Below are 55785 nucleotides of genomic sequence, written 5' to 3' on the forward strand. Positions count from 1 at the left end.
ATATTTTCTTTTCTATTTAAGTTTATATGTGGGACAAGAATTTCAGCAATAAAATTATGATTGATTTCTTACTCTAAAAGAAATGTCTCAAAATTTATTCTTGTTCTGATTGGGACTCTGTTAAGAATATAAGTAATTCTTGTTGAAGAATAAGTTCTCTAGAATAATGGTAGAGGCTAGAATTCCAAAATAAACAGAAACAAGAAAAGAAAAAACAACAGAGAGATTATGTCATCTGACTTAATGAAGTTCTTTTCTACAAAACATCTAGATGTACACATCAATACAACAAATAATTTCATCATATGCAATTAAATTTTCAGCTTTAGAAAAAATGAAATGTTATTCATAATGCCAGACATTTACAGCTAATTACATTATCATCTGAACCCAGTTTAGGTATAGAAGAAGCCATCATCACCCCTTCCATACCACACGCTTTGCCAACATCAATAACCACTGTGCTACATCCCTTTCCTATTACAAAAATGCTCTTTCCTATGGCAACAAGCTGGCAAGGCGGTCTTGTAAGTAGCAGTGACAGCCTCCCAACTGGCAACCACACCTTCATGTCCTTTTCCCACACCATTAGTCTGGTCCCTGAACTCTCATCCAATACGTAGAGAGTGCCATCTAAAACAACGGCAGGACCTCGCCAGCCTGATGCTAGGGTCTCATCTACATGCTCCCAAATGCCATTCAATGGTTCGTAAACAACTGCATACACATTTGAAGTTACTGAAGACTGCCCACATCGAATGTATATCTTTCCATCCATCACAAATGAGTCTTCGATTTCGGGGATAATATTTGGGTCTGCGTGAGATTCCCAGCTGTTTGTGCAAGTGTCATAAACATCCCAAGAATTTGGAACACTTGCTTTTAGTCCTGACCCACCAATTGCATAAATTTTTTCATTCAAAACTTCACAAGCAAAGTAGCACCTGCATTGAATAAAGATAGTTTCCAAAAGAAAATTTCTTAAACAGTATGATCAGAATTAAAAAGATAAATAAAGCTGAAACTGAAGGTGTGTGCATAGATGCAAATGTAACTGTGCCAGTCCAGCAATTCATCTAGATCTAACTATTTAAAGCTGCAGCTTGACCAAACACTTTATCAATGGTTTGACCAAAAATCTTCCACCATATGAATTCGCAAAAAAATTTATCATACCAAATAACCCCATTTGAATGATTGAAATAATCTTGCAGTTCCACAGGCGAAAAATATAACAACCTAAAATACCTTGCAGAACAGGTTAGAAGATCCTCATAAATTTTTGAATTGCTTATGGGAAAAAAAAATGATCAGTACCTTTCAGTTGACATGTTAGGCCCTACAGTCCAAGAGTTTGTGGAAACATCATAGCAGTGTGCCTCATCAGTAGCATCTTCCAACCAAGCAAAGCCACCCAATAAGTATAACTTTTTACCCAATACTTCAAAACCGATACCTTTCCTCCTGAGGATTTGAGGAGGAAGGTCGTGAATGCGCTTCCAAGACCTTCTTGGTGAAAGGGGGTCGAGAACATAATAGCATAGCTGATCAAATTTATCTCGACATAATGCATAAATCCAAGTTTCACGTAAGCTGTGCTTTCTGCGATAAGCATACCACTCTTCGCTGCATAGTAGAGCCCTCCATCTCTTGGAAACACATTTCAGAACAGCATGATATCTTCGAGGCACTCTGGCCAAGCAAAAATGTGCAACGTCATCTGGAAGCCCAGGTATCAATGGCACTGGATTTTCTTGTACGTGACTGACATAATGTGATCCACTTTCTACATGCGCCATTTAAATTGAGCATTCAAACAAATCCCTATACAGTCTTAGCTTAGGTGGGGGAACAGAATTAGTTTATAATATTTACAATTGTCCACTTCCATTCAAAATTCAGCATACTGAAAGAAGAGCACATTTGGAAATTTGAGCTTAAGATTGTAGATATATGACTATGAGTCGACCTAATTAAAAACTTCTCAAGTCCCAACTTCAACAGTTTCTTTACAACCAAAGACATGACTACATACAGAAATAAAACTAATTTGTTTTCTTCTGTACACAAGCAGGTTCACTTAAGACATCTAATACAACTGAAGATAAGTTACGGAAAATAACTTTTTCTTCTTTTTCATATTTTTTTAGAAGAAAACCAAGAGTGTAAAATCAAGGAAATGGAGTCGCCACTAAGGTCACCTGTATGGCGAAAATGACTTATAAGATTCTTAATGATATTGAAACCACATAGAAGGAGAACTAAAAATGCTAGTGAAGAAATGGTAACATTATATTCTACAACAAACCCAAACCATGCACCAATTCTTATACATCAAGAGATATCAAGGATCCTGCTAGTTTATCTTCAAGAATATAATAAGCATTCAATATAACATCAGAAGAACCAAATATCAAATTGATGCTCAAATCGAAACAAACTCATCCATTTAAAATATTCATAATCTTCCAATAAGCAAGGAATAAAAGTAATTATAAATCAAGTATTTAATCACCAATTACTCTCCAACAATATAGTCCACACAATTAACTGAATTGTCATGCCAATGTAAACAAATAAAGCAGCATATGTTCGAAACAAACAAGAATGAATGACAACAGAAGCCTAACATTACAGTAGAACAAAACGCATACCATTAACTCAAAAACTACCATAACTAACATATTTGATCAAAAGCTGTCAATTATCTTGTAAAAAGCAACTCAATCACCACCTTAAACTTAATCCAAATAGAAAGTAAAACGAATCACAAAACCCACTGTGCACAGCGATAATAGACAGCAAAAAATTCATCGGACAAATCAGCTCCATATGTTCATTCGAGAAAATCGACAAAAAGGAACTTAAAAAAATCCAAATTGAACAGAAATCTGAGTAGAAGAAGGAGGTACCTGCGAGGACTTCCAGAGCAGGCACTGGGTGAGTAGAGTGGGTTTCGGTGTGCAGCGACAGGGAACAGGGGTGCCGAAACGCGGTGGCAGTGACGAAGGGATGCGTGGCGAGCAGGAGAGAACAGCGGTGTCGCTTGCGGCTTCTCCTTCGGCTAGCAAATCGCAGGTTCCAATGAAGCTTTCGATTAAACTGGCTGTGAGCGGTGACGTGGCGCGGTAGGTCTGCGAAGGCGGGAGGTACGACAGGTCACTTGTCCGCGTGTCTGGAGGGGACTGGTCGAGTCCGATTCGGCATAGGCTGGGCAGCGAGCAGAGGAGAATGGAGAAAGGAGAAAGGAAAGAGGTTGGCGGAGCTTTGGAGTTTCTGGGAATGGCATCGATAGTGAGGAAGATGGAGGAGCCGACCCGTTTGCTGCTCAAAGGAGAGGTGGGGTCTCGATTTTGGGTGTTGCTTCTCTGTTAGATCTGATGTGTGAGGAAGATGTAGCTGGAAGAAAATCGTTTTCGGGGGGTGTGTGCGGGTTTGCTGGGAAGTGAGGAAAGATATGGCGAGTTGCGGTGATTTGGGTGCAATCTGAAGAAGATTAAGGAGCCAGAAGAAATGGATTTTCTCCGCTCTCTCAATTCATTCGGCCCTTCAGATTTGTTTAGATCTACTCAGTATCGTTCCAATTTTTTTGGAAAATATAATTAATTTTATTAAAATAAAATCAGGTTCAGTCAGTATAACAAATATCATTAATTTATTTAAAATTCTTATTAAAATAAATTCATAGTTTTTGGCTGTAGAGATAATAGTTGGCTGGTGAATTAAAAGCAAATGGATCACCCCCCTTTTAACCTAATTTGTTTTTTTGGCATCTACCCATTAGATAATAAACACCCAGAACACTCAGAATCTTTAATCTTTAATGTACTCAGAATTAATATCTCCTTTTATTTCTTACTTCAGATTTTTATGCAATACATCAAACCGTAAACAAATATTATTTAAAAAATTACATAAAATAATTTAATATGTATATTGGGAATAATTAAATAGTCATAAGCGATTTTTATTTTTATTTTTGCAATGCACAATTCGCCGTAAGAGAGATTTAGAATACAATGCAAAAGGGAAAAACCCATGGCAGAATGTCATATATATATATATATATATAGTATATATTGAGAGCAGCAGATTATGCTCTCCTTTTGGTCCATAAGATCATGCAATAAGATTATTTTAGCCCATTATTTTGATCTTGTTTCTTGCGCCTAGATAATCTTGAACCTCCAAAATTATATTCAAGTAGAATTTCAAGCACTGATATCTGAGCAATTCCCAACAGTCCATTTCTGAATGCAGCAACACTCTCATTAAAGCTTTGATACGGCAGATGGATTTGGATGTCTGGCTTCCCTAAGCAGGGCCTCTTGGGTCACCGATACCACAAGCTGTCCATGATGAAAGTCAATTTCACTTATTAAAGATATAATGTTGCTTGAGTGGAAAAAGAAAAGCAACAAAATGCACAAGGAAGCAAGAGGACTACTCTACATATGAATGCTCCAAGTCATGACATGATATATAGAGATCTAAATGTGTGTGTTTTTGCACTTATTGGTGACACAATTCTGCTAGAGAGGAAAGAAAACCAACAGAAGGCAGAGGAAAGCAAGAAAAACTAATTGCCATATGAATGTTCTAAGTCATGAATGCATACGCGAGCGCATATGCATGTTATTCAGTTATGTTCACTTACTAACAACATAATTCTGCTTTGGTGGAAACAAAAGCAACAAAAGGTAGAGCGAAACAAGAACAGGACTATATGCCATAGGAATGTAAGTGGTGAACACAATATATACCTGTCCCTTTCTGTTAAATATTTCACCCTCAACAAAACCGCGTCCATTGAAGGCAGTAGGGCCACGAATCTTTGAGACATTGAACATGGAAACAATTTTAAACGAAGAGAAGACAAAGCTAATCACGAGAAAGAACAGCATATAACAATTACCACATATAATAACCAGTCATCAGCTCTAAGAGGCCTATGGAACCACATCCTGACCAAAAAAGAAAAGCAAGAACATAAGTTTTATCACTTTGCAGACAAAAAAATAAGATCCTTTTTGAGTATAGGACCACCAAGACTATTGTTGCTAAAAAAATGAAAACCATGAATCATACAGTAGATGCACCCAGATACGTACGAGTGGTCCAGACTGAGTGAAGCTGACCTAAAACCTTTTCTCCGGTGTGGATTTAAACTGACTGCACTAAATATTAGATCGGAAGTGTAGGCCACAACACATCTACAGCACAAAAAATGATATTCAAAGAATAAATAGATCCCTTGCAACCAAATCACAATGTAAACACAGTCACTATTGCATTGGGTTTGAGAATTCATACCAAATTCTTACAAGCATACATGTGTAAATTCTGAACAATCTTTAGGTAACAGAAATTTTGTTTAAGCAACATTGAGTAAGAAACAACATTATGAAAATCAAGAATAGCATGAAGATATGTATAGAATCCTTGTTGTTCACGTAACGCAGACGTACCAGAGCCTCTTAATATGTTTTTCATGGAAGAATGAGTTTTTCAGGAAAAGAAACAACAATTTTAAGTTGCTTACCTATGCAAAGCTTGGTCTTCTGAAAGTTTTCCCTTTGCTCTAAACCAATATCTTAAACTGTTCACAAATTGTGATCACAGTCAAGAAAACCCATAAAAGAATATGCATATAAACAAAGAAAGTCCACATATCCACAACGGTTAATGAATATATTCAGAATAGTGGCAAAGAAGAGATTGTTCAACCTGGTAAACTAGACTACCTGGGGGGTGCTTTAGTCTGATTGGTAGAATAGTTAGGCTCACAAAACCTTATCTCTATAGGCCAAGGAACAAATTCTTTTGTAGCAACCTTGTTCCGGTAGCCCCTGAAATAACAGAATGTTGACATAAAATGCAACTCAAGCCCGATTAATATGGTGACATTGCATCCTCAAGACAAAACAGGTTAGGAGTACTTATGTCTAGAAGTTTATTTAAATAACTGAAATGGATAGTAGGGCAGAACAAGAAGACATTACATTAAATTTCAGTTAGAGAAATTTTTGTAACAATAGTAACTATTTTTTCTTATTATTAAATTACTTAGGTTATTTAAGTTTATTTAGGTATAATAAAAATTTAGTTTCTTATTTAGGCAGATCTGGAGTATTATGAATTCGAACATCTTAGATTTCTTCTTTAATAATTTTTCTTATTAGCTGTAACAAATCCCTTTACAGAGACTAGTAGATGAATCAAGAATTCTTTTACTAAGGTTTTATTCTATGTTATTTGTCAGTGTTTATTTTTCTCGTTCACTCTACTTCTACTTATATTTCTTCATCTTCATCCCAATTTCCTCTTCCTTATCTGTATTCTTCTAATCTTTCACCTAAATTTTCTTTTTTTCTAAATTATCTGTGGGACCACTAGTCATCCTGCATCAATTGATATAAGAGCCTAACTGTTACCTCTACGTCTACTACTTAAAAAGGAAATCAGATTCCCATGTTCCATTCACAAAAATCAATCCTTGAAAAAAGAAAAAAAAAATCCATTCCAAAAAAATGAATTCTAGTCAGCTGGGAAAAAATTCTCTTGCGAAACAAAAAAAGAAAAAAGAAGAATAGTCTCCACAAAAGAATGTTGAAGAAGAAAGAAAAAAAGAATAGGAAATCACAGATTTAGGATATCTCACATAGCCGACTACCTTTAGTTCCCCACCATCCACTGCACGGGGATCGACACAAATACCATTCCTAATGGGCTCAAAAAGTGCAGACTGGCCCCTCCTGGAGTAGGGCCACCAAATCTCCTGGAAATGCATCTCACTCGCCGCCAAAAGCTAAACCTCTGTAGCATTCCTAGATCTCTGCCTTCCCAACTGTCAAGGAACAAACAAATGGCCGATCTGCAAGTAACACTGTTGGATGACTTTTTTATTGGAATCCTTACCCTCAACAACTGGAGATTGGTGTGTGAATCTCATTTGCTGAGTCATGCAAGTGGGATTTTTTTTTTGGATTGTTCACTCAGTTTGAGGTCAGTTTGGCTAAGCCAGTTTGACCAGTCATGTAGACTGGTTTTTCCTGGATAATAAGAGTTTTTAGTGTGTCCAACCCATTTCTAAAGTCAGTTTTGGTTGAATTCACACCTTAGAGTTACTTTCAGGGCGATCAGCTTAAATGTTACAACTTGACATGGAACCCAATAAATACTTTTATAGTTACAATAATCATTTAATCTACTTGATTACATATAATGCGTTGTACCAAGTTTTTTGTTCTCATGGATGCAAAGAAAATATTAAATATCATCATGATTAACTTGTGTCAAATATCAACATGTTGAAGATGATGGATATGCTAAAAATTCTCTCAGTAGTTGTTGGCAGTTAAATATTGAGTTAGAAATAGACTTATACTCATAAGTTAGGAAAATATAAGATGCTATGCAAGAATTAACTGTTCAAATAAAGACTATAACTTACACTTCTGTGTTAGAAGATGAAAAACTTGAAATTCCTCTCAAATCACCAGGTGTACGTTCAAGAAATGTTTGCTCATCTGTTCATGCTAATGATGTTGAGCAACCTCATTCTTTCAACAATCATGTTTTACCTCCTACTGCTATTGAAGTGGTTCTCGTACATGATGATGGCATTGAAAAATTTTTTAGAATAATTTTATTTTGCTTTGTTGGTTTTATGATCCTAAAGAATCTGTATGTTTGGTTAACTTCCAATTTTTTTTAATGAAATTATCAAAAGCCTTGAGTTTTTAAAGATTTTGAAGAGCATTTTCAAGCCTTTTCTACCTTCATGCTTCACCAATTAAAAATACGAGGTCAAGTTTTCATCAGGTGGGACAGAAAAATGCAAAACAAGGTCAAGTTTTCAAATAAAAGATTTTTGTAATAATAATTGTTATTTTGTATTTGAGTTCCTTAGGTTTATTTAAACATTATAATATTTCAGTTTCTTACCTACGTGGATTTAAGTATTATAAAAAATGGGATCTTTTAGATCTTCCTTCTTATAATTTTCATTATCAGTTACAACTAATGTTTATAAAAAGCTAGTAACACCAACAAATGAGATATGTAAACGTCATAAATTAAGAATTCTTTTGCTAAGTTTTAGTCCTATCTTCCCTCTTCGTATTTGTTCTTTTGATGATCGTTTTATCTAATTTATCCCAATCATTCTTATTCTCTCTATATTTTCACCATGATTTCCAATTCTCTCTAGCCTATCTCTTTTCTTCTATTTCTCTCCTAAATTTCTTCTTTTCCTGAACTATCCACGTGGCAAATTAGTTTGACCACTATTTTGTCCGACATAAAATAGTTCAAATACTTAGAAAATCACCAAACAATAGGAACTTAAAATAACAAATAAAACCAAGTTAATAGCACAAAAGAATGTTCATCAAGAGGCAAAAGTGTTGTGAAGTTATTTATATGTATTAACAGCAGGAGTTAACCACAAACTACAGCCTACCTAGGAAGACGAGGATCAGTAAGACGCTTCTCACGTAATTCTTCCATCGATAGAAGCTGCAATTGAATTAGAGTTCAATATCTGGCAGAGCAATTGGGTGGAAAATAAAATACTAAGGTAGATATTTATTACTTACAGTATCCGGATCTGGAACAGATGGTTTTCTCGGCTCCTGGTGGTCAAACCCTTCAATTTCTTTCTGCAAAATTGATTCAATCCAGTGTTACAGGTGACTTTTTATAAAACTAACAACCTGAATTTTAAATCTTAAAAGCATTTCCAAAAACATCAAATATGTACGACTGAAGAAGTGAATAATTACTTGAAAAGAAGCAAGTAATGTAAATATGACATTCCCTTTTTGTATTGCATCTACTCTCCGGGTAGCAAAGTTGTTGCCATCACGTAGACGGTGAACTTCATATATGATCGGCACTGCAATGATATGATTACAAATATTCCAAAACATTCTTAACTATCATAATCCATGAAATGATAATGAATGTAGTGAAACAATACAACAATTTTTTTAAATTATTGATACACTATAAAGATTCTCCACTTTCTTCGATAGCAGAAGAAATAATAACATGTTTAATCAGCAATTAACATGAAAACTTCAGGCACAAAAACTTGCAAAAGCTCTGATTTCTCTGACGGCTAAGTTTAGTTGCTTCACTTAGTCAGAAGACCTTTATTGGTCTGAATTTCACTATGGTCAGTCCAATCGGCTTGGATATATAACAACCTTTTTGAGGAACATAATATATAAAAATTGTTAAAGAAATCATGAAATCTGAAATCTTATGATAATCATTACAAAAACTTGTCAATCTTTTTCATATAGTTTTATAGCCTTTCAGAACTCCAGATCATGTATAAATTGGATGACAAGGGATGGACAATCGAAAAGGAAACTGAAAAATTTAAGGCGAAAGAATAATAACTATTTATCTGACAGGCCTATTAGAGTATAATGTACATGTGATTTGCAGGTAGAGAAGGAAGACACCATGAGCCAATAACCTCTACATAGATAATGCACTTACTGTTAAAGTCTCCAACAAGAAGAAAATATGAATGTAAACTGTGTACAATTTTAAGGCAATCAACCGTCTTTGATGCTGCAGCCACTGCCTGCACATATAATTACAGTAACATAGACAGAGAAAAGTCAACAATTCTCACATGGTAGGATAATCAATAGCAGTAATATAGCAATTTCTAAACAAAATATTAAATTTAACCCTTTTTAAAAATTTAAAGATCCCAATCAAACTTTATCTAAATAAAAAAACCAAACTTATAACAATTGTTAAAGAATGTGCTTTGCGTGTAAAAAATGATATTACAGGAAAATGCACTCTGTGTCGTGAAAAAACCATTGTTATCCTTTTGATACTGCAAAATTATGTAATCAGTTCAATTGATTTGAATATCATGTAAGCATGACATATCCAACTTGTATGATAAAGCCAACAAGATAGAGAGAGAAGTTTACTAATCATGCCTGTCCAACTAACTGTCCTCCAAAGACCTTCCCAAATTTTGGAGCATCAGGCAAAGTGATCCCCCGGAATACATTTAACTACAGAATAGTGAGAAAAAGAAACTAATAAATCTTCACTTATACTTATTTACATATATTTAATGCAAGAAAAGATCCAAAATATTTGATACTTTAAATAGGGTCAGAAAGGTAAAAAATAGTCAGCACATTTTTTAAAAGAAAATAATAACTATTTAAGGGAAAGCTCTATATGACAGTTCTGCTAATTTTCACAAAGATAGGAAGGAATGAGGATGAAGTTGTGAATGGTATAAACTTGAAGGCACTAAAAGCACAAGAACAGGTCAAAAGAGACATGACACGCCTCCAAGGATTGGTTGTAAGATTTATAGCCTCTGTGAAACTACCTCTGTTTTCTTTTTTCTTCCAGATGAGCAAATCTCTCAGATCTTCATAAATTGGGCTATGGTGTTCCACTTTTTCTTTTACATGGAAAGTTATCCAAACAAATAAATATGATCATTTTGGAATACCCAGCTTTAACCACATATATGTAGAATATGCATTCAACAGGTTAAAACCATAGCCTCAGACATTCAAAAATAAAATTATTAGCCTCTCTAGACTAAGAGACAACTAAAAATATAGGATTTACCAGATCAAATCAATGTAATCATTTTTGCGTATCTAGCTTTAACCACAATATACAGAAGGTGCATTCAACAACTTATTCTTACACCCCCAAGATAGTCCAAGAAAAAACGATTAGCTTCTGTAGACTAAGAGATAACTGAAAATATTTTATTATAGTACTATTCGCTCGAAAAATAATGAAATGGTGCCTATCTGGCAAAACATCCTAGATATACAAGACTTTAAGCAGCAAATGCATTCATGTAAAAGGAGGAAGTCACATAATAGAAAGGAACATACTTCAATTGGCTCCAAATGCAATATATTTTCCACAAGTGCACACATCTCTTGTGCCTTATCTGCATTCCAGATTGATTTTGGCGCAAGCAAAGCACAATGCTCATTAGGCAACACTAAGCAAGTCAGCTGTGAGAATAGATATCACATCAATCACTTGGGTTATATTAATATGTTTGAGAGAGTTAGAGTAATCTGTTTGTTATAGATTGCAAACCACCAAGAGGAGAAGAAACATAACAAAGCTACCTTAGTTGAAGCAACCACATCTGCAGGGTGAACAGATATAGACATACCTGAGAAAAATAACATCAACGTTAACATTAAATCTACAGAACCTTCCATTGGAAGTATTCGGTTCGATCACAGACTGAAAACAATGAGAAAAAATATACAACAGTACATATAAAACAGAAATAATCCCATAAAGCAAATAAAGTTACGTACGGCAATCACATTGTTGATACTTTTGTCAGCAAAACCAAGAAACTAAGAAAAAAATCGTTGAAGAGCCTGAATAGCTTTCTTATGTACACAAAAAGTACCTTAGAAATTTTTTTAAGAGAATGGTAGATAAACCTATAATGAAACAATATTAAAGCGAAAATGTTTCATTACTAATCTTCAGCTAAACATTAATAGCAAGGTAGCATGATGCCCCAAAACAACACAGAATTTCTTAGTGCTATGTTAACAGCAAGTGACCAACAGGGAAAACAAGCAGTAAACAAAACTAAGAAAGATTAATAATCTAACCATGACCAAAATAATCATATTGTTTCATTTGAAATTCAGGTCGATTTTCTTCCTCTGCAGATCCAGAGACTTCAGCCTGGAAAAACAAACACCATAAGAAACTAATCAAAAATCCAATTGGATCAGAACCTACAAAAAACTCACTCACAATGAATAAAAGGTTAGAAAGATGAACTAACCTCTCCTTCCCATATGAAATAAACTCCATCCCCAACTTCCCCCTCACGAACCACATACTCTCCTCTCTCTGTAAAATCACATATTCATACATGTTCCAAGAAAACCAACTAGCCAAAGTTTGAAAGCTTTTGTTACTTTTTGGATTTTGATTAAAATGGAGAACCTCAGTTATAAGCACAAGGAAAGACAGAGTACTAGTAATGAAAAGTACAAAATTCAAACAACTGTTAGTTTAATTATATAAAAATCAAAAAACACAAATAAAAAAGAAACATTTAAAAAATTTACCATAGCTTTTGAAAACGACCAATTCAGCAATTTTCTTCAGAGAAGAAATTGGTAATCTCTGCAGCAATGGGACGTTACTTAAGAACTCAATCACTGCGAATCAAACAAACACATAACATTTTTCATCACTTCCACAATTGCGGATTATTCACTTATTTCCAAAATCTGAAAATACAGAACAGGGACAATTTTTTTTTTAAAAAAATAGCAACAACTTATTCAGTTTCCTCAATTATTGGAACCTAGCAAACGAAGGTTGTCGACTTCCAATTTTTCATTTTCCTTTCCTCAGGTTTCTCAGCTTCCAAACACAAAGGAAATTTGGGAATATTAACTGCGATTCATTCCTTTACCTTGTTCGGTGTCCATGGCGGAGCAATGGAACGGAACCAGCAGCAACGGTAATACGAACAAGAAGCTGACTTGCTACGAAACCACGTAACCGGGGAAGGAAACTAGTCTTGAGGCATCTCAATAGGGAGAGTTAAAATCCAGTGGTATTCGCGCACATGTCGATCTCAGGATTTGGCCAATAATGGAGATTGAACAGTAGTAATTCTATGATTGGAGACGCAGGATAACAGATAAACAAAAAAAAATTATATTAAATAAAAATAAAACGAGAATTAAAACTATAGAATCTCTTTGGGAGAAAATAATAGATTAAACTACCTTGGATTTGTTACTCTGGTTTTCGTACGCCCCAAATGACGATCACTGAATCTTGACTTGACTTGAGAAAGAAGACTGAGTTTTTTTTTTTTTTAATGTGTAGAAAAGGAAAGTAAATAAATAGACAATTCATTAAGAACCCGCAGCAAAGAAACACATTCTTTAACAACTACATAGATTTTTTAAAAAATCTAATAATTATTATCAATAAAATAAAACAGTATTATAATAATTAAAATTTTTATATTTTATTTAAAAATTATAAATTTAAATTATATGAAAAAATTTAAACTCGTACTGTTAACTTATAATTTTTAATTTAATAAAATTAAAAATTTAATTTATTCGTATGTTAATAAAATTTTTATAAATCTACTATGTTCATGAATAAAATAAATATTATGTGAGTGTTAAATTTTTTTTGTTAAAATAATCATAATAAATTAAAAAAAAAAATTGATTTAACCTTTTTTAGTTCTAAAAATAAAATTATAACTATTAATTATTTCTAAAAATATAATATTTGCATATTCAATTCTAGCCCTAATACATAGTGAGAAGTTTGAGAAAAATAATATTAATTATAATTTATTTTATATAATTTATTTTCTCTTTAAAAACTATAGCGCATATTTTCATGGGATAAAATTGCCACGAAAAATAAAAACATGTAATTGAAATAATGTAAAATGTGTTATTGATTATAATTTTGTTTTTAATGAAAGAAGTCATTTGTATATATTTTACAACCTGTTACCATCTTAGGTTTAATTCTCTTTTCCTTGTTATGAGGTGTTGTTCTTTCCAACTTGGGAGTATAAATTACTATTATATGCTCCATCACTTTAAAAATAGAGCTTTGAGTATAGATGTTAGATATTATAATTAGTAAAATTAGAAAAATATCATGTAATAATTTGATACTCTTTAGTGAGGTATTCAACAAAATATTAAATGGGAGAAGATGCTAGCAGGTAATATCCTTTCAACTAAAACTGTAATACTTGACTCCGTAATTTGGTCTGAAATTTATTTTAAATTTTTTAAAAAATATATAAAAATATAATTTTAAAATGAATAAATTTTTATTTAATGTGAAATTAAGAAAAAAATGAATTGCGGATAAAATTGAAAATAATTTTGAAAAAAAAAATAGAATGCCCAGTCAGCAGCCCTAACGAACCGGAGCGCACCGCGTGACAAGACACGCTAACTTGGTACTATGCGGGAGGCCAAATTGGCAATCCGCGTGTCCGCGATCGGACAGCCTAGATGTGTTCCCGCGCGCGTGGACGGTCTAGATCTGTTCCCTCCTCATACGCGATCGGACGGTCGAGATTAAACACGATGAACGGTTCAGATTCGTTCCCTCTTTAAATATGATCTGATGAGTTGAGATCAAATCGTGATGAACGGTGCATATTCATTTTCTCTTTAAACGTGATCGGACGGTTGAGATCAAACGCGATGCACGGTCCAAATTTAAACTAGACATGTATAAATATCTCGCATCACACTGAACCCAAACCCTACCCGCCAGCTCCCTACTGGAGAAGAAGAACCAGTTGCCGGAGAAGAGAGCCGACCGTCGCCCGCCGCCTCACCGGAGCCACCTCCAACCGCCAAACAAAGTAAAAATTCACATATCCGCTCTGAATTTGATTCTGAACATCCCCATGGCTAAATCGGAGCAAAAAGAACGGCGGATGAGTCAAAAATCGCGGACAAAACCCAAAACCGCCTCCAATGAGCGACTTCCCGTTTTTCGTTTCGTGCAATTTTTCCACCGTTGTGTTCACCGTTCTGTTTTCTACAAGTTAATCGAAGAAAAACGCCCAGCCGCGAATGTGAGCCGGCAAAGCCGCCGTATTGAAAAATTTTACCACCGGTAAATTTTTATTTTTTGACTTTTTTCGGCCAACCGAAACCCTCTAACTTGTTTTCTCGTATGGATGGGTATAAATCGGCAGAAATTGGCTAAAACTAACTGAAAATGGCCAGGTCGAGGCAAACCACCATCGCGAGCAGTGGTGCCATCGTCGGAGAATTCTAAAATTGGCTGTAAAAGATTTTTAACACCAATTTTAGGTTTTTAGGATATTTTTATGTATGTAAAGCGTGTTTTAATCGCATGAAAATTCAGAAAATCTGGGGACCGCCAGTAGGCACAACTGAAAGTTCAATATTTCAAACATTAATTCGGGTAAGAATCCATCACTTTATTCCCTATTATGGAATTGAACCTTAATAATTGGTAATATGGTAATTTGTATAATTTAAAAAATTTCAAGAATAATTACAGGTTACCAATAGAGCCGAAAATTGATTAATCATTTATTTGTTGTCCTGTTTAACTGATGGTTGAATTTACAACTTTAAATAAATGATGATATTCTGGAATGATTAATTGATTCAATTGTACTTCATTGACATATATTGCTTGTCTTGCGTGATTTACGGTTGATTGTAAAATTAGTAATTAATATGCAAACGAAAAATTGATTGATCATGTGAATTAATGAATGATAGCCTTACTGGATATTCTGAGAGATAGTGGACAGACCGGGTACATAGGGAACCCTACCGTAAATATTGCCTCATACCGAACGGGGTATCGAGGATTGGTATTTTTGGCGCTCATATCGGACGAGGTATGAGAATGACCGGTTAGTAAATAATGTTGAATATTGGTTCACGCATAGTGAGACATCCCTATGGACCTCCAATGATATCAGTAGGCGAATAAAAAAAAAGTTATTATTTTTATTCACTTGAATATGAAATTGAAATGTTATTTGGGTTATTGTCTCTATAAGTCGATTTTGAAAATCTCGCAACGGTAAATACATGCAATAAATTATTTTTCTTATGATAAATGAATTTGCTTGAATCAAGAGCTTTTTGGTTGTTTTTATAATTTTTACCAACCTTCAGTTTCTGTATCGGTGAGTAGTGTAATATTCTTAATGGACTAGTGTAGCTCACCATTTCATTAATTATTTCAGATCAAGAGGACTAAGACTCAGATTCGGATCAATAAGAGGGTTGTGAATAAATTCACCACCCGGACTCCCTTCAAAAGTTAGTGAAGGTCGTCATAAAATGCTCAATTATTTGTCTTCTATTTATTTCTTTGATTTTTGTTTGTTCTTTTAGAAGAGACATTCTCGTAATTCTATTGGGTATTCTAAATTATTTTGTAAGGAATGTAAACCCTAAATTCAATTATTTTGCTTTCGTATTTAATTTATGATTTTATTTTCTTTTAAGTTCTAGACTTCTACAAAAACTATCACACTAAAGGTTCTATTTTAGATAATTAATGTTCAACAAAAATACTAAGATTGAAATTAAAAAAATAATCTAGAAATATTAGGTCTTAAAGAGTCAAATGGTAAGGACAAGTATTTGGGTTTGTCATTCCTAACTAAAGAGTTAGCTTGAGCAACTTTAATAATCTATTGGATAAAATGAAATTTGAACTATCTAGTTAGAAATAACATTCTATTTTGTATATTGAAAAAGTCACATTGATCAAATCGGTGTTAAATGTAAACCTAACCATGTAATATTAACATATCTTTCGTATAAAAATATAATTAATGAACTCGCAAGAATTACCAAAAGATTTTGGTGGGGCATAAAAGATAGTCAAATCCATGGCTTCTACCCAATTAGTTGAGATAAATTTTGCTTCCCTAAATCGTTTGGAGGATATAGTTTTAAAAAATTCAAAAAATTTAACGTTGCCTTAGTAAGTAAATTGTGCTGGCACATTTATTATGAATCATCAAAACCTTGAGTATAATTAGTGGAAGCAAAATATTTACAAAGCATTACAATGCATCTAACTTAAATGAAACTGAATAACTCCTTTATATGGAAAGGAATCCTCAAATAAAAAACAATCCTTGAGAAAGGTTGTTGTATGCTAATTGGAATGGTTGAAACCAACATTCATAATGACCCAAGGATATCCTCTATTGAAGATTTCAAACCTAACTGTGATATTTTTTTCTTGATTTTGTGAATGTAAAACCAGCTTATGGATGATGAAGAAAACAACGGGGCTCAAGTAAGTCTTCCTAAGAAACACTGTAGAAGTTGTAATGAATATTAAATTCTCACAAGCTTCTGTAACATTTGATAGATGGGGATGATTTTTAAACTCTAAAGAAGAATTTGACACTTGGTTTGCTTCTCAACTATGTTGCAAAAATTTGTGTAATCCTCTTACATTGTCTAACACATGCTCTAGGTTTACTTAGTGGAATTAAAAAACTAAGTTATGGAAAAGACAAAATAGTATGACGAAGAATCCTATACTATTGTTGCTAGGTTTTCTTCCTTATCTTAATTGTTCAACTCTTAATTATTATCTATAAAGACACATATGATCATATTTTCTTAAATTGTCATTTAGCCATAATCTTATGGCCGAAGTCTAATTGGGGCCTCCATATAAAAGCGTCTAATTATGATACAAATAGATGAATGACTAACTTTCTAATCAATAACCATAAACAAATACAAGGAAGAGGTTATTTATGAAAAAAAAAATCTTACTTTATGCTTCAATAATGGTATATATGTTTTACTTTTGGAGAAATAAATATAACAAAGAAAATCACTAGATTAATTTTATTGCATGCATTTTGTTTGTTAAATCAATATAGAAATGCAGCAAAATCTCCACATTCAAAGCAAATGCTGTCTTCAAAAATTATATTTGTAATGTTGCAGTTTGTGACTCCAAATCTTTTGTTGCACTTATGTTATAAAGGGTGCCGAAAACATTCACAAACTAGTTTTGTTCAAGATTTTTATCTTCGGTCGCATAAATAAAAGTACTCGTTTACTGTTAAAATAACAAGAGATTAGAGGCACTCAGAATTACTTATGCAAAATTGTAATAACTCTCTATTGGTCATCTCTCCTCTTATTGATGATAGTTATACGATTGATTGGTGCATCAAAACAACAATGAGAAAAATCAAAGCACAAGTTGAAGGGTTAAAATTATAATGGACTTGGATTTTAAGAAGTTTAAATGAATCAACTCAAATTTATGCCAAATGGGTGACTTATCATAATTTTGTGAGTTGTATTTAACTCGATCAATTTTTTTTTTTATATATTTGGACCCATTATATAACTTTTTTTTTCCTCTTTTTATATATTACTCATTTGAAAAAAAAAAAGAAAAACATTGATTAAATAGATTACTTTAATTCTCAATATATATACTTTTTTATTTAGAAAAAAAAAAGAATTTCCCTTCTATTTTGTAAGTAAATTCCTTCTTTTTCTAATACTTGTTTATTTTTATTACTAAGATAATTTAAATAAAATAAATTACTTATCAATATTTAGTTATATTAATTTTTAATGTTATAACTTTTGAATTTCACAAGAAAATTCTAAAATTAAGTAAAACAGAAAAAAAACAACTTATCAGTAATTTCCTTTAGAACGATTAATTTTATAAGTTTGAACCTAACCCTAGAAACAACCCATTCTGGAAAATCTCGGCGGGTTGGCCCATGGGCGTAACCATCTTGATCGCCTTGAAAGAAGTGTACAAGTGTATGAAATGGAATCTTGGCATTGTAGGCTAGTAGATTCTTGAGGCAAACGGAATGGATTTGACTGGACTGGCTGGTACGCCTACCAGCTCTCATATGCTCCTTAATTTTCTCCTTTCTGCTCTTCTATTTCTCTTTCAACCCTTGTCTTCTTTTTGTAACTTTTATCTGTATTCGACTGTGTATTTTGTTTATTCTCAAAGCTCGCTAGCTCAGTGCGGTTTGGTGATTGTTACTTGTCAATCAATCCAAACCAAACTAGTAAAGCAGGAGCTTCAAAAGACAAAAATCCCACCATTTGTTTTTTAATCCAAAAATACCGAAGCTGATAATTTCTTGTTTGGTTGTTGACTGACAAGAAAAAAGAGGGGATTTACAAAATGTTTTATCTTCAAATTTCATTGAAGAAGAGAAAAATGTTTTTGTCATATGTTCAAGTAAACATGTTTATGTTTGTTAAACACGTGTATATACTTTAGCTGATGATTTTTCCGGTTTTTGTTCCTAGAAACCCTAGAGCTAGAAGCATGAACACATGTTATATCCTTACAAATTTTTTTTGTTCCAAATTTGTATCTCTTTTCACCCTGTTCTGCGTAATTATTGATTGATAAATATGTTTTTGAAGATTAAGCTCTGTGCAAACTTGGTCCCTTTTGAAGTTTGTATAATTTGTTTTTGTGTTTTATTTGTTAAATATCTGGATTTCGGAGCTATTATGTCTGTGATTGAATTATAATTTTTTTTAATCTTTCCCTTCAATCCGGGTTTTATTTAACCTTGTTCTGAGATCGATTCCTCCAAACCTGGCGTCCATGTTATCACAATCTTAATTCTGCACTTTGATCAATAGGTCTAATTCCTTGATACCCATTGAAATATTTAGTCGACTTGAAAAGGCAAAAGTTTTGTATTTCACTGCATTTGAGATTCTCAATTTGTCATGCTAACATGCTTGCCTCATAGACATCCATGTCAATCGTGTGTGGCCTTCCAATCCTCGAATGTGTATACTGCCTGGCCTGTGCCCGATGGGTGTGGAAGAAGTGTCTCTACACTGCAGGCTATGAAAGTGAAAACTGGGGCCTGGCCACTGCTGAGGAATTTGAGCCTGTGCCTCGCCTTTGCCGACTAATCCTAGCTGTCTATGAAGATGATCTTCATAATCCGGTTTGGGCACCCCCTGGAGGTTATGGAATCAATCCTGATTGGGTTATCTTGAGAAAGGATTATGACCAAACACAAGGCTGTGTGCCTCCTTACATGATTTACCTTGATCATGACAATGATGAAATAGTCCTGGCTGTTAGGGGGCTCAACTTGGCAAAGGAAAGTGATTATGCAGTTTTGCTTGATAACAAACTTGGGCAGACTAAGTTTGATGGTGGCTACGTGCACAATGGCTTACTTAAGGCTGCATGCTGGGTATTTGAAGCAGAGCATGAGGTTTTGAGGATATTAATTGAGCAAAATCCAAGTTACTCTTTGACATTTGTTGGGCACTCCCTAGGAGCAGGGGTGGCGGCACTGTTGGTCATGGTTGTGGTTCAGAATCAGCTGAAGTTGGGGAATGTGGAGCGGAATAGGATTAGATGCTTTGCGCTTGCTCCTCTTAGGTGTGTGTCCCTCAATTTGGCTGTTAGATATGCAGATGTTATAAACTCCGTTGTGCTCCAGGTAACCATAACACATTCTCATGTGAACACTAGTCATATATGATGTAAAACATTTTGCTCTATGTACTTTTCATTCACCCTGTTGTGTGGCTTGTTTCAATCAAATTTGAGAACCTTTCTACTGTTCGTTGATACATGAGCAACTTGATTTAATTGGTGGGGAAAAGAGTTTAAAATGGTCGTTGTGATAGAAGTGGCGAAGATGCTAATTGGTAGGGACAAAAAGTTAAATGGTCATGGTGAGGGAAATTGCGAAGATACCATGTATAAGCTATGGCAATGTTATGATATGGATAGGTTAATGGTTGAAGCTTATTATTATTTGCAAGGTATATCATAAGCTTAGGTCAATCTTTCTTTGAAGAGGGATCAAATCATAATGCTTCCCCCTAAAAAAAAGCCCAAAATCGCTGTTTATTGGGAACTAAAGCATCTCAAAGTAATTAATAGATTTATAACATCTGATAATCTGAGAATGAAAGATAATTTTATCAAGAAGTAATATTAATATGATGTTTTTTTATTGTTTATTTTTTATTTTCCCCTTTGTTCTTTTCCCAGTCTGGACTGGAGGCAGGTTTATCTAGTAATGTGTTGAGAGCTAATGCAATATGGTTTTGCTGATTAGGTGCAAATAAAATTGCATAGTCTCCTATTGGGGATATCAAGTATTCAGGATTGTGAATACATTGTTTATCTTCTACACAAGGTGTACCTGTCTGCTTGTGGATGATATTGGGTAACAGTCTGCTAACTGCTAATATAAGTGACTGTAATGAATCAGGATGATTTTTTACCTCGGACAACTGCTGCCTTGGAAGATGTCTTCAAATCACTTTTCTGGTAAAAGATAGTATGTTTTTCACCTTTTATTTTTTACTTCTCTCGATAGGCAGTTGCTAACATAATATTTTTTTCTTATCCTAATTCTGCTGGAGAAGATCTATTACTGATATTGTAAAGAAAATTATGACTATTTATTATGTTTCACCTTTTTCAATTTGTTTCTTTTATTGAAGGGAGGGAAGGGAGGGGGGTCCTTTGGTATAGGGATGAAGACTTTATTTTTAGTGACTTGTATGCTTGATCTTTTAATAGGCTTGTGTGTCTTCAGATCTCCCTTAGCCAGAACGTTTTGCTTGTTGTCCAAGTGCATTAATCAAGCAGAATATTTTGCTTTAACCTGCAATAATGGTCATTGTTATTTCTTTTAATTTACTGTTTCAAACTTAGAACTGTTCTTAATAGATCATGTGTAGGCTTTAATTCAGTGCTTAAAAATCAAATTCTGATGGGTAAAATGAAGAAGTTATTACTTGAAATTATGAAGTATGCCAATTGCAGGCTATGAATGCTCATCGACATCCATGCGTGTTTTTATCACTGTCACTAATTGCCTAGTTTTTTGTTTCTTTTCTTTCTCGGACACAAGTATTTGGTTTATGGACTTACTGTCATTTGTCTGCTCTTCCTCCTGAACATGCAGTTTACCATGTTTACTATGCCTGATGTGCTTGAAAGACACATGCACTTTTGAAGAGAAGATGCTTAGAGATCCAAGACGGTTGTATGCACCTGGTCGTCTATACCACATTGTTGAGCGAAAACCTCTCAGGTAACAGGCATTTTGTATTTTAGTAAATCGTGCAGTTTGTTCATAATGTGAGCCTATAATTTTGAAAATGTTCCCAATTCAGTACAATGTTAACCAGATTAATAGATAACTAATAGTCCTGGTGGTTTGGCTGGTGGAAGCTGGTATGTGCAACCTAATTCCTGGAGCCATTAGGATTGCACTCGTAAGTGTGCTGCAGATGATGGTAAACTAAAAGGAACCACTCTCTCCTCCCCCAGACCCTCTTGGACAAAAGATGAATTCGATGGACTAAAATAGACTTTTGCCAAAAAGTGTCTGTGGACCATTTATGCTGTTAAGAATAACATTATTTTTTTTTTCTTTCTTCAACTTTCTCTAAAACAAATGACTTCAGTGTATTCATCTTTCTACTCTTTTTAATCGAATTATTAAAATTATTGGTGACATACTACTTTTTTTGGTTGCTCTTACTTTGGAGGTGGTATTAATTGAATAAAGATGGGTGCTTCATGCACACACTCTCTTCCTGGCTGCAGAATAGGAAGATTTCCCCCGGTTGTTAGGACAGCTGTACCTGTGGATGGGAGGTTTGAGCACATAGTTCTTTCCTGCAATGCAACTTCAGACCATGCAATTATTTGGATAGAGAGAGAATCAAAACGAGCTCTTGATGTACGTATGCTGCCTTTTAATTTGTTTAACATTAGAACCTTCTTGTGCCCCTGCAATGCTACTTCTTTGTTGTTTTGTCATTACAGGAAGTGAATTTGTTATTTTTCTTTGGCTTGTTTAAATTAAAATCTAAATGATCTTTTCCTCACGGCAATGTCAAATAATAAAGTCTCTTTTGGAAAATAATCTGATTGCTATATATCTAACTAAAATTTGTGATGAATGGAAGTCCAACTTCAGTTTTTGATCCAATTGGATCATGGTATCTATGATTTCAGTTGATGTTGGAGAAAGATCAGATCATGCAGATTCCAGCGAGGCAGAAAATGGAGCGACAGAGATCCCTTGTGCGTGAACACAGTGAAGAGCACAAGGCTGCTCTAGAGAGGGCTGTTGCTCTGAATATACCTCTAGCTTATTCACCTCCTGCATATGGAACATTTGATGAAATGGAAGGAGAAAGTTCTACCAGATCAAGCGGTGAAGCCTCTATATTGTCCTTCAAGAAAATAAGGGAAAGTTGGGATGGATTTGTAGAGCGACTTTTTTATGTGGACGAGTCTGGTCATATGGTATTTAAGAAATGAGTCAAATAGATATTTTTAGGAAAAAAATTAATTCTTTCATTTATGCCATGTTTTACACAAGGAGATCCATAATTCAAGGATGATGTCTGATAGGAGACTTGGGGGGTTTTGGCTGTGTATATTATAATTATAGTTGATTGATCCTCCATCAATTTCTAGGTTGTCTTACGAAGCAGCTTTTGGTGTTTGGCTGCTGTTCCCCGTCTATATATAATATGGGCGCATAAGTCACAAAATGTTTCTATATTCTTTTTACAATAAAAGTAGAAATAAATATTGTATGAATTATAATGATATATTATATAGATGGGGCCAAAAAATTATATATTATAATATAATAGAGAAATTATTTTGTATAATAAGTGTATACTAATATGTTAAAATAATTATAAATTTTATCAACCATTCCATTTTTCCTCCAACAAGAACGAAAACAAATATTCTATTATATCGATATCACTAATGAATTAAATTTATAAATTAGGCTGAAACTTATTCTGAGTTAATTATATTGAGCAAATGAAGTTCACATTATACGGTCCAAAACGAATACTCCAACTAGAGCATTGCACAACTAATCATAGCACAACCTTAGCAACTTGAAAAATTCTAATAGTTCACTAAGAGTGGAGTACAGGCGAGAAAGAGAATTTTTCTCTGCTCTCATTAGTGAAATTGAATCTATAAATATACACTAGGCAACCTAAATTAACTAGGAGCATGTCAAGAACCTCAGTTCATAGAAACTGATTTCTTTGCATTTTTGATGTCATTTACAGAGGAGTTCCTTGCAACTATTTAACAATGCTATTTGCCTAACTCATTAACAGAATGACCCCAACGCTTCATAAGGGGTAAGACAAATGGTACACAATCTGGGAGAAACCTTATTCCTCCCTGCTATACCTGTAAATTAAGAATCGCTTCCCCTGCAACAACAATTAGACAAGTTAATCACAGTTTGAACCCACCAGAGAATTTAAATTGATTTCTTATACACGTAATCACTATAAGCTGATGATTTCAATACCTCCATAAATGTCAGTCAACAGCATAAAAGCTATCTATAATTCTAGCAACAGAAAATATGCAATAAGGACTGCTCTATTTTTTTCTTTTTACTTAACATAGTCAGTAAATTACTAAGAAATGGTTATATCCTCCACAGGAACTGTGGAAAAATTTTTAAGTGGTCTCGTGATCTGTATAAATAAAACTATCAATAAAATGTGCATTTGAGCACTGCTTCAAAATATTTTTTTCTTTTGAAATAAAAATAGTATGGTATAATTCATTCATGAGCATCAAGGGGATAAAAACTCATATATAATGTTATTTACATATCAACCAAAATGTCAATAAAGTTCCTCAAGTCTTCAAGTGAATAGAGAGAGTGACTCAATAAAAAAATATAAAGTTTGAAACTATTTACCTTTTAGCCTATCGAAATCACCTTCCACGCTCTCAAAAGCTCTTTTGTTTCTCTCTCTCCGCATCACCCAAAAAGCAGCAATGGCATACTACTTATTCCTTTCCACGCCTAAATTATTTTCCGCACCGAACCAATAATTAACTAATTAATACCCAAGAGGCCATAAGCATGGGTCCATATACACAAAAGGACACCATAGAAAGATATAATTGCACGACTGTGCCCTCTTTTTAGATAAGAAACAACCATTCATAAAAATTTTGCCCTTTCTAATCAGCTTGTTTAGAGTTAAAAGGCAACTTCTACCAGTCTCCCAAGCAGAAAAAGCAATTCTAGATAGAGCATTAACCTTCTAGATTTGCTGGAATGGAAAATCAAGACTCGTGGCTTTTCTTCTAGCCAAGTGATTGTCGAAAGATCTGACCAAGAAAGCCCCTCCAACATTGAGCCTCCACACTAGTTGGGCTCTAGTCCCATTAACCCTAGCAAGGGCTAAAAGTAAGTCTCATACTATCTAACTTCCCAATCATTAAGATTTTTCGTGACCTTCATAGTCCACTCTCCCTCCCTGTAACACCATGGTAGGGCTTCCTTAATCGAGACACTCTTGTGCCCAATAATAGCATAGATTTGGGAGAACTATTCTTTGATTGTGCCACCCTCCAATCAGGCGTCATACCATAAGCTGATCATGTTTCAGGGCCAACCTTCCAGCTGATACAGTCCTGGATATTACTCTTACCTACACAGATTTTTTTTTTTTTTTTGCATACCATTCTATGAGGTCTAGACAAGAGCCTAGGGCACTAACCTATAGCCCCACAAACTTCGGCGTGATCATCCTCCACCAAAATACCATTTTCATTCATAAATCTCCAAAGCTATTTCCCTTAAAAAGCCATATTAACCTCCAACAAAGATTTCAAACTCAATCCACCTTGGCACATGGGCTTTTTGACCTCATCTGAAGTCACAAGGTGATACTTTCTCCTTTCATCTGTGTCTCCCCATAGAAAATTACATTAAATTAATTCCCATCTCTTTGCTATACTTGTGGGGACTATCAATAAAGACATAGTAAATGAGAATATTAGCCATAGTGCTCTTGATAATTATGAGTCTCCTCTTGTTAGGTAAGAGATCTCTCTTCCATCCAGGCAACTATTGTTCAAACGTCGCCACCACAGAATTTCAAGTCGCAACATCTTTATTTTTTAGCACCTAATGGGCGCCCCAGATATTTGATGGGTAAGTCAACATTCCTACATCCCAAAATCCTAGCCAACCTGCTAGCATCCCTTCCATCATCCAATTTCATTAATTAAAACTTGGTACGGTTAATGTTGAGACCAGACTGCTTGGAAATTCAGCAAATGAATCTGAAGTTAAATAGAACCCTCTTATTTGGTTAACAGAACACCAAAGTATCATAAGTAAAAAATAAATGTGCTACCTCTACCATATGCTCATCATCACCCACCTTTAATCCTTTAAACATCTCAACATCTCTAGCCCTCAAAAGCATCTATTAAGTGTTTTCATTACAATGATAAATGGTAAAAGGACAGGGGATCACCTTATCTAAGAGTTTTGGAAGCTCTGAAAAAAGAAGATGGACCCTCACTGACCATAACAACAGAAGAAGTTGTAGAGATGCATGAGCTGATCCATTTGTGCCATTCGTCCATAAAACTGAGCTGCTTCAATATGTAAGTGAGAAAACCTCAATTAACATGATCAGAGGCTTTCTCCATATTGCATTGAACACCCTTCATATCTTGTGAAGCAATTCATTTACAATTTCATTTGTAAAGTTGCATTCGGAATCTGTCTGCCTTGCATAAAGTATGTTAACACTCACCCACCATCCTCCCCATCACTGTAGCCATTCTCCTTACCATTATTTTGGCAATGTGAGTTTATACACACTTTCTACTGAGTTAATAGGTTTGGAATCCTTGATATTTGTTGCTCTCTTCACCTTAGTATTATGCACTAGAAAAGTAGAGTTTTAACATTTAATGAAGGACTCAGACTCAAGAAACTCATTAAATAGTGTCAACAACGTCATCTTTAATCACATGCCAAAATTTCTTAAGAAAACCCATGTTAAAATCATCAAGCCTAGGAGTATTATCCTTTTTGCATTACATGAGGCCCTCTAAAATCTCCTCCTCAGAGAATCTCTTTTTGAGATTCACGACTTTGATCATCCAGGAACATAAAATTCAGGCATCCAATTGAAATCCTCATAGTATAACCAGTTGAAGAAATCCTTGACTCCTCTCAACTCCTCACACCTTAGTATGTGCTGTGTGCGTGCATCCCCTTCTCTCAAGAACATTTTGATGTTTTTTATCATGTTTTTAAATTTTCATTTACTTGATTGAATTAAATAAATGCATGTATGATGCTTATATAGTATATGGGAGATCCCATATTTTTTACCTTCATACAAATCTTCCCGCAACTTGCCCCTTTCTCTCCCGTCACCTCACTCTATATCCCAGTAAACACCCACCTACACCCATTTCTTCTATACTCAAATAGGTATGAGATAGAGCAGTCCCCAATCAAGACCTCCATGCAACTAAGGAGTTCATCATTCCATAATAAAAGAATTCCACCAGTTGCCCCATTTGCAGGAAGCTCCTTCCATCCAATCTCCATAATTTTCCAAAGGCCATGGGCCATGTCAGCCGAAGTGGAATTCACCTTAATTTTTGTAGGCAAATTACCTCAGGTTTACATTTCATCATACAACCCCTTATCACCGCTTCTTCTTGTGATCATTGATTCCCCTAACATTTCAAGAGATGATTTGTCCTCATAATGAGTTACTTTCACAATCACTCCCTCTCCCTTCTTCTCCCTCTTCCCCAGATTGTCTTAGTTGATGGTTAACTACAACTTCTTCAATTCTCTAGACTTATCAATCTCCTTGTCCCCATTCATCTTCTCTTTTTTCATTCTCTCAATCTCCTTGAAGAGAATCATGGTCTGCTCCTCGAGTTAATCAAAACTGATTCCAAGCATTTTACTGATCTTTTGTACGTTCTGTAGGATCCATCTATAACTGTCTCCTTCATTCAGCCCTCATTCGGTTCCCCATTCCCATTCTCCACGAACAACTCAATATCTTGCACCACAATCATCTTTCCACCCCCAAACTCCCCATCAACCCTAGTTCTCACAGTTGGAACCACCACCAACTGCAAAACAAAAGCCCCATTGGCCTTCTCAGCAGGTTCACGTGCAACCTCTCTTTCTTCTGCTTCCAGTGCCATTTCTTCTCCCATTTCTTCTTCCTCCCCCATTATACTACACTCTCCCCTTTCTTTGTTGCCTTCTCCATTGTCGGAATTTGTTTTAAGTCCCCTATCGCAGCCCCCACCTCTCATTGTTTAGGGATCTGCTCTTTCTCCCTAATACTCAAGTAACGTATTTCCTTCTCCTTGGGGATCAAGGATGACCATTCTTGCAGAGGCCAAACTCGCTCTCTTTTATCCATTTTCCTTTCATCAGCTAAGCTAAATTTCAACCCCTTGCCAGCTTCCATCTCATCATTAAGCTCCTTAGTCTGAGGCCTGTTCGAGGCCCTATCTCCCCCAAAACGATGCAACTTTTTTGAATTTTGATAATTTAAATATCAACTGCCCATCTTGAAGTTGAATCTCTTCTATCTTATCAAACTTCCCTCTCTTATTCTCATCACCACAATAGCAAAGCTCCTCTCTCCTTTCATCTCCAATCTTACGATCAGCTCCACCTTACAGCTTGGGTATCACAGCATGCTAGGAATGGTATTATGAACCACTGACACGCAATGCTCCTCTTTATGGGTGCTCGATTTCAGCATCTTTGGTTGCCCAAGAACCTCAAACTTCCTCCCCAACATTTCGAACAGCGCCACCATCATCCTCCACCACCCTTCGGCGAGTGAATCCTCCGTAATAAAGATGCGCCTTGATTCCTCCATTTTCTTCTCTGTAATGACCAAAAACTTGCCCCGGTTATTGCCCCATAGCCACCAAGATATTATGGTTTCTACCCGCCATATTCTGCCCCTAGAATTTCTTTCCTCTTGTCAATAAAACTCCTGTAGGACACCAACAGTCACTCTTCATCCTCCCAGAAAGTGATGGTCGACCTAAATCCCCTCACATTTTCATTCACCCGAATGCCTTCCGCTTTCTTCCATGCAAAAACGACATTAGAAGTTTTTTTTTTTATGGCAAAAAATTTTCTAGTCTAGAAAAGCATTATGGCCTCCTTGCCACTCGCTGTGGGATGCAAACAATAAAGAGAAAAAACGTTGGCCATATAGAGACGCTCGGCCTATGTCTGTACAGATTCTCTCAAACCTAGGCACGCTTCCCCAAACCGTTAATAATATCTATTGCTTCAAAATGTTTATCAAGCGAATACCACTGCTCTTGGATAGGCATTGCACTTTAAAAGCAAAAGCAAAGTTTAAAAGTAAACTGCATAAATTCCAGGGCTTTACCATGCATTTTCTTGACAAAATGTTCAAATTCCATGAAGTTTTGTCGGTCCATGAGAGTTGTGCTGAGCCTAAGGTATATAAGAGATGAAAGATGTCTTCCATCTGGATCATTAAGTGGCTTGGCATTATCCAGTATCTTATTATACTCAATTCTACCATAGCAAGGAAGAGCGTTCTCGGTTGTAATTGGTACGTTTACATCCCATGCAGCATTCAGTACCTGAAATGGGAAATTAAAGAGCCAAATATCAAGATGGAAAGTTCAATGTATTTTGATGGACTGTGAAAGGACATTTCCTTGCATGCTATAGTATATAATCTTCTCACTTAAATATTAAATTTTTTTGATGGCATACCAAAATTGATAAATTGATTCTACCTGCCATGTCAACCCATCAGGATCTGCTAGTGCCCCTGCCAAATCCTCATGCTGGTTTAATATATGCAATTCTGCACACGCAAAATTCAAAGCAGCTCCATGCTTCTTTAGCATTGCCATGATTGCAGCATAACCATCGCGGTTACATGGGTTGTAAAACCCAGCAGTTAATTCAGCAGCATGACTGGCTGTTTTGTACCACCAATAAATACCTGATAGCTGCTCAGCAATTAAAATACCATAAAACGTAAAATATTAAAACTAATTTGAAATCAGGAATACATAAGCAATTTACACACACTTGTGTTTAGCCATGTAGTAAAGATACATGCAACATAGCTTCAAATTACTATTCTGTTATCAGCGCCTCCAAAAGAAAGCCCACAAATCCATCTAATTTCACTTGAAAAGTGATTTTAAATGTGCCTCAAGTTGCTCCTGCTTGAACTGGGATTTTTATTCAAGTCTGGTCGTTTCAGGACCATGTATCTTGCAGGGTTGTAGCTGGGACTGATAAGAGGCATAGATGGATTTTTAAGAAAGCATAATTTTTCCTTTCGTACCATGGCACAACTTTTATGCCATAGTTTTATTAGGAATAAGGGCAGATCTATTCAGTCATATTCTGAATCAATATAGATAGGACTGGCTAATATAGTTTCGTCATGTCTTGTGCCATCCAAGTTAAAACTAGCAACCAAATGCTACTTATGCATTCTAGTCGTTGATCACGACCTTCCATTGAATTCTTTAGGTGACGCCATTATCAAAGCATGAAATCAACAGGTTAACTAATATTGATATTAAGGCCAAGCATCTGCGAAGCCTTTCTATTTCTTTCAGCTGACTAATTAATTTCAGTCCATTCTTTTCACATGTTTGTGTCATCTAAAAAATTCATAAATTGATATTTGAACTCAGGGGCTTATCACTGATTGGAGGTTTTATAAAGGTCTGGTATTCGGCCACATAATTTGGCAATGAAGCTTGAGATTGACGCTGCAGGCATTGAACAATAAAAAAGATACAATATCTGACTGAAACCTTAATATCAAAACTCCAAAGGAAATGTACTTTTCATGTAATGTAAAAGCATATCCTATTCAAAATAAAAATGTAACATAAAAGCATATGTTTATGGCTGGCTTACTTTTGCAGCAATGCAGGTGCCTTCAAATGCTAACTTTGCCAGAGAGAGTACCCGATCACCATGACTGACTAAAAGCTGGGAGTACCAATTAAGAAAGAACCTACCATAATATCCATCATAATCACCTCCATCACAAAAGAAACCCGTTTCATGTGGCTGAGAATTATAAGAACCAGCATTTTCTGGTCCCCTAGCCCAAAAAGAGTGTCCCCTTGCTTCTGCTGCCTTCCTCAAGCTCTTCAGTAAATACTGATCATAGCACTGCCGTTTAAAAGGTAATGATCAGTAGCAGGGAGAGTTTACAGAGACCTTTCTCGACAAGTTATAATTGGCAATCAGGTTAGGAGGATTAAAAAAAGAAAATCCCCTCCCAAACGTGAAGTAAGAAGGTTAGAGAATGACTGATCACACAAAATTTGGAGCAACATTAATGAATTGCTGTTAACCACAGCTTACATATCATTCTTCAGTTTAAAAAAGAAAGACTTTCAATCTTGGGTCATGTAAAACTTAAAAATCAGGGAGTCTCTAAAACAGCAACTACACTTTATTCTACCTAAGGGGCTTCTTTTTTATAGGAAGTCTGCCAAGGAGGTTAGCACCCAGAAAGCCTTTCCTAAAGCAGCTAAATAAAGGCAGACTTGCATTACTCAGGAAATTGATTTTAATCACAAAGCAAGATACCTGAAATTCTCCAATACCAGGATATCTCCAACCATGCTTCACAGGACAGGAAGGAAAACGCAACTCCCCACAGGGGCCTAGTCCAACTTCAATCATGGAGATGATACCGTCCTCAAAGAGATCATCAAACTCTATCCGGAAGCTTCTCATGTAGTCAAAGTATACCTACATCGACCCACCAAAATACCAGTAAGTTTATGTTTGACACCGTTAGCATAATAAATAGGAAAACAGCCAATTATTGTTTTTGATAGAGTTCAAAAGTTTGTACTCCAATATCCGGATATAATGAACAAATCACTGCTAATCCGGTTCATAGTTTAGCAATATTTAGCTTTTTCCAGATCTAATTTCGTAAACTGATTTCCTACATAAGAATGTATATTTAAGATCCAGAATTGCATAATTTATATATGGTTACAGTGTTCTTTCTTTAGTAGGTTTATCAATCCCAAATTCTCAAAAATTATTTTTAACCTCTAAGCTTTTCTGAGACAGATCGGTGTTCTCTTGCTTTGCTTTGCCTTTTTTATTGAAAGATTCTCTTTATTTGTCTTCTTTCTTGCTTTAGTAGGAGAATATATCATCTTCCTTTTTTGTACTCTTCTTCTCCTTCATTCTAATATATAATTCTTCTTATCAATACATGCACATACAATTTTAGCAATGGTCATACAGAAATTTAAATATCACATGCATAGTGCCAGATGGTCATATCAAAATGTGATACCTCAAGAGCAGTTCGACCCCTTAAAACTCGTTCCTTGTCAATCCCCCATGAAAGACATTCAGGGTTTCGCCTTCCCTCTTTATCAGTGAAAAATATATCAGGGTTATGTCGACCAATTTCTGCTACCCAATGAGGCAAGGGAATACAAACATCATCGCCAACATTGCCACCACATTCATGAAAGGACATCACAACCTGAATCAATATCAATCTTCAGAAACATTAGAAAGAAAAAGCAAGTTTTTTTCTAATATCAAGCCAGCAAATTTGACAAAATGAGAGAGAGAATGACATTTAAAAACTAGAGACTACTAGTGCAAATTCACCCGGTAACACCCTAATTTTGTCCAAACTCATCTTTATTTATATTTATTTTTTATCTTTGTTAAAAAAATAATAAATTAGGTTAAAAAGTATAAGGGTAAATTATATCATATGTAATTAATAATAATTAATTGTTCGTTTTATTTTTTGTTATAAAAAACATGTATATATATATATAACTGTAATATTCAATAAAATACACATTAAACTATTTTTAACATGTTATCAAAGCTCTAAGTCAAAAAACTAAACTTCATTCAAATCTTATTCGCTACCATTGCCGAAATAATAGGGAGGTTTGGGTGGGGAAGGCTCTCTCAAAGATGAGCATAGACCATATGGAGTGGATTTATGGAAGAGTATTATGATGAGACGACATAGTGTGTATGAATGCACCAAGTGGAAGGTCGGAAGAGGCAACATGGTTCGTTGTGGCAAGATGATTGGTATGGAGAATGTTTTGTGAACCTGTATCAGCAGATTTTTGCCTTAGCACAAAAGAAGAATTTGCTAGTTAAGGAGGCTTTTGGAGGAGGAGATGGTAGAAGGGAGTGGTCTATGGATGTGACTAGAAATCTCAATGATTGGGAGGTAGATGAATATGAAGCAATGTTACAACTCCTGGTCACTGTCAGTTCTAATGACAATAGTGATCAATTTGTTAGAATTTGAAAAAAAAATGGTGTCTTCTCAATGAAATACTTTTATAAGCACTTGGTTGGTAATGCAAAGGTTGGGGAGACATGCTTTCTGGTTAAACAGATTTGGAAGATGAAGACTCTACCTAGTATTAGCTTTTTTCCTTAGGAGGCGGGTAGGAAAAATATCATGACAATAGAGAAGTTAATGACAAGAGGGAGAACCATGATGAACGGTGTTATCTAAGCAAAAGCGAGACTGAGACTTGCAACCATCTTTTTCTTTCGTGCCTGGTGGCATATAATCTTTGGATTATGGTATATAGTTTCATGGGGATTAATTGGGTTATTGTTGGATCGGTGAAAGGAGAGTTGATGGCTTAGGAAGGGATTTGTAAAAGAAAAGTTTTGTTCAACTTATTCCCTCAACCATTTTTTGGATGATTAGGAAAGAAAGAAACAATAACGCTTTTGAGGGAATAAATTGAAATATTGTTAAAATTAAAAATAGATAATTTTATTATTTTGGGTACATGATTTTGGGACATAATTTAGATAGAATGGAAGATTTTGGGATCATTGTTGACATGTTTATAAATTTGTAAATATTTTGCACATAGGTGGTATTCCCTTAACGGCAATAATTTAATATACGAGTTATACTTTTTATTTTTTTAAAAAAACATTGCCAAAATAAGAAAAAACCCTAAAATGCGAGTCAACCTTCATCAGTAGCCATCGTAGTCAAACCACTGACCATCACACAATGGCCATCTCCACAAAGAAAAGCTTTGTTCAACTTATTCCCTCAACCATTTTTTGGATGATTTGGAAAGAGAGAAACAATAACGCTTTTGAGGAATAGAATGAAATATTGTTAAAATTAAAAATAGATGGTTTCCTTACTTTGGGTATATAATTTTGGGACATAATTTAGATAGAATGGAAGATTCTGGGATCATTGTTGACATACTTATAAATTTGTAAATATTTTGTACATGGGTGGCACTCCCTTAATGCTGGTGATTTCATATACGTATTATACTTTTTATTTTAAAAACAATTATTACCGAAACAAGAAAAAACCCTAAAAAGCAAGTAAACCTTCATCGGTAGCCATCATAGTTCAACCGCCGACTATCACACAATGGCCATCTCCACAAAGAAAAGATTTGTTCAACTTATTCCCTCAACCATTTTTTGGATGATTTGGAAAGAGAAAAACAATAATGCTTTTAAGGGAATAGAATGAAATATTGTTAAAATTAAAGATACATGGTTTCATTATTTTGGGTATATAATTTGGGACATAATTTAAATAGAATGGAAGATTTTGGGATCATTGTTGACATGCTTATAAATTTGTAAATATTTTGTATATGATTGGCACTCCCTTAACGCTAATGATTTAATATACGTGTTATACTTTTTATTTAAAAAAAAATCATTGCCAAAACAAGAAAAAACCCTAAAAAGCGAGTCAACCTTCATCGGTAGCCATCATAGTCCAACTGCCAACCATCACACAATGGTCATCTCCACCAAGATCCGTCTTTATAGCTAGATCCAGCTCCTCAACCACAGCCAGCTGCGGTCGCCCTCAAACGCACATATGTGCGACCGAAGTTGCCACCATTTGTGCAACCCTCAACTGCCATTGCCTAGATGTGCAACCCTAGCCACCACCTTTGAAGATTTCCACAATTATGCATACACGCCCAAACCTAACTGTCGTGGCACACCTCTATGCACCACTCTTGACAGGGTGAAAATCTGTCTGTGAGTCGCTCCTCTGCGCATCGCTCCTTTGTGCATTTGTCGACTCCAGCACAGTGCGTTTCTCCTCTTCACATTACTCCTTTATGCATCCGTTTGCTACTCTCTGCACCAGAATTGCACTCTGACATGGTGATCAACTGCTTTTGCTTAGCTAGTGCTCATTCTAGCGGCCTCCTTGAGCAGCCACACACTGCCAACCGCACCCTCCAATGGCACAACTATTCCAACCACCATCATTAACCCTAGCACTGTCCAGCTTATCTTCCTAATCTAGATTTAAAGATGCTACAGGTTACGTCTCAATCCATACGCTCACACTCCCATGTACGAAATACCTCTAAAAAAGAGTGGGGACACAAAACTATCTCAAAGAATATTCTCAAACAGGATCATATGCCCAACCGACAAGAAAAAAGAAACACATGTCAATCTTACTGCTTTCAAAGCTGAGATTGCACAACTACAGAGTCAATTAGAGGACCTTAAGAGGCCCACATGTATAAATGTAACAAAAAACTCAGGTACGTCTTAGATAAATTCTTTAAAAATTCTTGAATTGTATACTCACAAGTCACAGATCATATGACCAATATTTCTAAATATTTTCATACACATGTTCCATGTTCAAGTAATAAAAGGATTATCACTTTAGATGGTTCCCTCAATAATATTGCAAGGAAAGACAAATTAAACTTAGTCCTATCTTGTACTAAAAAATATGTTACACGTTCCCAAACTTTACATTGATTTTCTGTCGGTCAGTGAGTTATCACAAGAGTTGAACTGCAACCTAACATTTGATTCTTCTTACTGTGACTTTCAAGACCAGAATTCGGGGAAGATGATTGGATGTATTGAAAGCAGAAACATACTCCACTACTTGGATGCACCTGGGGGATCATTCACTGTTGTTACTACCGACCTCGCACGTAAGATTTGACTCCACCATAAAAGACTTGGGTACCCATCATTTTCCATCTTAAAGTGTTATGGTTCCCTTATTACTTAAGAATTCGAAATATACAAATTTACACTTTGATACTGTGAGTTTGTAGAATAAATACGTGTGACATTTCTTATCAGTAATAAACGAAGTTTAGTTCCATTTTCATTAATCCATAGTGATATTTGGTGATTAACTTACACGCCTAATGTTTCTAGGGCTCAATGGTTTGTGTCACTTATTGACGATTGCACAAGGTCCACCTAACTGTTTTACTTAAAGCTAAATCTGATGTTAGTCATATGATACCCTAATTTTATAATATAATAAAAACCTAATTCAAAACTAGCAATAAAAGATTTCACACCAACAAAGGCAAAAAAAAATTTAATCATACACTTTTATCATTCTTCGTGAAAGAATTTTTCATAAATCATTGTGCGCCCATACTCTACAACAAAATAGAGTAGTGAAACACAAGAATAATCATCTTTTAGTCACAACCAGAGTTTTATTTTCGAAAACAATGTTACAAAACAATATTAGAGCAAAATCGTCCTTTCTGGCACCTACATTATTAACCATTTGCTTACTAGCATTCTTGACTTTAAAGGTCTTCCATAAGCATTTTAAATGTACCCAATAGTACGTGTTACAAACCATCTTCTCCCTTGAATATTTGTGTGTATCATCTTCATTCATGTTCATTCATATTAAAAAGAGAAACTTGATCTCCTGGCCATGAAATGTATATCTGTGGAGTACTACTCTCAAAAGGGATGCAAATGTCATCATCTACCTGTCTATAAATTCCGTGTTTGTAAATATTATTTTTGCTGAATAAGAATCCTACTTCATTCAACTTTATCTTAAGGGAGAGCCTATATTGGAACATAAAGATGTAGAGTTCTTAACAAATTTTACTTTAGCACTTTTGCCACACAACCTTCTGCCACACACTCCAACACCAATACCACAAAAGAATCTTCAGAACTCATAAAAAAATTCATCTATCCAAGAAATCATACCAAGCCCTAAGTTTTCTCAGGTGCGTACAAGGAGGAAGATGTCGAGCACTGAGACTAAGTCGATCCAAGAATCTGACGTTGATCCTGGAACTGAGGTGAGCCCTAAAAACCTATACAGTATGATAATAATATACCTATTGTACTTTGTAAAAGTACAAGAGAATGTACTAAAAACCATCTTTATCCTAACTTGCAATTTGTATTATTTGATAAGTGCATGCCACCTCAAAAAAATTTTCTCACAAGTTTGACTATTGAGTCTATTCCTAACACATTTTCTGATACATATTTTTGAAAACTAAAAAAATAATATCAACATGGAAATATAGACATTTGAGAAAAACCAGACATGAAATGGTGGATCTACCCAAATGAAAGAAATTGGTGGGATGCAAATAGGTTTTTACAATCAAATACAAAATAGATGAGACAATCAAAATATATAAAACGAGACTAGTAGCAAAAGACTATAAATAGATATATGGGATAGATTACCAAGAGATTCTCACTAGTAACCAAGATTAATACTGTGCAAATTTTGTTATCCTTAACTATTTACTTTGATTGAAAACTGTAATAATTTAATATAAAAAATGTTTTTTTATATGGAGATTTCAAAAAGAAAGTCTGTATGAATATCCCAACAAGCCTTGATAGAGAAGTAGAACCAAATAAGGTATTTAAACTAAAGACGGCTTTATATGGACCCAAACAATTTCCAAGAACATAGTTTAACAAGTTCGCAAAGGTGATGATAGATCTGAGATTTACAAGCTCAAAGAGACTGTACCCTCTTCATCAAACACTCAGAATTAAAAGGATTACAACACCTCTAATGTATGTTAATGACATTATCATAATAGAAGATGATTAAAAAGAAAAACTGATAGTAAAAAAAGTGTCTAACAAATGAATATGAAATCAAAGGACTTGGTAAGTTGAAATATTTTTTGGCAAAGGGCACTACCAAGTTCGCATGTAAACCAACTAGCACTCATATTAATCTTAATCATCAATTTGGAATAACAGAAGAAGATAAGTCAGTAAATAAGAAAATGTATCATAAATTAATTGAGAGATTGATATACCTATCTCACACGAGACTACACACCGCCTATACAACGAGTATTATAAGTCAATTCATGCATATTTTGAAAGAAGTGCACCTACATGCAACCTATAAAGTACCACATTGCTTAAAAGCCTCATTTGGAAAAGGAATTATCTTTAGGAAGAGTGATAAACTACTTCTAAAAATCTATATTAATATAAATTATGCAGGGTCAACTGTAGACAAAAAATCTACCATGGGATACTGTACCTTCCTTAGGGGCAACTAAATCATTTAGAAAAGTAAGAAGAAAATTATAATTGTGAGATCAGGTGTAAAATTAGAATTTCGAGCAATGGCACAAGGATACATGAACTAATATGGATAAGAAAACTTTTGGAAGATTTTAGAGTCAAGTGGGGAAGCCTCATATATCTACATTGTGACAACAAGTCAACTATAAAAATTACACACAATCCGGTGCAACATGAACAAACTAAACATATTGAGGTCGAAAGACATTTCATCAAAGAAAACCTTGACAATGACCTAATATGTACTCCATACATGACTATCAATTCTCAACAAGTAAATGTGCTGACTAAATAGTTAAAGGTAAATAATATCTTATGTAATTAATTATAATTACTTGTCTATTTCCTTTTCTGTTCTAGAAAATCTATATATAATATTTAATAGAATACACATCAATCCATTTTTAATAATTTTTATTATTATTACTACTATTTTTTTTAAACAAAAATATATAGTTGTATTGTTATGTACACCAAACTGTGCAAATCATGTACAGGTATTTATAGCTTAATCCTTCATACAAAATACGTTTCTAATAGACTCAACAATAACTAGAAGATGACCCAAAAGCAAAAATTTAGGGCCCTAAGCTATCTATCTTTCAGTACATCATATTCCTTTGCGTCATCTCTCCTCAAAAACTCTACTATTTTTTTTATCATTGTTATTATTATTACTACTATTATTATTTTTTTTATTATTATTACTATAGTTATTATGGGAATTAAATTTTTTTTTTCATACTTTTATTTCAAAAAAAATATTATGGGAATTAAAAAAAGCAAGAGGAAAAAGGAAAAAGAAATTAAAAAAAGGGAGAAAAAAAAAGAAAAAAGAGAGAGTGAAGGACATTTAAAACTAGAGTCTACTAGTGCAAATTCCTCTTATAATACCTTAATTTTGTCTAGGGTAACTTTTATTTTTATTTTTATTTATTTTTTCTTTATTATTATTATTATGGGAGTTTTTTTTACAAGAAAAGGAAGAAAAATAAAAAAGAAACAAAAAAAGCAGAAAAAAGAAATGGAAAATGGGTCAGCCCAGAAAAGCACAAAAAGAAAAAAGGATAAGGTTTTATCTAAATGGATTAGGGGAATATCTGAATGTATCATTCCTTAGAATGTTTGGGTTTTGGCGGATTATAAGAAGAGATAGGTGATTAGGGGATGCATGATCAGCTGGAAACCTGATGTCATTTGTTTATAAGAATCCAAAATGGACGCTGTATCTGAACAGATTGTTAGGAGTTTATGGAAAATAAATGATATTGGCTGGAGACATTTACCAGCTTGAGGTGCATCGGTTGGGATAAAAGTCTTATGGAACGAGGAGTCCTTTATGTGTGAGGAGGTTCGTGGGTGAGTACTTATTATTTTGTCAGTTGGAAGAATGCAGTAACGGAGGAAAATGAGTGTTATCATAGTCTACAACGGAGGAGAAGGGAGAGAGAGAGAGAGAGAGAGAGAGAGAGAGAGAGAGAGACTTTGGAAAGATTTAGAAGAATGTAATCAAAAAAAGGAATTTCCCGTAGGTTGTGGCTAGGAAATTCAATAAAGTCTGATACAAACATGAAAGGAATGATGAAAACTTCCCGAGAGCTTGTGCTAATGAATTTAAGTGGATGATTGATAATCTTGATTTAATTGATTTACCACTTATGGGAGGTAGATAGACCTGGACAGATTAGAGACTGAATACAACATGCTCATGAATACTTGTTTCTTGCCAATTTCAAGTTTCAGGTACTTGCCAAAAACTTTTGCAACGGGCCATGTCCAACCATTTTCCTATCTGCCTTGTTGCCGATGGGATCAAATAGGACTCTTGTCCTTCTAGACTTATGGATAAATTGTTTAAAAATAATGATTTCTGTGCCAAGATAGAAGAACGGTGGAGAAGGTTTATGGCGAGTTGGAAAAGCTAGTTATAAAATTGCTCAAAAACTGAAGGGCATTGAAATCAAAAATTAAAAAGTGGTGTAAAGAGGAGCAGAGGAAAGTGATGCGCACATAACTTTTGTTTAAGGGTATTGAGGCACTTGATGAATTGAAGGGTGAAGATGTATTGTCTATGGAGGATCTGGCTCATATGGACTTATTGAAATTTGAATTAGCAAACTGTTTACATAAGCCTCAACAAAAATCAAGAACTAGGTAAATCAGAGAGGGAAATAGACAAAGTTCTTCCATTGCATGACTAATCATTACAGGAGAACCAATTATGTAGAAGAGAAGATGATTGATGACAGGTTGGTGAAGGGTAATGAAAGTTCAAGACAAGGAGCTAGAGGCTTTTGCTTAGCTTGCACCGAGAGGAGTCCAATTTGAGGCCTAAACTGAACGGTATCAATTTTAGTTCCTTGGATGAGAACTGTGTTTCACTCAAGAGATAGTTCACTAAAGAAGAAATTTTAGAAGGGCTTATGCATTATAGTTAGGAAGAAAGCTCAAAGTCCCAATAGATTTAATGAGTTTTTTGCAGAAATTTTGGCATGTTATAAAAGAGGAGATTCGAGAGCTATTCAAAGAACTACATAGGACAGGGTCATTCATGAAATCCTTAAATTCCTCATTTTTGGTACTGATATATAAGGTGGAGGGGGAGGCAAATATTATGGAATTCCTTCCTATCAATTTTGTTGGGTACGTATATAAATTCATGATGAAAGTATTAGCTAAAACATTAGCAAAGGTGGTGGATAAAGTAATTGGTGAATGTCATCATACTTTTATTGAATGAAGACAAATTATGGATGCAGTTCTAGTGGCTAATGAGATAGTTGATGATCTGTTTTTCTGGAAAAGAGAAGAAATCCTATTCAAGTTTGATATGGAGAAATCCTATGATTAATTGGAGATCCACTGAATATATACTGAAGAGGTCAGGCTTTGGAGATAAACAGTGTAAATGGATCAACTCCTTGCGCGATTCTGGTAAATCGGGGTTCATCTTCTTTTTTTAAGGCTTCCAGAGGCCTTAAACAAAGTGATCCACTATCTCCTCTACCATATATCATTGTCATGGAAGTTCTGAATAGATTGTTGCTAAAAGGCAAGGAATTGCATTTGTTTAGAGGACTAAAACTGGGAGAATGAGAGCAAATTGAAGAGGTAACCCAGTTGTGAATAGATTTGAGAGGAAACTTGCAAGTTGGAAGAGGAATTTCTTGTCCAAATGTGGACATCTAACTCTCTCATTAAAAGCATTTTGGTTTATTTTCCTGTTTACTACATGTCTCTTATGACTATCCCCTATGAGTATCACCAAGGGATTGGAAGCTATCCAGTATAAATTTCTTTAGGGCGACTCTGAAGAGCAAAGAAAATACCATTTGGTGACATGGGAAGAGATGAAAAGACCATTGCAGGGTAATTTGGGTTTGAGATCTATTGTAGACATAAACCAGGCACTCCAAGAAAAGTGGATTTAGCGGTTTATGATATAAAATGACATTCCATGGACAAGGTTGATAGAGGTGAAATTTGGTATCATAGATAGAGAATGGTAATTGAGAGAGGTGTCAAGACCGCATAAGAAATGGGTGCAAAAAAGAATAAGCATGTGAATATGAGATGCATTAGGTGGAATGTTTTTTTTTTGAGATAAAAGTAAGTAATAATATAAAAGAGACGCTAACGGAGTGTAACCCATGTACAAAAAAAAGTTTACAGACATGTGAGAATATCAACAATAGAACCAAGATCGTCAAAAGAATTAAGGTTGTAGTCAAGAACAATGGAGTCAAAATAGTGCAGCCACTTATCCTTGATAGAAGCAAGATTAGTTTCTTTACTTTCAAAAATCCTATAGTTTCTTTCCTTCCAAATAATCCAGAGAATTGTCTATACCATCTATTGTTCAATTTGATGTCATCCCAAGCAAGCAGCTCACTATTAACAAAACCATAAATAACCCAGGAAATGCCAAACAGCTTGTAAGGACACCAAAGGAGAAGATGGTTACACGATTCAGCATTCTGTTTGCACATAACACACCAGTTAGCCAGAACAATTCCTCTTTTCATGAGGTTATCAAGTGTAAGAATAGCACCCATAGCAGCTTCCCAAGCAAAAACTGAAATCTTTGGTGGCACGAGAGAGGTCCAAATAAGTTTATGGGGGACAACAGATGTAGAAGCATTGCTGTCCATCAAAGTCCTGTATAGAGACTTAATTGAAAAGGAGCCTTTCTTGTATAAATTCCAGCTTAATTTATCAGACCCAGTGCCAATTTTTACAGTAGACAGTAGACGAAGTAGATTTTCATATTCCACCACTTCCCAATCTTTCAAGTTTCTGATAACAGCCACATCCCAAGTCAGAGAAGTAGTAACCCCATAAGCATTTTCACTGAGCATAGCTTTCTCTCTACCAATGGAAAAAATTTGGGGAAATTGGTTTTGAAAACTCGTTTGACCACATCAAGTGTCCTGCCAGAAACGGATCTTATCCCTTTCCCAATCACCCCATTTGGAGTTGTTAAGAACAAGCTTGCTAGAATTCCAAATGCTCTTCCAAAGGCTAAGGCCAAACGGACTCTTGTCCACAATGGCAAGATTATGCACATCACCATCAAACCATTTACTTACAATAACTCTCTTCCATAGACTGTCGTCGTCATTCCAAAACCTCCAAGTCCCCTTTCCATGTAAAGCTTTGTTGAGGCTAATAATGGATTTAAACCCAAGACCACCAACTCTTGACAATTTTTTCAATTGATCCCAGTTAACCAAGTGAAACTTTCTATTCGAATCATCATCACCCCAGAAGAAGTGACATTGGATGGATTCAAGACGTTTAGCCACTGTCTTGGGAATAGTGAGCACCGAAAGATAGTAGATAGCGAGATTAGACAATGTTCTTTTGATTAGACTCATTCTACCACCTTTAGATAAGTATTTACTTTTCCAACAAGCCAACCTGCTTTGAAATGTGTCAATGACCAGCTCCCAACAAATGTTGTCCTTATGTTTGGCACCAAGAGGGAAATCCAAATATTTTATGGGGAGACAGGCAAATTTGCAGCCATTTTCCCCCAGCATAATCAATTCAGATTTATCCATATTAATTTTGAGTCCAGATACAGTCTGGAAAAATAGTAAGATGCACTAAGATGCAAAATATTACTGACATTATCTTGACAAAAGAATAGAGTGTCGTCTGCAAAGAACAAAAGAGAAAATTCCATTTGATGACTGTTTTTGCCCACAAGGACACCCTTTAGCAGCATTAAGGAATGAGCTTGCAAAATAATTTTGTTTAGTGCTTCCATAACAATGATAAATAATAAAGGAGAGAGGGGATCACCTTAGGATGAGAATAACCTTTTGGAAGCACTATTAACTTGGTGAGAGGGTGCTCAAAGATAGGTTTTCCCAAATTTTTGCGAATGCATGACATAAGGATATTTTTGTTTATGAGTCATTTAAAGGTAATAAAGGGGTAAGGGAGTAGTATGTGGAGGCAATAAGAACCCTCAACAACACGGAAGTTGATGAATATGAAACTCTCCTGAGTTCACTTGCTTTTGTATCCTCGAATAGAAGTGATAACCAGCCGGTTTTGAGCCTCATCTCTACAGGGATTCTTATGGTCAGGTCTTTCTATAATTTTCCAACTAAGAATGACTCCATTAAGACCAAGTTTCCTTATTGGAAAACCTGGAAGATAAATGCCCCTCCATGAGTGGCCTTTTTTGTTTGAGAGATTAGGTGAGCTTGCATTTTCACTATTGAGAAGCTAATAAGGGACAAGATTATGATGAATAGTTGTTTTCTATGTAAGAGGGCGGAGGAGCTTTATAATCATATTTTGCTTGAGCGTCCAATCGCATACAATCTTCGAACCATGGCTTATGAGTTCCTGGGGGATTAATTGGGTGATGGTTAGTACAGTTAGGGATGAGATCTGCGCCTGGAAGGATTGGGGGAAAAGCATGTGGCCTTCATCCGCCTTGCTATTTGCTGGGTTGTGTGGAATGAAAGAAACAGATTGGTTTTTGAGGGGATGAAGGAGGATATAGATAGGATTAAAAATAGGTAGGCAAGTGCCATCTTAGCTGAAGCATGGAAACAGTAGCAAGTCGAATACATATTAAATGGTTATGTTTCTGTGCAACATAACACTATATGTACTATAGGCATGCAATTCCTTGTGAGGGTTAGGTCAATTTACAGAAATAAGACAATAAAAAACACAGCCTAAGATGGCACCATAATATTTTCAGAAGTAGGTGAAAATCGTTGAAAAAGGAAAATTGAGGTAACAGATAAATGTCATCAACAGTGTGAGCAGGATCAATATTGATGTGGCTGAATGCCTGGAAGGACCAGCTACAAGTACCAGTTTAGTGCATCTGATATGAACTGACCTGTAACTTAAGCTTAAGCTCACGAATCATTTGAAAGAGCCTCCTGTAACCACTCCAGTTATACTCCAAGGGAGCATGTGCCTCTACAATTCCCCACCAACAGTCGACCATAACCCCATCTACATTGACTGACTTCAACGTTCTTAATTGCTTTAGTAAACCATCTGGATCAACCAATTCACACTTCATATTGATGACACCTAACTGCAAATCATCATGGTAGTTATTACAGAAAAAAGCACAATAAAGGAATCCCATGTATGTGACTATGTAAGCCTAAAAAAAAGAATCAACTAAGCATAAATTCTTCTCTTCAGTCAAAATTCTAAAAGAGAAAAACAGGATAAGTGTTATGCTTTTTATTTCAGAAAAAAAAAAAAAAGAGCAAGTGTGATGCTTCCTCACTAGGTCCCTGGTAAAAAGGATTTCAGAAAAACTAGGTCCCCGGTAAAAAAGAACATTTGGTAGAATAAACTGTACTTGGTTCAGATTATAGGAACTTACCGGTAACATTACATAAACAGGAACATATGGAGTGCCAGCAAAATTGCGCTCAGATAATTTTGAAGGTATATCAACAACCTATAGAAGTAAAAGAAATACATTGATCCATAGATAAAAACTGAACCAAGAGACTACCAAATAGGAAGAACCAAATCTGATTAAATTTTATATAAAATACAGAGAACCGATACATGCTCTGTTTGGGATGTTGCAAACAACACAAGCAAAGACTACACAAACACATGAGATTCCGCATATAATCCTACTATGGAAGGCTACTGAATGGCACTATATTTATTCAATATTGTGTACAAATACAAAAAAGCAGGTTATGGCAAGAATATGAACTATCTATCCGATGATTTAATTCACCACTAAATTAACATGATAAGTTGTTTAACTTAGTTTTAATTCAATAGCATGAATTCTATTGAATGCTACTATACCCATTCAATACAGTGTACAAATACAAAAAAAATGATATGGAAGGATGATGATAAACTATAGGTCTAATAATTTAGTTCGCCACTACATTGAACAATATTACCTGCTTGTCATTGAGAGTATCCACCGAATTTCCGCTAAGAGGATGACTCTCCGGTTGAACCCCTCCATCTCCAACCATGACTGAGGTCTGAGACCGAGCAACTGGGGATAAATCATAAGGTGAAGGAGTAGGGACAAAAACACCTTTCATGCGACATGAATTGTATTCCATGGAGCTTCGGTATCCAGAAGAGACTCCTCTAAGGACAGGTGGTGGAGTCTGTTGGGATGCCATATGCGAAGATGAAGAAGTCATCCCTGCGGAAGTGCCACCAACAGGCTTTGAGCTCTGAGAAGTTGAAGACAAAACGCTCCCAATTGTTAGAAGTACATTACAGTAAATTTCTCCTGCATCACATGATAAAACATAATACATACATACATATATATATAAAACATGCCTATAAATATACTAGCAAGAATGTTTGTGCTTGCTGAAGGAAAGATATTTGACGCACCAAATGCATATAAGCAACACAGAGCCCTTTGACTACCTAAAGATCCAAACCTTGTTCCTAGAAGTTCCTTTATGCAACCAAGTAACTCTCAAGCACGAAACTATAGTTTTCAACAATTGCATACAGACAACAGCCATGTTTTTTTTTTCTTGAAATAACAAACAACAGTCATGTTAATAAGAATGTCATCTAGACTGTTATGAAAACAAATGGAAGAGCAGACAGAATTTTGTGGATACATGTTCTTTGAACCAGTAAACACTTTTGAAAACATCATTTAGACAATTTAGACAGCCCCTTACTGGTGGAATCCCAAAGGACTGACCATATGGAAGCCTTTCTGCTTATAATGCAGCTAATTCTGTTTAACTATTTTATTGACTTATGAACTGAAAATATGCCACCATCATGCACTTAAGTAAACCTGTAAAATTGGTGGAAAATATTTTATGCCTAATTACAATATAGATATATTTTTTATGGGATCCGGTACATTAATACTAGTATGATTACCATCTTACTATTCTTTTTATCTCAAACAAAAAAATGATCACACCCTACTATAGAGATATATATGGGAGACCAATGTTCCAAGCCTACAAGAAAAGTACCTGTGACCTTGAAGGAAATGTGGTTCCATCTGGAAGTACAACCCAACCAGCTTCCCTGGCCAGAGCCGCAATGACATCATTGATATCAGCTCTCACCCTTAGATTATAATTCCCATGCCTCCTTAGGCCTGCCAAGATTCTTGCAGTAATAGCCCTCCGATGTCTTTCTCTTAGCTTTGTTCTCTCCTTTTCTTCAAGTGGTCTACATCTCCGGTTGCCTCCTCCACCACCCGGGGTGCTTACTTGCTCTTGAATTTGCTGATGATGTTGAAACTGATTACTACTGCCACTTGGCGGCATTCCTCCATCAACCCCCACCATCACTTGTGTGGCAATATGTTTCTCTCTGTTCTCTTCATCTTCATCATCTTCTTCCTTTACATCCATCTCCACGTCTTCATCATCATCTTCTTCACCAGTGCCAATCAATTTCTGCATATCTGTTGCCATAACCTCTCTCACTAAAGCTTGACTTTTAATTGTAACAACTATACTGTTACAACTTCTCTAAGGCAAATGCCATCATTACTTCTCTAACTTTTAGTAATTAATGCAATGGCTTACATCTTCCAAAAGATGTGGCAACATCAACTGTTATTTCCTTTCTGGGCTACTTTAGATTTTCCTGACAACATTGGAAATTCAATATGTCAAATTAACCATACAAGTTTTGCCAACTAGAAAATTAATAAAAGAAATCTCCCTCCGTCGGGGCAGAAAATATACATTTGACAAAACTACAATAAACTGTCCCCGAGACAATAATTTGGTTTCGGAAAATTAAATTCTTCTTTCCTTCTGTGTCTTCTCCTTCTGAAGTTAAAGACAACAAAACAAAAAGGCGCCATATGTTGTCTTCCTGCGGTTTTCCAGCAATAAATGGGGGAAAAGGCTCAATATAAGTTAATGATACAGCTATATAGCTATTGGCAAGAACAAAAACACAACAGTAAAGAGAAGAACGATTCACAATGATGAAAAAGCCTTTTAGAGTTTCGCCATTCCAAAGGATCCAGAAAAAATGGAAGGTTATCTAACCTACCAAACAGGGGGAAATATGTAATGGGAAAAAGAAAAATTACCTTGACAGATTACTCAGTAAACCGAGTCATACTTTCTTGCTTAATTCTCAAGCATCCACTCCCTTACTAAAATTCGCCACTCACAACCCGATAATTCTCCATCACCACCAAAATTTAACCACTACCTCCTCAACCAGAGGTCAGAGGATCGTCTCCTCATGTGTTCCCTTCTCCGTCAAAACTCAAAGCAATGATCCATCTTCCAACTCGCCGAAACCAAACTTTACCTCGAATTCGCACCGCGCAAATCTGAGTTCCCCCGGCGACCGGGCGAAAATCCAGCTCCGGTTGACGGAGAGCCGCTGGATGCCGGGAGAGCGCAGAACCTTAGAAGAGGAGGAGAAATAGATGGTTTTCCGGCGGGTACGGGTCGGGTCCGGCCGGCAAGAGGAGGAGGCGCGTGAGCGATTGAATGCGTGCGAAAGACTAGGGTTTCGCGCGTGTGTTGGCTGCCAAACGTGTTGGCACGGATGTATGTGTGCGAGTTTAGTGATTGGCACGAATGAGGCGTGCGTATAAGCGAGAGAGACGTGAGGAGTGGGATAGACGGATCGTGTGAAGGAGACACGTGGAACGCGTGCTTGGACACGAGATTTTGGTGTCTTAAAAGAGAGAAATCTCGTGACCAAAGATTCCCCGTAACGTCCAAAAGACGGTTATTGTGTTTTTTTTTTTTTTTTTTTTTTAATGAACAAAAGACGGTTATAATTTACAGTAAGATCGTTTATTGCTTTTATGGATTAGATTTTTTTAAGGTTTAATTTTTGTGAATAAATAATAATGCAATTTGGTTGTGTTTAAATTATTATAATTTTATTTAAATTATATATTATAATTCTGATTTTTCTTCTATTAAAAATTTAAAATACTAACCCAAATATTATGTATTATACTATGATTATATGTAAAAAAATTATCATGAGAATTAAAATTAAAAAATTAATAACAATTAAATGAAAACTGAAACCAGTCGCAATTTTTAATTAAAAAAAATTATTACAAATTTTCATTCAACATAAAATTTTATTAATTTTATATTTCATCCATCGATATATAAGTATATCGCATATTAGTAGTAATTAATTTTTTTTTAGTTCAAAATGTTAGATTGAGTAGTTGTTTGAATTCAAAGTACAAAAAAAAAATGATGATTTTCATTCTTCTTCCATAGCAGAAAACTCTTTTATAATGAACCTATTGTCATTCATCAATTGCTATTCTTGCAAAGAATGAAAGAAGATTACAGGTTATTGATTCTTCAACTATGGCTACCAGTTAGTTTAAATCATTTTATTCTTTCATGTAGATCAGGTATGCAGAGATCCTTGAGAGTTCGAAGCACGCTTTTATTACACAAGCAACTTTGTGCGTAAATCTTTGATATAAGTAACCAGCATTTTTGCCTTGTTGTATATAACTTCAAGCATAATTCTGCTCAATGGAATGTACAACTTCAAAACCCTTTTATCCTAAGCAGTAAGCTGGTCATCCACTATCTTTTGCTCGTCCTGCTTTTCATCAGGAATAATTTGTAGATCTGGGATTGCCTCTCCTGAACACGGAACAACTTGTAAGTTTATGATCCTCTGTATATGAATCACCTATATGCTTTCAGAGTGTATCTATTTAATGAATTCGTAAAACTACCACATGGTAAAGAACTCTTCCTCCTACAGCTAACAACATTTCACCAAAAACGACAGCTGAGTGACACCTCATAGGAATGGAAATAATAAACTACAACTACGGTGGATAGCTTGGGTAATAAGGTTTTTTACACTGTAAATAATTGTGTAATTTTAATCGGAAATGAACTAGCTTGCAATAATTTCATTTCTTGGTTTGTGTTCTTTTTTTTTTCTTGACCTCATGTTAGCTCGTGTTTTTTTCCCCAACAAACAGATAGATTAACTTGTTTTCGAAATACAAGACAGAGAGAAGACAATATGAGTAACTGAAACTCATATAACAGAAGGATATACTCAGTGTTCCAAGAAGAAAAAACTAAAGCATGAAAAACAAAAAAAAAAAGAAAATCATCCTGTACCGTGCATTCTCTTAACAAATCTTTCAAACTCTTTGAAGTTGTGGCTCTCCATCAAAACTGGGGAGAGTCTGAGATAGGTAAAAGCAGATAAATGTCGCCCATCTGGGTCATTGAGAGGTTTGGCATTTTCTAATATCTTGTTATAGCCTTCTCTATCATAGCAAGGAAGAGCATTCTCACTAGCAACCAATATATTAACATCCCATGCAGCATTCAGCACCTAGAAGTAGAGAGAGATAAACATAACTAGGTAAGAATAAGCACAATCTTTTATCTCAAAAAAAAAAAAAAAAAAAAAAGAATCAGTGCAAACTCATGTAAGCTTGACATTTCAACCAAATTACTAACATATGATTGAATGCTGTATGATGGGACCCAAACCAAAATAGGCAAAGAATTTGGTTTACATAACTAAATCAATCTCATATTAGGAAAGAGAGAATGGTTCTTCTACAAGGGAATTCATCCATCAGGATTAACAAGTCCAATGACTAGTTAGGAAAGATAAACAGAAGGAAACTGGCACTTGCTAGCTTACCTGCCAAACCAATCCCTCAGGGTCTGCCAATGCCTCTGGAAAATCTTCATGTTGATCCAATGTGCGCAATTCAACACATGTAAAGTTCATAGCAACTTCATGCTTCTTCAACATTGCCGCTATTGCAGCATAGCCATCACGATTTGATGGGTTGTAGAAGCCAGCAGTCAACTCAGCAGCATGGCTAGCTGTTTTATACCACCAATGAATTCCAGAGAGCTGCTCTGCAATTAAGATTACCAATAATTCTTCCACAATAAATACAAAGAGATAATACTGTATTGTCATATTCATCGACTAACACCAAGCTCATTTCCTCATAACAGAACAAACACCCCAAGAATAAGATTCACCTTTGCAGCAATGTAAGAGCCTTCAAAAGCTAAATTTGCTAGACCAAGTACACGGTCACCATGATCAATCAAAACTTGAGAGTACCAGTTCAAAAAGAATCTTCCATAATAGCTATCATAATCACCTCCATCACGAAAAAACCCAGTCTCATGTGGTGAGGAATTATAAGAACCTGCATTGTCAGGTCCTCTAGCCCAAAACGAGTGTCCTCTAACTTCAGCTGCTTTGCTCAGACTCTTCATCAAGTATTTGTCATAACACTGCACTGAAACAGAATATATCACTCCATGCAAATATACCACATATTTCAACAAATTTAACTAACTAGATGTGATAGTTAACTAAGCTAAGCATTGGACCTGAAAAGGGCCATTATGCCACTGTTTGATCATATAATTTATCATTTATGGATTACAACTAACAACCTTGCTATGGGAGGAAGAAGGCCTAAAATCTCATTCACACTGTTGTACCTGGAATTCACCAATACCAGGATACCTCCAACCATGTTTTGCAGGATAAGAAGGGTATCGAAGTTCTCCACATGGACCTAGTCCAACTTCAATCTCGGAGATGATTCCACCATCAAAAAATTCATCGAATTCAACCCTAAAGCTTCTCATATAGTCAAAGTAAACCTGCAAGATTTTTTAGTAAAAACATACAATATCAGACAAAGACAATTATTGCTTATCATTGGAGCTCAGTAAATAACAACAGCTGCTTTTTTCCACAAGTTACAAATGTTTATAACATGATAGAGAAATGTAGATATTGGAATTAGAGATATAGCTGAATGAACTACAGTTTAATAAGAACTCAGATATCTTTAAGATTTCAAAGCACTAAGGAAAAGAAATATGCACAGCATAAAAGGAAAAAAACGAACCCCTTAACAAACACATAGGATAAAGTTCTTGTTTTAAGATGTAGGAAAACAACAACAGAAAAAGCCCCACAACATAAGTGGTAAGCTTAGTTTCTGCATATAAGGAAATGAAGATTTCTACTTCACCTCAATAATAAATGCAATATATTTTACAATCATATTGAAGTGCAGTACCTCAACAGCAGTCCGTCCTCTCAAAACCCGTTCTTTGTCAATTCCCCATGTGAGACATTCTGAATTGTGCCTCCCTTCTCTATCTGTGAAATATATATCAGGATTGCTTTGACCAATTTCTCTCACCCATTGAGGGAGAGGAATATGTATATCATCTCCAACATTGCCTCCACATTCATGAAATGACATAACAACCTGAAGGAAACATATTTTAAGGAAATTGATAATATTTTACAAGAGTGCTAAATAATAGTGAATTGGCATGTTTAGTAGAATATGGTGTCTCTTCAAGCAAGTAAAGATGTGTTGTATTACAGTAGCATACAACAAATGAATGACAATAATCACGCACCAGGGTGTCTCAAATTGCTTGGTTCCATTAATAAAACAATATTTAAGAATTAACATGTGGATAGTTGTGAAAAATGAAATGGTGAGTGATGATCACATCCATCTTTTGCGTCTTCACAAAAAGAACTAAACAGAACAGGACAGCCTAACATCTGGAAGAAGAAGAAATAACAATTGCAAGAACATAAAGACCGTCACTCTGTACTGCTTACCTGTATCTTAAGCCCTTGGTCACGCACAATCTGAAAGAGCCTTTTGTAGCCACTCCAGTCATATACCTGTGGTGTGTGTGCCTCTACTATCCCCCACCAGCAGTCAACCATAATACCATCAACGTTGATTTTCTTCAAAATTCTTAGCTGATGCAAAAGAACTTCTGGATCAACCAATTCACACTTCATGTCAATCACTCCCAGCTGTCATTTCCACAGTGTAGGACATAAGATCAAGTTAGACAATATTGTAACAATGGGGGACTCAAGTCCTTAAAAAGAAAGAATAAAAAAGGAAAAACAACAGCAACAAAAATAAACAGATAAACTTTTTGCGGATTTCTGTGAATCCCTCAGCAATAATATTTTAGTCCAGTGGTTGGCTCCAAAAGTGTTAATAGCAGCTCACAATAGAGGAAAAGAATATAACCTATTGTGGAGAAAAAATTTATTAGATATCTGGCAACATGGTAAAAGGATGAATACTTACAGGTAACATCACATAAACAGGAACATAAGCTGTTCCAGAAAAATCACGCTCTGGGAACTTTGGTAATGGCTGTTCAACCTACAGATAGAGCAGAAAATTTAAGCAAATAGTGATGCAAATCCTTTCCAAAAGCTATTAAATCTCAACAAGAGTATTCCCTTCTTCTATCTCATCTTTGGTCGTCACTAAGAATAGTTCCCAATAACTTACTTATGTTCCACAATGCTCACTGTCCTTCCTCATCTATTTTGAGTAGGAACTAGTCACATAATCTTCATGAAGTCAGTATCATCATTTCATTACATTGTCTATCACACTTCTCACTCTCACAAAACTTCTCTGGCTACAAGAACTAAAACAGACAAAACCAATTTTGTTTTTGCATGTTTCTTATCTTATTACTCGACCTATTTACAGAGGAGCATCAAAGTCACACCAAGCTAGAGCAGTCCATCAATGCTGCGTTAGCCTAATGTTGATAAAAATGCTAATTATCTGAAATATGAATAGGAATATAATAGAAGTATGACAAAGGTTGGGATAAGAAAGATCTTCTAATTTCACATTCAATTCAAGATAGTGGGTTTCTGATTCCAAATAAGAATTTTTTTTCTATAAAGTCAAATGGGAATTAGCAGTTGTCCAACTTTGAATCAAATATGAGAATTATCTTAAAACGTCACATATCAACTACTTGAGATCAAGAAATAGAATGGCAATAGGTATAAAACTTGAGGCAAATGGGCGTGTAAAGTCATCAGTATGAAACACCTAGTGCCAAGAAAAAATTCACTCTCAAACGAAATATTCTGTATACACAACAGTCTAGTTTTAAGTAATATCGTAAAACGACATAAAAGAAAGAAAAAAAAAATTTTAAAAACAAAATTAAGGTACCTGCTTTTCATCAGTAGTGTCCATGGCACCACCTAAAGCAGGATGATCCTGAGTTCCCTCTCCCCTGTCACTCACTAAGGCCAAAACCCGAGTTCGGGTACTGGACACCATAAAACCACCCTTCAACCCGCAATATTTGCGCCCCGACGTGCTTCCAAACCCAGACATAGTCACTGACGGAAGAAGGGAAACATTTGGTGGCTTCAAAACCTGAAACAGCTGCATTGATGAAATTGCCATTTGAATTTCCTATTGGATCGTTCAAAGAGTGGAAAAACCAAATACACTTTCGGGTTGTAAGGCTCCGCGTTATGGTACAAGAAACAGAAACACTTTATATGACAGAAGCGGAAAAGGAAGAAAACAAGGACTCTTTTTTTTCCTCGAAAGCTGCTCGAGCAAAAGTTACTAAACACAATCCCCTTCCCAGAAGTGTATATTTTCTCCAAGAAATGTGATAAGGAGAAGGAGAGATGCAGAGAAGCGGTGTATTATAATTTTTCTCGGGAACCAAAGAAAAGAGAACGTGCGTGAGCGGGTGAGTTGAGGGGAGGGGGAGGGAATGAACCCGTGACCGATTTATGGATCCAAGATCGTTATTTCTGGTTTCCATGTCATTTGAAGAAGCAGAAGCAAGGATGAAAAGAAATAATCACAGAACTGTGTTTAAAACATAATAGATATTTTTTTATACAAAAATTAAGTAATTATGTGTTTAAATAAAATGATGATAAGAAATTATTTTTAGATTATAGTTTACACTGTTATACATACTTTTAATTTTTGAGTATGAAAAGGATAATGAATTAAATTAATTAAATAAAAAAATAAAAATTTGAAAGATTATTATTGACCAATTTATTTTTATATTCTCAAAATTACTTTAACAACTAATAAGTACTTTCTACCAAAATGGGATTTAAAATTATAAATACAAAATAATCAATTTCAAATATTATAAAAAAAATTGATTGACAATTTTTGGCTTTCTTAACTTTGAAAAGGTAAAGAAAGAGTTATAGGATTATAATAGGTGTAAAATAACAAGTCTAAACATGGGATTGATGATAAATGGTGAATACTTTGTTTTTTTTTTATAGCAAAAGTTCTTTATAATTTTATTTTTAGTCTCACAACGACAAAGGTCCAACCTTTTCATACTAGATTGACCAAAAGAAATTACAACAAAAAAAAAAGTATGGAAGAGAAAAGGAAGAACTAAAAACCTGCAATAATAGACCGATTTGAATAATTACAAGTAAGTGAAAATATAGGAAACTTGAGGAAGAAGATAAAGATGATAGGAGGCAGTTGAACCGGCCTGGATGCGCTCCCTCCTAAACGTGATCGAACGACCAGATTCAAACGCGATAAGACGGTTCAGATTAGATCACAATGGACGGTACAGATTGAAACGCGATGAATGGCCCAGATTCACTTCTTATTTAATCGCAATCGGATATTCCAGATTAAACGCGATGGACGGTTCAGATTAAAAGCGGACGGATATAAATAACCCTCATACGCACCAAACACTAACCCTAGCCTCCAGACTCCTCGCTAGAGAAGACGGTCCAGTCGCCGGGGAGCCGACCGCCACCGCACCGAAACCCTTTCCGACTGCTAAAAAAGATAAAAACTACTCTTTTTGTACAAAATTCAATTTTAAGCTCATCCATTGTCAAATCGGAGCAAAAAAAATCAGCCAATTGGCCGAAAAACACCAGCGAAATTCAGCGCCGCCATCAGGAATTTTACAAAACGCATTCGATGAGGCCCTTCTCAATTTTTATTTCGTGTAATTTTTTCACCGTTGTGATCACCGTTTTATTCTCTACATGTTGACCGAAGCAAAACACTCAACCGCAACGTGAGCCGGAGGAGCCACCACACCGGAGAGCTCCGCTGCCGGGAGTGAGTTTTGGTTTTTTGTATTTTTTCAGCCAACCAAGGCCCTTTAACATATTTTCTCACAGGGATCGGTACAAAATCAGCTAAATTTAGCCGAAAACGGCCGACCTGAGGTAGACCCCTGCCACAAGCAGCAACGTCGTCGCCAGAGCACGGTAGAGCCGCCGTGCCGAAATTCCAAAATTGGCCGAGTGGACCTGGGACTAATTTTAGTTTTTTTTAGAACATTTGTAGGTACTATTAGTACGTTTCGATTTCCAGAGAAAAATTCAGGGAACCTAGGGACTCCCCCCGTAGGTGCTATAAACAGCTTAGTTTTTCGGGTGTCAAAATCAAGTAAGAATTCCTCACTCTATTCTCTATCATAAAACTAAAGTTTAAATAAATAATAATATGGTATTTTGTGCGATTTTAGTAAACATGCATAATTAATTACAGATTGTTAATGGAACCGGAATCAGGAATTATCTACTGC

The 55785-nt window shown here is 35.3% G+C and overlaps 5 protein-coding genes and 1 long non-coding RNA gene across 12 annotated transcripts; 2 read left to right on the top strand and 4 right to left on the bottom strand.

The window, feature by feature from the left end:
• Window positions 1–226: 226 nt before the first annotated feature.
• SKIP4 (SKP1 interacting partner 4) lies at window positions 227–3585 on the bottom strand. 4 transcript variants are annotated; one of them, XM_022048690.2, is made up of 3 exons: window positions 2913–3585; window positions 1318–1824; window positions 227–944 (listed from the first exon to the last, which is right to left on the bottom strand). In XM_022048690.2, exons 2-3 carry the CDS (start codon window positions 1797–1799, stop codon window positions 347–349), a joined length of 1080 nt encoding a protein of 359 aa, XP_021904382.2. In that variant the 5' UTR covers window positions 1800–1824; window positions 2913–3585; the 3' UTR covers window positions 227–346. The 4 variants fall into 4 exon arrangements, with proteins under 4 accessions (XP_021904382.2, XP_021904380.2, XP_021904381.2 ...); XM_022048688.2 differs by having other exon boundaries at window positions 1318–1833; XM_022048689.2 differs by having other exon boundaries at window positions 1318–1838.
• Window positions 3586–3951: 366 nt separating this feature from the next.
• LOC110819430 (acyl-CoA hydrolase 2) lies at window positions 3952–12949 on the bottom strand. Of its 2 annotated transcripts, XM_088219383.1 has the most exons (18): window positions 12801–12949; window positions 12482–12686; window positions 12129–12221; window positions 11840–11907; window positions 11661–11736; window positions 11154–11200; window positions 10908–11033; window positions 9975–10052; window positions 9514–9601; window positions 8787–8899; window positions 8601–8663; window positions 8465–8520; window positions 5745–5849; window positions 5543–5599; window positions 5112–5213; window positions 4916–4964; window positions 4764–4832; window positions 3952–4349 (listed from the first exon to the last, which is right to left on the bottom strand). In XM_088219383.1, exons 2-18 carry the CDS (start codon window positions 12495–12497, stop codon window positions 4272–4274), a joined length of 1284 nt encoding a protein of 427 aa, XP_088075509.1. In that variant the 5' UTR covers window positions 12498–12686; window positions 12801–12949; the 3' UTR covers window positions 3952–4271. The 2 variants fall into 2 exon arrangements, 1 of the variants encoding a protein (XP_088075509.1); XR_015818958.1 differs by lacking the exons at window positions 3952–4349; window positions 4764–4832; window positions 4916–4964; window positions 5112–5213 and adding an exon at window positions 6674–6886 and having other exon boundaries at window positions 5569–5599.
• Window positions 12950–18302: 5353 nt separating this feature from the next.
• LOC110819458 (alpha/beta-Hydrolases superfamily protein) lies at window positions 18303–23202 on the top strand. Of its 2 annotated transcripts, XM_088219936.1 has the most exons (6): window positions 18303–18461; window positions 19352–20062; window positions 20846–20904; window positions 21548–21676; window positions 22195–22330; window positions 22609–23202. In XM_088219936.1, exons 2-6 carry the CDS (start codon window positions 19358–19360, stop codon window positions 22915–22917), a joined length of 1338 nt encoding a protein of 445 aa, XP_088076062.1. In that variant the 5' UTR covers window positions 18303–18461; window positions 19352–19357; the 3' UTR covers window positions 22918–23202. The 2 variants fall into 2 exon arrangements, with proteins under 2 accessions (XP_088076062.1, XP_088076061.1); XM_088219935.1 differs by having other exon boundaries at window positions 18305–20062.
• A 195-nt stretch (window positions 23203–23397) lies between these two features.
• On the bottom strand, window positions 23398–48034 carry BAM7 (beta-amylase 7). 2 transcript variants are annotated; one of them, XM_022048630.2, is made up of 12 exons: window positions 47448–48031; window positions 46930–46990; window positions 46366–46805; window positions 45298–45585; window positions 44751–44828; window positions 44247–44450; window positions 31800–31994; window positions 31070–31234; window positions 30386–30646; window positions 29236–29454; window positions 28857–29076; window positions 23398–23846 (listed from the first exon to the last, which is right to left on the bottom strand). In XM_022048630.2, exons 3-12 carry the CDS (start codon window positions 46801–46803, stop codon window positions 23818–23820), a joined length of 2097 nt encoding a protein of 698 aa, XP_021904322.1. In that variant the 5' UTR covers window positions 46804–46805; window positions 46930–46990; window positions 47448–48031; the 3' UTR covers window positions 23398–23817. The 2 variants fall into 2 exon arrangements, with proteins under 2 accessions (XP_021904322.1, XP_021904320.1); XM_022048628.2 differs by having other exon boundaries at window positions 46366–46990; window positions 47448–48034.
• A 738-nt stretch (window positions 48035–48772) lies between these two features.
• BAM2 (beta-amylase 2) lies at window positions 48773–54054 on the bottom strand. Its single transcript, XM_088220064.1, has 9 exons — window positions 53400–54054; window positions 52503–52580; window positions 52013–52216; window positions 51450–51644; window positions 50860–51024; window positions 50386–50646; window positions 50033–50251; window positions 49495–49714; window positions 48773–48999 (listed from the first exon to the last, which is right to left on the bottom strand). The coding sequence occupies exons 1-9, from the start codon at window positions 53637–53639 to the stop codon at window positions 48917–48919; spliced, it is 1665 nt and encodes a 554-aa protein (XP_088076190.1). The 5' UTR covers window positions 53640–54054; the 3' UTR covers window positions 48773–48916.
• Window positions 48929–49275, top strand: LOC148253706 (uncharacterized). Its single transcript, XR_015819150.1, has 2 exons — window positions 48929–49017; window positions 49124–49275. It is a non-coding gene; the product is annotated as an uncharacterized LOC148253706 (long non-coding RNA).
• Window positions 54055–55785: the final 1731 nt, after the last annotated feature.

The sequence above is a fragment of the Carica papaya genome, chromosome 5, assembly GCF_054855325.1.
Source record: "Carica papaya isolate Zhongbai chromosome 5, ASM5485532v1, whole genome shotgun sequence".
Lineage (NCBI taxonomy): Eukaryota > Viridiplantae > Streptophyta > Magnoliopsida > Brassicales > Caricaceae > Carica > Carica papaya.

Coding starts and splice junctions, on each gene's coding strand:
- BAM7 (XM_022048628.2), bottom strand. CDS start 46,815: ATGGCAACAGATATGCAGAAATTGATTGGCACTGGTGAAGAAGATGAT. Junction 45,586..46,365: donor CATTTCCTTCAAGGTCACAG/GTACTTTTCTTG, acceptor TCAACTTCTCAG/AGCTCAAAGCCTGTTGGTGG. Junction 23,847..28,856: donor TTTTGTCAAGAAAATGCATG/GTAAAGCCCTGG, acceptor TTGTTGTTGCAG/GGGAAGCGATTCTTAATTTA.
- SKIP4 (XM_022048690.2), bottom strand. CDS start 1,799: ATGGCGCATGTAGAAAGTGGATCACATTATGTCAGTCACGTACAAGAA. Junction 945..1,317: donor CCTAACATGTCAACTGAAAG/GTACTGATCATT, acceptor TATTCAATGCAG/GTGCTACTTTGCTTGTGAAG.
- LOC110819458 (XM_088219936.1), top strand. CDS start 19,358: ATGTCAATCGTGTGTGGCCTTCCAATCCTCGAATGTGTATACTGCCTG. Junction 20,063..20,845: donor TAAACTCCGTTGTGCTCCAG/GTAACCATAACA, acceptor GTAATGAATCAG/GATGATTTTTTACCTCGGAC. Junction 22,331..22,608: donor AATCAAAACGAGCTCTTGAT/GTACGTATGCTG, acceptor CTATGATTTCAG/TTGATGTTGGAGAAAGATCA.
- BAM2 (XM_088220064.1), bottom strand. CDS start 53,639: ATGGCAATTTCATCAATGCAGCTGTTTCAGGTTTTGAAGCCACCAAAT. Junction 52,581..53,399: donor ACACTACTGATGAAAAGCAG/GTACCTTAATTT, acceptor CTCTATCTGTAG/GTTGAACAGCCATTACCAAA. Junction 50,647..50,859: donor CTGGTATTGGTGAATTCCAG/GTACAACAGTGT, acceptor GTTTCAGTGCAG/TGTTATGACAAATACTTGAT.
- LOC110819430 (XM_088219383.1), bottom strand. Junction 8,664..8,786: donor CATTACTTGCTTCTTTTCAA/GTAATTATTCAC, acceptor TCAATTTTGCAG/AAAGAAATTGAAGGGTTTGA. Junction 5,214..5,542: donor GAAGACCAAGCTTTGCATAG/GTAAGCAACTTA, acceptor TTTGTGCTGTAG/ATGTGTTGTGGCCTACACTT.